This window comes from Suncus etruscus, chromosome 2 (genome assembly GCF_024139225.1).
Source record: "Suncus etruscus isolate mSunEtr1 chromosome 2, mSunEtr1.pri.cur, whole genome shotgun sequence".
NCBI classification, from domain to species: domain Eukaryota; kingdom Metazoa; phylum Chordata; class Mammalia; order Eulipotyphla; family Soricidae; genus Suncus; species Suncus etruscus.
Window position 1 is genome coordinate 33,473,526 of NC_064849.1, and position 71,046 is coordinate 33,544,571.

The window sequence follows — 71,046 nt, forward strand, 5'->3', positions numbered from 1 at the left end:
CTTATGTGAGAACAGAGGAACATCAATTGAGCTTATCTGCATGTGTATGGAGAAAATGGGAGTACGTGAGACAAATTAAGGGAGAAAGTCCTGAGGAGGCAGGGCAGTTGGTCCCCTTGCTGCCTCTCCATGAGATCCACATCCCAAAAAGCACAAATCTACACCCATTTTCCTTTTTCTATGCATGTTGAAGGTCTGTGTGTTTATCCTTGGGAATGCAGGCAGCAGAAGGACCTGCAAGGAGCCAGGCAGTCTGGGTTAGATGGAACTGGTAGCAGACAGGGACCTGAGTTGGAGGCACAAGGCTAGCCCCTTCAAATGGTGGGAGTTAGGTGGGGAAGAGCAGAAGATAAGACAGATGCTGATGAGACCAGCAAAGGGGTGCTCTGGGTGGTAGAAAAAACTATTAAGACTTTGGGCATTGGGAGACTTTGGAAACTCAGGACTGAGAAGTTAAATTCCTCTGGGGAAGAGGCTAAGAAAGCCCAAGGTCTAGTTTTCTTTGCTTTATTACCCATCCCTCAGAAATTCCTCAGCTTTGGACATTTATTTGATCTTTGTTAAGAAGTCATCTATATAAAACAGACTATCAGAAAAGAGAAAAATTGGGGGCCAGAGAGGTGGCGCTAGAGGTAAGGCATCTATCTGCCTTGCAAACGCTAGCCTAGGATGGACTGCAGTTGGATCCCCCAGCGTCCCATATGGTCCCCCCCCCCAAGCCAGGGGCAATTTCTAAGTGCATAGCCAGGCCTTGAGCGTCAAATGAGTGTGGTCCAATAAAAAGCCAGAAGAAAAAAAAAGAAAAGGGAAAAATTGGACATTTTAAAATTCAAGTCAAGTGGGCTACAAAGAGCAGCTTTAATTTTTTAGTGGTTTTCCCCTTTATCATGTTTTAACTTTCTTATCGTGTTTAACTTTAGTGAAGAGAAACAGACTGTGTGTGTGTGTGTGTGTGTGTGTGTGTGTGTGTGTGTGTGTGTGTGTGTGTTTTGGGTCACACCCAGCAGTGCTCAGGGGAAACTCCTGGCTCCATGCTCAGAAATTGCTCCTGGCAGGCATGGGGGACCCTATGGGAAGCCAGATTCGAACTGATGACCTTCTGCATGAAAGGCAAACGCCTTACCTCCATGCTCTCTCCGGCCCCCGAGAGAAACAAACTTTTTAACTTTAGTGGTTTTTATGTAGAAATAGGTGGAAAATTTTTATAAATTATTGTGATTGGCTTTTTTTTTTTTTTTTGTGATTGGCTTTTTTAGACTATGCTGTTAATTAGTCCGCCCAATCCATGGGAATGCATGATGTTGTTAAGGTAACTCAATTTCATGTCAATTTTGCCACCATGTATCAAACTTAAGATAGCTTTATGAAGTGTGAAAATATCAATGGATCATGATAATCTTAGTAAATGTTATCTAAATATAATGGTACTTGATTGTCAATATCCAAAAGATGGGAAATCTGTAGAACTGATTAAAATGTCTTTCATAAGTATCATAACAGACAAATTGTTCCTGTTAGGTATAAGTAAGCATGTTTAGCAATTTGTTTCCATATTGAAAAAGGGAAGTTTCAAGTTTCCTTCCCTGAGCTGCAGTGCTGGTTGAGGAGGAAAATACAGGAAAAGGCACAGAAAGAAAAAGCCAAAGCACAGAGCCAAGAATGACCTTGTCAGTGCTCCAAGCTGGTGCATGCAACTGGTTTGCATCCTCCATCAGTTGGAGGATGAAGAGAGAAGAGAAGGTGAGAGAAAGGAGCGTAGATGTGTGTTTTATGTAACAAAGATAATAGATGGAGTTATGAATGTTGAAAAAAGAAGGAATTCTGTGAAAGCATGACCAGTTGGTTGCAAGTTGAAATGAAGCAAAGTTATAGAATGCATGTAAAGGAATGTACAGGTTTGAGGATGTGTACTAAGAGAAAAAACTGTGGTAAGCTGGATTGTTATCAATTAGTATGTCTTCCAATTAGAAATGATCTAATGCTTTTGTATAGAAAATAATATGGAAGAAGAGCTTAGATGCTCTCCACTCATGTTACAGTTTTCTTAGAAAATTGGACCTTTAGAAATGACAGGTAATCAAGGTTTTCCAAATGGAATTTAAAATTTATATGCATAATAGTTGTTCTGTGTGCTTTGTAAATTTGAGAAACTTTTTTTCTCTTTTCTTGACTCCTTCAGTATGTTTTTATGCTTCATGGCACTATGTTGGTTTTCATAAACATAGAAAGTTTTCCTTTCTGTAGTGGGAATTACTCCTCATGCAGACCGGAAATCTTTAAAGTCAGTGAAGAAACCCCAGAGCCTTCTTCTAGGAAAACATAGTTGGAAGGAGTTGAGGTTAAATGACAGAAGCAGGTCCAGTATTGTTACAAGTACTCTGCTAATCTTAGGGAGACCATAGAGGCAGACTGACCTAGGTAATAAGATATTTCTAGGAATGTCTAGATCTGCATTGACTGGCCACAGCCTGACCCCTGCTCTCAGCAATGAGAATGGAGATCAGAATCTCTCCCAACCCAGGAGAGGGATGGGACAGAGGATGAGAGGCCCAAGGCCATCTCCAAGTTATCATGCTGACCTGACCTTCACATCTTTACATCGACCAAAATTGAGTAACCCTGAGGTGAATGGTAAAGTATTAATGCCTTTATTGATAAACCACCTTGATCAATACCTGAAAATTCTCTGTGAATAAAGGTGTGCCCCAAATGGAGATTTCTTCAGTCTTTCTGAAGAAACAGGCCAAGTTTATTTAGCTATCTGGCATGGTTCAAGGCAAAGGTGGAGAGAAAAACTATTTTATGTAACTGACTGAATTAAATGTAGTCTAGTGGGCTTACCTTAAAATCCCCTCCTTTTGGATAACACATATGTAAGTGTACTTATTGGTTGTAATAGATTGGTCATGAAGAAACTAAATAAAAACTGTACATGACTTTACAGCTTGTCTGACTAGGATAGTGGGAGCCAGAACTTTACCAAGGAGAACTTAAGCTGAACAGGACAGTAGGAGAAGTAACTAAGAACTGTGTTTTATATGCTGTTGCTGAACCTAGTGAGAGTCTTGGCCTCCTCTCCAGGTAACAGCAGAAAAACATAAGAGAGCTTATCCTGAGGAAGACTGGCAGAGTGACCTCACACAGATGCCTAAATGCTCAGGGAAACGTGGATAGCATTATAATGCTTTGGTTTCTGTTGCTTAACTTCTGTGTCACCATCCCAAAAGGGAGCATCTGTCCTCCCAAGGACAGAGTGAACCATTTTATGCCCAGGGCCTGATTCCTCTGTCTAATAGATCTGATCTTTTTCAGATGTTGATATTGGCAAACCTAAGCTAAGGTAGATGATTTTTTTTTACCCCTTCTTGTAGGTAGAGCCTACAGTTCTTTGCTAGCCTGAATAAGTTACAGAAGATGGACCTTTGCCCACACTCCCCTTAATGACATCTAAGGTGGTGAAATCTCTCAGGAAAATGTGAAATAGAAAGGTTAACAGAAAAGATGCCAGGATAATAAGGGCAAGAGGGGTCATGGAAACTCAACTACTATTGCCATTGACTTCAATTGAAAATTACATTGTACCTGTTTATCTCAAAAATTGGGGCAAGTGGAAAGAAGGAGCCAGACACTAACATTTAAAGAGGATGGGTGGTGTAAGGAAAGGAGCAAAGATTGTGGCTTTCTCTATTAAAGTTAAGGTTTATCAGATATGGGAGGCATTTATCTCTGACTCAGTGCAAGAAAGGCAATGACCCTTACAACCCCCCTCTCCAGACAACTGGTTTCTAGGACTCTATGCTGTTGTCTTCTCCACTCCAACAGCTGTTTAAGTTGCAGTATTGAAGAAGATACAGGAACTCTGTGGAAAGTCACCCACCCAGACAAGAAGCACCCCTCTGCAGATTCAGTTGACTCAGCTCCCAGAAGCAGGATGGAATACAGATTGTCTTGACGATCCTGCTGACAGCCGTGACCACAGGACACCTGGCTAGAAGGAAAACTCCCATTTGCTTATTGACTATTGTTGGACTCAGTCTAACTGTAAATGGAAAGTTTGTGGGTCAAACTGTCACCCTGGGGATCCCTCTCTTAAACTTTGACTTAGGCAATTTGTTGGTAGAAAGAATAAAGCTTTGCTTTATTTCAGTTGTGTGGTCTCATCCTTCAACTCTGAAACCTAACACCAGCACCACCATCACTCCTCCTACTGCTGTTTTCTTGTTTTGTTTTGTTTGTGGGCCACACCTACTCAGGGGTATGGTTCTGTCAGGGTCAATCCCAGACAACTGGCACTCACCCTCCCTTTTAACTGATGCCCTTTCCAGTCTTTCTTCACCTACCCATTTTCCATCAAGTGTACTTGAAGACTCTTCCTAGAGCATAAATTGATTATGCTGGTTCTCCTGCAACCCCTTGATGTTCCCACTGCTCGGAGTGTGTCATGCCCCTGTACCTAGACAAGGCCTGCGTGGAGTCTCAGGTTTTTCCAGTCTCACATCAGGCCATGCCCCCTTAACCTCTGAACTCCAGCTGTAGGGAACTGTTGCAGTTCCTCATAAGCTGCTCTATTCCCCCTCTGGGTTCCCACACATTTTTCTCTTCTTTTTTTTTTTTTTTTTTTTTATCATTTCTCTCTTATTTTTTTTTTTGTTTGTTTTTAGTTTTTGGATCACACCCAGCAGCGCTCATGGGTTACTCCTGGCTCTGTGCTCAGAAATCACTCCTGGCAGGCTCAGGGGACCATATGGGATGCCGGGATTTGAACCACTGACCTTCTGCATGAAAGGCAAATGCTTTACCTCCATGCTATCTCTCCGATCCCCATTTCTCTCTTCTTTAGCTCTTCTCCAACCTCTCATTTTCCAGGGCCCACCAAGGTCAGCTGCAATCCAGAGGTATCTGACTCTATCCTTGCTGCTCCCAGCCTTCTCCTGTTCTTGGCTTTCTTTCGAGAATCATGTTCATCTCTCTGGGAACTTCTGCCTCTTTGTGGTGAAGGGCTTGAACATTTCCTCCTGATTCCCACGTTAAACATCAGGTGCTTACTGTTTTTTCTGAGCTCTGAACAAATCAGCAATGTGGAGCAAATGAGAAATGGATGTACGTGGAACACCCAAACAACATCTAATATTTCTTTTCTTTCTTGTTTTATGATGATAGGAATTGAGCTCGGACTTCAAGACATGTTCTCTAATGATGAGTACCCAGCTCCAACATAGAATTTTATCTTATTTACACACTTTTTTCTCTCTTGGCCACACCAGATTGTGCTCAGGAGTAACTCCTGGCTTTTCACTCAGGAATACTCCTAGTGGTGCTCAGGGGACCCTATGGGAACCCAGGTCAGTTCTTTCTGTTATACTAAATGTTCTTTCTGTTTTACTATCACCCAATCCCACATGGAATTTATTTTTAATATTTAACTCTATTGAGCTTCTTCTTCTTCTTCTTCTTCTTCTTCTTCTTCTTCTTCTTCTTCTTCTTCTTCTTCTTTTTCTTCTTCTTCTTCTTCTTCTTTTTCTTCTTCTTCTTCTTCTTCTTCTTCTTCTTCTTCTTCTTCTTCTTCTTCTTCTTCTTCTTCCTTCTTCTTCTTCTTCTTCTTCTTCTTCTTCTTCTTCTTCTTCTTCTTCTTCTTCTTCTTCTTCTTCTTCTTCTTCACAGTTTTGCCCCCTATCCTCTTATGATTGGAAATCACATATCCATGGTTACAGTGTTTAAGGGTTCATTAAAAAGTCACACGCTTTTGGGGGGCTGGAGCGATAGCACAGAGGTTAGTGCATTTGCCTTGCATGTGGCTGACTGTAGTTCACTCTTTGATTTCCCAAACCTGCTATGTGTAATTTCTGAATGCAGAACCAGGAATAAATCCTGAGTAACCCTGGATATGGTCCATAAAAAGTTAAATAATTTTTAATGAGTGAATTTTGTTTTCCACTACTGGGAATGACCCCACTGTGCTACATCTAGTGTTAACTGGGGAGGCTGCTCTTGTTTTGTGCTCAGGGGTTGCTCTCTGGCAGTGCTCAAGGGACCATGTGGTACTAGGATTGAACCTGAATATCCAGCTTCAAAACCTGCTCTCAGCTCTGAGTCACCGGTGTTTTCAGATGTCCTGGGTGCAACATTTGCCAGAGGTTACACACTTTAGTCTTGGTGCTTGCTGAGTTTTGCTTGAACATACCAGATATTACACCCTCTTTATTGATTCTGGGATTTCACTCAGCAACATTGGTGAGCTAGTGGTGCTAGGATCAAACTCATGGCCTCACAACTGCCAGGCAGGTGCTCACTCTTGTGAGCCTTGCCCTTTACCTTCTACATCTGCCTGATGATAGCAGCTATCATCAGGCTACCCACATTTCTCAGGATAGCCAGTCTATGGCCACAAGTAATGTCCCACCACCAGCAAAAACCCAATGTGCATGGCCCCATATCCACCACTCAGGCCTACTTCACCCCATCTATAAGCCCACCAGGATTGGGGGAATCCAGGGTGGAACATTTCCATGTGCTTCTCTGATACTGGTATGTACCCTGGAGTCCCCAGGGAAGATAGGCACTCTCAGTGCCTATCTCAGGGGTGGTTGGGAAGCTCTCTATGGATTGATCTGCTGGTGGTTTCTCAAAGTAGAAAAGGTTCTTGTTTTATTTTGTGAAATTGAGTTACATCCAACAATGCTCAAGACTTACACTTGTCTACACTTGAGGATTAATGCTGGTGGTGCTCAGAAAATTATATGGGATGCTGGGGATTGAACCCAGGTTGGCTGAGTGCAAGGCAAGCACCATACCCAGTGTACTTTCTCTCCAGCCCTCTTCAGATATTATGGTGGAACTTTTATGCTATCCATTGACTTTAGACAACACTTCCTTTGGGGAAGGTGAGGGAGAATTGATCTAGACGCTAGTTCTTAGCATGGTTCTTTCATCCATACTGAATAAGGGGATAAGCCAAGTTACCTATTCCTGCCCCCCACTTCCACCTCCCGATCTCCTCTGTCAAGTTCTCATTCAGGAACATATGGTTCCTCTTTGCACAGAGGCTTTTTTGCTCAAACCCTACTTCCTTATCAATTCAGGTATCTGAGTTTCTTCCAAATGGGGCTGTTATCTGACCAGGTCATAGATTGTTTCCATGTTGATCCTCCATGAAGGTATTGCTTCTTTCAGAGAACTGGGGACACAAAGGGGTTCCCTTCCTTCAGCATTTCCCGTCTTCATCCCCCACCTAGTTGCTGCTTATGTTAAGGAGAAGTTCTCACCATTGTTAAGGCCGGAACTGCTGTTGCAAAACTCTTGCTTTATGCGATGTAATGGAATGCAACACGGGTTAGCCCTGACCCTGACACAGAGGGGCGGTCCATGGGCCTGCTGAGAGTCACAGGTTTGCTTAACTGCCTCAGAAACTCAGCAGAGGTATCTGAGAGATAGTTCAAATGGCTAGGGTGCTTGCCTTGTGTGCAGTTGACCTGGGTTTGATCCCCAGCATTCCATGTAGTCTCCTGAGCAATGTCAGAAGTGTGGCAAGAAGGGAGGCTTATTGCCTGTCTGCTCCCCACACTTCTGTTACTATGGGGTACCCTGAAATTGACTCACAATTTGTGTCATCCGGGGGTCTGAACAGGCTCCCATTCACTGTTGGTACATCTTTCAGAGTGAGCACTTTGAGGACTCACCAGGACTCAGCCCCTTTCTCTTTAGGGACCCATTAAGTCAGAAAAATATAGAGTGACCCATATCCCAAGTCTGTGCTTCCTTTCCCACCTGCTATACTACATTCACTGGGGGAGGAGCAAGTGGGACCTCCCTCCATACAGCTGATGGGACATTAAAATTTAAAACCTCTTTGGGTAAAAACTTATTTTGTTTTCCTTCCTTCCTTCCTTCCTTCCTTCCTTCCTTCCTTCCTTCCTTCCTTCCTTCCTTCCTTCCTTCCTTCATTTTTGGGACACACTTAGCTGCATTCAGGGGTTACTCCTGGTTCTTGGATCACTCTTGGCACGCTCGAGGGACCACATAGGATGCCAGGGATTTAACCCAGGTCAGCTGCATGCAAAGTAAATGCTTTACCCGATATGCTATCACTCTGGTCCCATCTGTGTGAGTTTCTAATAATCCTGGCTATTTTATGACTAGGAATTTACTGGAGTAATAAAAGTGTGTTCCCAGGAGGCAGAAGTGATAGTACATTGGATAGAGCACATGCCTTGCATGTGGTTGACCAATGCTCAATCCCTGGCACCTAAAATTGGGGTCTCTCTCCCAAGCACCACCAAGAGTGATCTCTGAGCACAGAGCCAGGAGTCAGCCCTGAGTACTACCAGCTGTGACCTCAAAACAATCATAACAAAAGGCATATTTCCCCCAAAGTTTAGTACTTGAATATTTAGAGGAAACTTACAGTAATAATGCCAAGTTGGAAACAACCTAAAGGTCTGCCACAGTTAAGCGGCTAACTCAGTGGAGTGGCCTCAGTAATTAAGAAGAACTGGAAAGGGGATGGAACAATAGTAGAGCAGTGAGGGCAATGGACCCAGGATCAATCTCCAACATCTCCTATAATTCCCTGAACCCACCAGCAGTGATTCCTGAGTACAGAGCTGGGAATAACTCCTGAGCACTACCAAGTGTAATTCAAAAACAAAAACAAAGAAAAAGGAATTTGTAATCCAGGATTGAGAAGGAAGAACCTCAGATAATCTGGGACAGTGAAAGAATGCAGCTGTGTGTGTGTTGATGGTGGTGGTGGCGGTCATTTCTCCAGCATTCTAGAAAGTTAGTCTAGGAAAGTGAAAGAATACAGCCTTAGGGTGTGAGTGTGTGTGTGTGTGTGTGTGTGTGTATGTGTGTGTGTGTGTGTGTGTGTGTGTGAGAGAGAGAGAGAGAGAGAGAGAGAGAGAGAGAGAGAGAGAGAGAGAGAGAGAGAGAGAGAGAGAGAGAGAGAGAGAGAGAGAGAGAGAGAGAGAAATCATTTCTCCAGCATTCTAGAAAGTTGACTCTGGTTCACAGTGAGAAGAGATGAGGTCCTGGAGAGGGAAAAAGAAATGGAGAGTGTAGGACAAAAGCAAACAGGACCTAATGATCTTATTTATTTTCTTGAACAGGCTGAAGGGTTGAATTTCCAGTTGTAAATTAAAGTCAAAAGTCACCAAACAGAGGCCAGAGAGATAATATAGGGGAGGGTATTTATTTGTCTTATGCAGTTTTACTGCATTGCACAGGGTTCTCCAAGCACTGCCAAGAGCGATCCCTGAGTGCAGAGCCAGGAGTAAGTTCTGAGCACTGCAGGGTGTGGTCCTAAAAACTATATATATATATATAAAAGGCACCAATGGTACAATTGATGAGAAGTAATTCTGTTGTTGGTGATGCACTAGACAACTTTACTTTAAAGTAGACACATACAGGGTCAGAGAGTAGGTTGTTTGCCTTGCACACAACCAACCTTGGTATCTCATATGGTCTCCCAAGCAGCGCCAGGAATGATTTCTTAGTACAGAGCCAGCCCTGAGCACTTCCAGGTGTGACCCCCAAACAAGACAAAAACAAAGTAGAAACATAGTTACATGAAATTATTATTATTATTTTTTTTTTTTGGTTTTTGGGTCTCACCCGGCAATGCTCAGGGGTTACTCCTGGCTCCATGCTCAGAAATTGCTCCTGGCAAGCACGGGGGACCATATGGGACGCTGGGATTCGAACTGATGACCTTTTGCATGAAAGGCAAATGCCTTACCTCCATGCTATCTCTCCGGCCCATGAAATTATTTTAAAATAATCATATTTTTTCTTCTTTTTTCAGGGGAGAGCGCGCATACAGTCCCCCACTACCATAAATTACACAGCCGAGTTTCCCACATTTGGGGAAATCACAGGGGTCAGCACAACCGGAGTGCAATGGGTGAGCTTCACCCTGGGGAATCCACCTTCATGATCATGGACTCGCCCCTGCCAGGTAAGTATAAATAATCATATTTTTAAGCCCAAAGGAAATAGCCTTTTGGTCCTGCATCTGTGAGAAGGACTTTAGGGGTTCAGGAGGAGCGTGGGAAGCCTGAAGCCTTCACTCAAGTCTGCTCACAGAACAGCTGCCCCAATAGTGCCTGGGACCTCATAAACTGGAGCACACCGTATCCAGAAAAAGCTGTCTGAGACAGAAGCCAGGGACCCAGAGATAGGCTGATTAGGTTGCTTGCCTAGCATGTACCCGCCCCGGCCTCTATGTCTGGTACCACATGGGCCCTGCCCGAACATTGTTAGCTACAGCTGTAGAGGCCTCCCTGAGTACCTGAGTCCAGGTATAACTCTGGAAGCTATCAGCATCGATCCTCTCACCTTGTGTATCCCCAGCACAGTAGGGGCCAAGTAGCATCCCACCCTTGAGTTCTTGCATTGAACCCATACATGACCAAGCTGGCTGAGAATTGTGAGGGAAGGATCTTTCTGAGCACCACAAGGAGGCTAGCGTAAGCCTAAAGTGCTTGCCTTGCACATAACCGACTGGGGTTTGATCCCTGGCACCCCATATGGTCTCCTGAGCACCACCAGGAGTGATTCTTGAGTGCAGTGCCAGGAATAAATCTTGAGCACTACTAGCTGGGGCCCCAAACAAACAAACAAAAGACCCCCAATTCACACAAATAAAAAAACAAACAAAGCAGAATATAATAAATAACACATTCCAAAAAATCCCTGAGTTTGATTTCTGCTGCTGGGTTCAGGCCAGCTGGCTAAGGAGCAGGTGTTGGGAGAACCTCAGGATGCCTGGTCTGACCCTGGAGTAGAATCATGAGCCGAAGGAGCATCAGAGAGGAAAGAGCAGGGCAGCTGGTGGTGTTGGCTATTGACTTGCCTGCTCCTCTTTCTCATTGTCCACTGTGGCTGTGTCAGCAGCCTGCAGGAGGCAAGACCTCTCTGCCAGAGTCTTGACAAGGCAGATGCATTATGATGGGTGTGCAGTCGAGGACAGGTGCCCATCAGTGGGCTTGGGTGTCCCCTTTCTGGATGCAGGGCGGGCAGCGGCAGGCTTGTTTCTTGTAATCCACAGAGCAGGCATGACACACTAGGCTTCCACACAGCCTGGGGTGGGGGGCACATGGGTGTGAGAGCCTGGGTACCCGGGAGGCTCACTGTCCCTCTTACCTCCTAGCATTACTGCCTTGATCTCTGTAGTTTCTTTATTCTCAATCCTTAATGCTATGTGTTTTGAACTATGTGTGATGCCAAGGCTCAAATCAGGGTCAACTACATGAAAAACAACTGTCCTAATGCCTGTGTTATGTCTCTGGCCATCTGGTTTGTTTCTAGAAGCTTCCATCAAAAGGCCTGCTTCTAATTCCTAGTGGTATGTTCTCCCTAGGGCTCTCTTTCCCTGTCCTGGAACCTTTTATGGCCCTGGTAAATTGAGGGAGCAGCTTCCTGCCTATCTGGGAGTCTCTCCCTTGCCTTTACCCATGGGCTTTAGACTGTTCTTGAAAGACCACTGAGCCCATCTTCCAGGGTCTTGTGCCTTCCCACTACTTCCCTTTTCTCCATGTAGTAAGCAAACATTTAAGACTCCACGTTGTTCCTCACACTTATCCTTCTCACAACCTCTCACACTCCCTGAGTCTTTGTCCTGCACACACCCCCTAAAATCTTCACCTTCTCTGAGGATTGGATATTGAACCAGGTTCAGTTAGGGATGGTTGATGTTGGGGAGAGGAAGCAAGATAATGTTTTGGGGCTCTTCATACCTGAGGCCTCCTCTTCTCTCACTGGGAGAAGGTCATGGGAATCTGACACTACTGTCCAAGGAGCCAATAACCAAGACTGAACTTCCTGCTTGACCTATGACCTTACACTTCTTTCTCTTTTTGGCGGGGGGGAGGGGGGATTTTACCTGGTGGTTCTTGGGGAAACCCTATGTGGTGCCAGGGATTGAACTGAAATCAACTTCATGCAAAGTCAGATCCTTACTCCTGTCATATCTTTCTGGCCTACAACCTTAAACCTCTTAACTTTCCCCTTAACTTTTCTCCCCTTAACTTTCCAGCTCTACTCAAACTCCTTATCTTAAAATCAGATAGCTGTGCTCTTTTGTTTGCTTTCCCTCCCTATACCTGGAGATGTAACCAGAGTAACCAGAGGTTACTCCTGGTTTTGAGCTCAGGAATTACTCCTGGTGGCCTCAGGCACATGAGATTCTGAGATTGAGCCCTGTTATACTAACATTCTAGCCCAGGTGTTTTTTTCTGGGAGTAGATGATGAAGATATGGGTCTGCCAACTTCTCAGTTTACTAGTCCCTAAGTCAATATTTTTGTCTTGAAGCAACTCTTGCCTCTTGAGTTACTGGCCTTTGTGGGACAAGCACCAGTACTTGGGTTCAGGATGTCTACTCAGCCCAAGGAAAGAACCAAAGGGTTTCCTAAAGGGTCTAAGGGATCTTTTAAAAGTCCCTGTGTTAATATCTCTTCTTTCTCAGGGGGTAGCCATGGAGGAACCAGAGCAGGGACCCCTGTTACCTGCAGGGATAGCGCCGGGACAGCCGGCCGAAGATCTTGCTGCAGCCGACACAGCATCCAGGGGCTGTGGAAGAAAGCTGCTGTGTCTTCTGCCACAGGGAGTCCTTCTCTCTGATGGGGACCAGACACATGTGGAGAAATCAGGAGAGGGGAAAAATGTGGGGGAGGACCCAGGGAGAGATAGGGTGATGCAATCAGGGACAGACCCACAATTAGAGAGGGCGGGACACAGAGGGAAAGAAACAGAAATAGAGACAGAAGGACAGAGAGAGGGACTGGGAGACAGTTGCCTTACACTTTGGAGGTGGTAAGACTTCTTTCTAGCTCCTCATTGTCCAACATAACTCAATTCCTTATTTACCAATCTATATGGAATGGGAGTTGAGACAGTGCTCAGAAGCATGCTCATCAAGTCCCTGACCAGGTTTTGATCCTTGTTACTACTTGGTCTCCTGAGCACTGCCAGGTGCTGCTCTGAAAGTCTCTGAGCACTGTTAGAGGATTTCAAGACTGGTATCTCCAGCACATCAGGGCCTGAACAATTTTGCTTCCTTTGTCCTTGGCATTGAACTACTGGTCCAAATGACTGAGAATAATTAGAATAATTAAAGGAACTCTGGTGGCCTCCTGAACTACTCAGAAGATACCTCCCCAAATCACACACAACCCCCAACGCTCCTATCTTGTCTCCTCTAAGAAGTTCCCCTGATTCTTGGAACCCCCAGAAGTTCCTTGCTTTAGACCTCCAAGACATGGACACTGTGTGTTCATCATTGAGTACAGATAACCTATAGTTACATCTGCTTATGCAAACCTACCATCTCTGCATGCTTATAATGCTTGTTTAGGAAGGGTAATGGCTTTTAAATTTTATTGAACAATTCCTACAGGTGGTTTAACAATCTATTGGTACTAAAGGGCTTATATAAGCAGGTTCTGTTTATTCTCAAGGCTAACCATGACTGAGATGTCTTCTTGGTTTGTTCATAGAGGACTTCTTTCAGATAGTTTCTTCCCATCCCACCAGCTCCACCCCTCCTTCCTCACTCTGGGGCTCTGGCCCTCTTTTTGGTTCCTCTATTGGCCTTTATTGTGACTGTACAGGAAGTGTGCTCACTTATTCTGTGCCTTTTCTGTTATTTACTGATGGTGTACTGATTACAGTCCTGTAAGCTCATTAGGCTAGCATCCCTTTTCCTCATATTTCCTCTTCAGACCACCTAATTTGTCTTCTATTTCTATCACAAGTAGTTGCTTTGTATTGAAATTTGACTTAACTAGAAAAACTTGCCTTCCCACGACACTAATCTCATCTCAAGGCTCAGTCATTACAGAGCAAATAGAGAACATTTCCATCTACATAGAGTGTTCTAGAGATTTTTTTTTTTTTTTTTGGCCTGGAAGGGAGAGAGGTCACACCAAGTTGTGTTCAGGATTTACTCCTGGGCACATCTCTGGCAGGGCTTTGGGGACTTTATGGGGAACTGGGGATTGAATCTGGGTCAGACGAGTACAAGGCCAATGTGTTACCTACTGTACTATCTCTCTGGCCCAAAGGGTTCTATTCTACAATTGAAACTACTTCTGTGCTTTACCTTCAGATTGCATTAGTATTAAAAAAATAATTAGTGAATAGTATTTTCCTGCTTAGACAATGTTACATATATCTCTGGGATATGCTGAGGGATATTTAGTACTTTGGCAGTGTGGGTAGTCTGGTGACATCTTTTGAAGAGGTATACGCTTATTTATCTCTAAGATCTGTACCAGTCAGTTTGTGATTCTGTGCTATCATAATAAAAAAAAACACAAGAAATGAATATTGGGGTAACTATCATAAAAACTGTTGAGTTAGAAAATTCAAAAAATTATTTTGTGTACCACACCCAGTGTACTCAGGACTTATTCCTGCCACCATGCTCAGAAATCACTCCTGGCAGAGTTCAGGAAACCATATGGAGTTCTGGACATTGAACTTAGGTTTGCTGCATGTAAGGCAAGCACTTGAGACCCTGTACTATGTCCCCAGATCCCCAAATTAAATTTGACATGAAAAACCCATAGATTTGAACAGAGCTAAACTATAGTCTCTGATTCTTCTCCTGGAAAATTATCTTCTGCCTAAATGTTCTCATTGCCTCTTTTTAAATTTTATTTTGGAGCCACAATAGGTAACTTCAACATAAAACAACTACGTGTGGTAGAAATAGACGACAAGTTAGGTGGTATGAAGAGGAAATATGAGGAAAGGGATGTTGGCCTAATGGGCTTACAGGACTGTTATCAGTATACCATCTGTAAATAAAAATAGAGCACAGAAAAAGTGAGTACACTTCCTATACAGTTACTTCTGTTTGGATAACTCTTTTTTTTTTTTTTTTTTGACTCTTCCAGTATTTATTAAAAAACAGCCAATAGAAGCCAGAGAGATAGTACAGTGGATAGGGTGCTTACCTTGCATGTGACAGATCTGGGTTTGATCCCTTGGTATCCCATATGGTTCCCTGAGCACTGCCAAGAGTGACCCCTGAGCACAGAGTGAGGAGTCTTGAGCACTGTTGGCCTGGCCCCAAAACAAAACCACAAGATAACCGCCCCCCATGCCATTCAATCAAAATTTCTAAAAATCAGGAATTCTTACAATCAGAAGAGATGACTCAGTGAGTAAATAGACAAAGGGTAAGTTATGAAAAAAGGAAAACAAGAGGCTGGAAGGAGCACAAAGAGTTGCCACACTTTGTCAGTCTTTAGGATGTGTACAGATCAATTGGAGGAGACTGCCAAGGTGGACAGTAGAGATGCCATCAGGCTTCCTCGCATCATCAGTTCCTCTGTTGTCTTAAATGCCTGTGTGCTGACCATCCATGTGCTGACTGTGAACTGACCACCTAATTGCTGATTGCTCTATTTTAATTTTTGTGCCCAGTGATGTGACTCCAACTTGCAGTTTCCTAATCCTGTCAGAGTTCCTTCTTCACTTACTCACACTGCTTTTCCATCCTCACCTAGAAAATGTCTGTCCATGTCTTTATTTTTTTTTTTTTTTTTTTTTTTTTTTTTTTTTTTTTTTTTGTGGTTTTTGGGTCACACCCGGCAGTGCTCAGGGGTTACTCCTGGCTCCATGCTCAGAAATTGCTCCTGGCAGGCACAGGGGACCATATGGGACGCTGGGATTCGAACCGATGACCTCTTGCATGAAAGGCAAACGCTTTACCTCCATGCTATCTCTCCAGCCCCTCATGTCTTTATTTTTTATCCAACTTTTAATTGGATTGTCTGTCCATTTACTAAAAGTTTTTAAGCATTTTGTGTACTTTATTTGGAAAAAATCACACAATTTTTTAAGCAATGAGTTTATGGGGTAATTTCTATTTATTCATGGGAACAAGCACATTTTAATGGCAGATTTTAATTTTTTTTTTTTTTTTTTTTTGGTTTTTGGGTCACACCCGGCGGTGCTCAGGGGTTACTCCTGGCTGTCTGCTCAGAAATAGCTCCTGGCAGGCACGGGGGACCATATGGGACACCGGGATTTGAACCAACCACCTTTGGTCCTGGATCGGCTGCTTGCAAGGCAAACGCCGCTATGCTATCTCTCCGGGCCCGACATTTTTTTTTTTCTTTTTTAAATTTATTTATTTATTTATTTTTTAATGCATAATTTTTTTTTTATTTAAACACCTTGATTACATACATGATTGTGTTTGGGTTTCAGTCATAAAAGGAACACCACCCATCACCAGTGCAACATTCCCATCACCCAAGTCAGAGAGAGAGAGAAAAACGCAGAATGGTCTCACTCATCTATGGGTTTTAAGAAAAATGAAAGACACCCTTGTAATAATAATTTTCAGACACAAAAGAGAAAAGAGCTGGAAGTTCCAGCTCACCTCAGGAAGCTCACCACAAAGAGTGATGAGTTTAGTTAGAGAAATAACTACATTTTGAACTGTCCTAATATTGAGAATGTATGAGGGAAATGTAGAGCCTGTTTAGGGTACAGGCGGGGGTTGGGTGGGGAGGAGGGAGATTTGTTTGGATAACTCTTATCTGAACCTACGTCTTCTTTCTTGGCTTACTTCTTTGTTTTATGGAACGCATCCTTCACCAGCTTCTTAGAAAGACCACATGGAAGGAAAGGGCCTCATCACACATGACTTGTCAGACTGAAATCTGAGCATCAGGCAGCTTTTCTCAGAACCTGAACAAATTACACCACTGATTTGTTTTTGTTTTCGGGCCGCTCATTGCAGAGCTCAGAGGCTAGTTCTGCTCAGGAGTGACCCCTGGTGGTACTCCAGGGATGATAAGCAGAGCCAGAGATTTCAACTGGGGTAGCAAATTCTTAAAATGACCTGCCTTCTTCTTTTATAAGGGACCTATACTTATGGAAATTCTGTTCTTTTGCTTTGTTTTGTGTTTTGGCCATACTCTGCAGCTCTCAGGGGTTACTCTTGGTTCTACACTCAGAAATAGTTCCTGGCAGGCTTGGGGGACCATATGGGATGCCGGATCCATCCCAGGGCCGGCTACATGCAAGGCAAATATATGCCCTACCTCTGTGCTATCCTCCTGGCCCATTTGTTCATATTTTTAATTTTAGGTTTGGAGACCACATCCAGCATTGCTTGAGGGCTTCTCCTAGCTCTATGCTTTGAGGTCTCTCCCAGCAATGCTGGGGTGAATCATATGTCGAGGGGACTGTCATGAACCCCAGCTTTCCAAAATGAAGGCCATGGTTATCTACTTATTTTTGTTTTAGCAAAATAGTGCAGTGAAGCACTTAGATTTCCTTTGTTGGGATGATTCTTTATAAAAGTCTTGCTCTGAAGGTCTATTTTCCCAGAGTTAGGAAAGTCATATTTTGATTTGATAATTTTCATCTTATTCTCTCCTTAATTTTTTTAAAAATAATTTTGTAAATCATAATTCTTTAATTAAATAAAAATTTATTTTAAGGGGCCGGAGAAATAGTACAGTGGTAGGGTGTTTGCCTTGCACACGGCAGACCCAGGATGGACCCGAATTTGATTCCAGGCATCCCCATATGGTTCCCTGCATCTGTCAGGAGTGATTTCTGTGCACAGAGCCAGGAGTAATGCTTGAATGCCGCTGGATGTGACCCAAAAACAACAAAAAAATGTTATTTAAAAAATTTGGAACCTCAAGTAACGGTAGAATAACAGCTTCTGTTCGACTTTTTTTTTGGGGGGGGGAGGATTAGAGGCTGGTTTCTGATCTATACTCAGAGCATCTGGAGTACCACAACTGGGCCAGACAGTTCAAAGCTCAGGCCCAGCAATGTGATACTAGACCCAGTTTTGCAGGGGCTACTGGGACACATCCTGTGTGCTTTGTGACCATAGGGGCCAGAGACTGAATTTAGGGCCTCCTACCCCGATTGACATTTTTGTGTGTTTCTGAGGATCAAACCCAGGGTCTAAGCAAGCATTAGACTCCTGAGCTAGATTCCCAGCCCCTGGATTGATTTTTTGGGGGGATTTTAGGGGATCACACCTAATGGTGCTCAGGGTTTACTCCTGGTTCTGTACTTAGGGATCACTCCTACAATGCATGGGGATGTGGTGCCAGTGATTGAACCCAGGTCAGCCACATGCAAAGCAAGCATATTACCCACTGCTATCTCACTGGCTTCTGGTTGATTTTCTCTGTCTCTACATTCTCTCACACCTTCATCTCTTTATATTTTTTATTCTAGTTTCTGAGAGACTTTCTCATCTTCCTCTTCTAATTCCAGTGAATTAAAATCTTACCTCCTAAAATTCCATTTTTACCAGTATTTTACATTAATTTTTTTATTGAGCTGCTAGGGAGGGAACCCAAGACTCCCTCCCACTCCACGAGTGAGGAAAGTGTATTTTTGCTGAACTGAGCCACACCCCAAGCTAAAAATCCTATTCATTTCTAGAAATGTATCTCTTCTTTGGAAGTTATCTTTTCTTAGAACTGTGTTTTATGGGAAACAGATTTCTCAGTGGCGAGTGGTTATTTATCTTTGTGTGTCTTCCTTTATGCTACAAATTTCTTTCAGGCATATAAGAAGGACCCTTAGTTCTTTTTCTATTTTTATAAGGGACTAGAGTGATAGGACAGAAGGTAGGGCATCTGTCTTGCATTCAGCAGACCTAGGTTCAATTCCTCAGCATCCCATACTGTCCCCTGAGCACCACCAGGATTTATTTCTGAATATAGAGCTAAGAGGAAGACTTGAGCATTGCAGAGTATGGCCCCAAAACAACAACAACAACAACAACAACAACAAAAGAGGCTAGTAAAGCCACTAGAACACACATGCTTTGCATTAATGAGAACTTACTTCCCCCTCCTTGAAACCACACACACACACACACCTGTGTGTGTGTGTGTGTGTGTGTGTGTGCTGCTGAAGCTCTAAGCACTGGGCAGGATGGCAGATTCCTGGCTTCCCTTTAGAAGTCATTGGGCATGCACTCCCTGCCACCCCAGAACATACTGTTTGTTTTGGGTGTCTGAAAATTTTTTCCAGAACCTTTGGATGATTCTGCCTGGGAGGCAAAGACCTCATGACAGCAAATTATACATTTGGGAAGGCAAAAAGCAGGGCTATACTCTGCTTGACGGTTTCTGTAGCTAATTTTCTGATGTCTGCTTCTCTTCTCACTTCTTTTTCTTAAATTTTTTGGTTTTGGTTTTAGGCTACCCCTGAAGGTACTTCTATCCCAAGCCTGGTACTTGAGGGATCATATGTGGTGCTGCGGCTAGAATTCAGACTTTCTGCCTGCAGCACCATCTCCCTTCTGTCCTCTGTGTCCTATGGTATGTCTGGATTCTGGCATCTCTGGAGTTCTAAGATAGTCTAAACCAGGGGTCTCAAACTCGAGGCCCGAGAGCCGTTTGCAGCCCTCCGTACAACATTTTGTGGCCCTGCCCTAGAGAAATCTTTTTTTGTTTTGTTTTGTTTTAGTTGTTTGGGTCACACACCCCAATGTTCAAGGCTTACTACTGACTTTGCCTCTTGCAGCCCCCAGGTAAATTGAGTTTGAGACCCCTGAGTTTGAGTTTTAGACTCTAAACCCAATAACCACCTCTACACTCAGATCCTGGCTCCTAGGAATGAGCTAAGAACTCTCCTCTGGAGTATATTCCTCCACTTTTCTCTCCCTGGTAAGTTTTATTCTTTGAATTATTTTAGTGGGATCTCTCAGAGTGAGGACATGTTCTGTGCCTGTCACCTTGATCCAGAAATCATCCTTTATGGTGTCTGTCTCCTTCCTCCCCCTCTCTCCAAATAGGGTCAATTCTGGTTGATGCCTCCACAAAGGATGATGTCATTTGAATACTTGTACTAAATTTCTTTTGCACTAGGGGAAACATTTTTCTCTCTTGATAAATCAGTATATTTCCTCTGAACAGATGGTCACATTTAAGGCAACTTTCCTTATTTATTTTAGTGTTTATTTCTTATTTCTTTATTTTTTATTTTTGGCTTTCTTTGTTTTTGTTTTGGGGCCACACTTGACAATGCTCGAGGCTCACTATGTGCTTAGGGACTAATCTTGGTGGTGGTTGGTGTGCCAAGGTTTGAACCCAGATTGGCTGTATGCTTGGCAAACGCCCTACCAGCTGTGCTATGTCTTTAGGTCTGTATTTCCTTTTATGGTTCTGCTGTCAAGATGCTCAGAATTGGGCTGGAGAGAGAGCTTAAGGGGCTAATGAACATGCTTTACATGCACAAGACCTGGATTTGATCTTTGGTGCCCTATAGTTCCTCTAATATCTGCTGGAAGCAATGAATATGCGGGAATAATCCCTGAGCACTGCCCTCTAGTGGTAAAAAAAAACCAATGCTCAACACTAAGTTTAAGCCTACTTTTAATGTTCAGGAATAAATCTTTTCCTTTCTTTTTTCTTTTCTTTTCTTTTCTTTTCTTTTCTTTTCTTTTTTTTCTTTTCTTTTCTTTTCTTTTCTTTTCTTCTTTCTTTTTCTGTTCTTTTCTCTTTTTCTTTTTTGGTTTTGGGCAACACCTGGCAGTGCTCAGGTGTTACTCCTGGCTCTGCACTCAAAACTCTCTCTGGCTCCTTGGGGAGCCAGAGAGATAGCACAGCAATAAGGCATTTTTTGCGGCTCACCCAGGACAGACCCAGTTCGATATCTGGCATTCCATATGGTCCGCTGAGCTTGCCAGGAGCAATTTCTGAACACAGTCAGGAGTAACCTCTGTGCATCGCTGGGTGTGGCCCAAAAGCCAATCAATTAATAAATAAACAAAATGCTTTTTTAAAAAAATAAATAGCTCCTGGCAGGTACGGGGAACCATACGGGATGCCTGGGAGTGAACCCGGGTTCATCCAGGTTGGCTGCATACAAGGCAAATGTCCTACCGCTCGCTGTGCTATCACTCTGGCCTCAATAAATGTTTTTTTGTTTTGTTTTGTTTTGTTTTTTTGGGCTACACCCATTGACGCTCAGGGGGTTACTCCTGGCTATGTGCTCAGGAATCACTCCTGGGTTGGGGGACTATATGGGACGCTGGGGGTTCGAAACGCGGTCCGTCCTAGGCTAGCACTTGCAAGGCAAATGCTTTACCTCTAGTGCCACCTCTATGGCCCCAATAAATGTTTTTTTTTTAACTTAATCTTACATTTTTCTGTAAAAGTCATATACATATGATCTTTTCTATTTTTTTTTTGTTTTACTTTTTGAGCCACACCCAGTGACACTCAAGGGTTACTCCTGACTATGCACTCAGAAATCGCTCCTGGCTTGGGAGTCATATAGGATCCCGAAGGATTGAACCGCAGTCCGTCCTAGGTCAGCCTCGTGCAAGGCAAATGCCCTGCCGCTGCGCAACTGCTCCAGCCCCTGACCTTTTCTATTTTATAACTACCTGAATATATAGAATAAATGTCTTTATTGTTATTTAAACACACATATGACATGTATATAGTATATATTCTTTTTTACTAGCTATCCTAAATATCCTCTGTGAGATTAATAGTTTATTTTTGGTGTTTCCCATTCACTAAGTTGGCAGCTTCTTAGAAAAAAATATTCCTTAAATTCTTTATTTTGTCCAAGTTGATTTCTCCTTTTTCTCCATATATATATTTTTTATTTTTAGGCCCTCCTGTCCCCCTTTTTATCCATTTTTAATATCATGTGTTTTTGTAGTAGAAGATTAATCCTAAGAGACTACTAGAAATCTTTAATTTTTTCTTTCTTCCTCCTCCTCCACCCCACCCCACAAACCCTGACAGTGCTCAGGGCTTCCTTTTGCCTGGAATCACTCCTGTTGGTGCTCAGGGGACCATAGATGGCACCAGGCCTGAACTGGATTCTGCCATACACAAGGAGGCAAGTGTTTTAACCTATTTTTGCTCCTTTCTTTTTTCCTAAACTCAGTCAGAGGATACTACACAATTTAGATGCTGAGTGTCCTTGTTGCTCAGTCAGCTCCTCTGGTTAAGTTTCTTTATGTGTGAAATGGGGTAACAAGGGAGACTAAGTTTTGTGACATTTATAAGAGCAAGCAGTGCTGGGAGTAATTAGTGTTGTAGTGTGCTCATTCCCAGTCTCTATATTTATCCCCCACTGTGGCCTGTCCACTGTCCCATTGTCCTTACTGAATCAGCTCCAAGACCCGCCTCTTCATGGTGCGCACCAGGTCCTGCTGCCGTCCCAGCTCCTCCTCAAATACAGCATCTCTCCTCTCGGCCTCCTGGTGTTCTCGCTGCAGCTGGGCCTGTAGCTGGGCCTTCTCTTCCTGACACCTGGGCACAAAAAGCCATGAGGGGGAAAATCAGAGTTTGTGATGGAGCTCTGGAAGAGGCTATTGCTGTGTCTCATAGCTGAAGGACACACACCACACTCCAAGCATTCTACGGATCTACACACACCTACACCTCACGCTCACAATACAAACCACCTTCACACCTAAACCCGCACACCCCACTTCCACAGATTCCACACTCACAAGATGTAATCAAAACACACCTCACCTAGCACCTAAGCACCATGTATAGCCTTGATTCTACACCTTGATTCTTCATGAGTTCAGACCAATGAAAATAGGTCCTTGCCTCTGCTTCCTTTAGAGGGGACAATGGTCCATTTCCATCACTTAGAATATTTTTTCTGAATGTCATTTTGTTTATTTTCCCATTACAGGACTGGACTGGGGGTGGAGATGGGCACCTGAGAACCAGGTTGGAGGGTAGTGCCAGATGAATGCTATGAAAGCTTAGTAAACAATGAAGACCTGGGGTGATTTGGGGAAGGCTTTACAATATTATACTTATACTGCATTATTCTTATTATTTATTTTGTTTTTTTGGGGGGCGGTTACACCCCACCTGGTAGCACTCAGGGGTTACTCGTGGCTCTGCATTCAGAAATAGCTCCTGGTAGGCTCAGAGGACCATAGAGATGGTGAGGATTGATCCCCAGTCTGTCTCAGGTTGTCTGCATGCAAGGCAAATGCCTTATAGCTGTGCTATCGCTCCAGCCCCTGCATTATTTATTTTAGTGAGAAGAATATTAAATACATAAATGTTTTAAATGCCTGTTTTGAGGCCTGGAATCTGCTCGGCTCACTTCTTGCCTTTTCTCTGGGGGCTTGGGTGGATTTCTAGAAGGTTCCAAGAAATGAATAAAGAGGTCCCAGCTGGAGGCCTGGCCCATCTCCCCACCATTGTGTGGATGGCGCCTGGCCCTAGTACGTGTCCCCAAACTTTGGAGTGTGACTCCGCACTTGAGCAATTTTGAGGGAAAGAGACTGAACAAAAGGATTAAGATTTTAAAACCGCCACAGGGAAAAGAGCTGTGTGGGCCATGAAATCAAAGTGACAACAGAGAGCCACTGGAATCCCAGAGTGGCCTGCCCCAGTGGCCTTCAGACAGAGAGTCCTTATGCTGAGCCTGTAGAGCAAAGCGAGAGCCAACTGGGACATCCAACAACATCCGGGTTTTCAGCTTCCTCCTTGCTTAGACACTGAGTCCTGTTTTCCTGCACCAGCTTTCTTGCTCAGTTCGTGACTGCAGTCTCTCCACGGGCCCCTGCTACTTAGTGTGTGTCTATCTTTGTAGTGAGAAGGAATGTTTAGGAAGCACCCATCGTGTCAGCATTCTGGCTGTTTCAGGTAGAAGAAATAGCTATGGTTCCAGGAGGTGCTTATGAGGTTTATAGAGCAATGGTCTGAACCAGGGCTGGACAGGTAAGATAATGAAACTCAGTGCTAGATAGGGCCACAGGCACTGAGACTAAAGAGAGTGAAAAGCGGTTCAGATAAAGGGACATTTAAGTAGAGCGAAGACAAGTCAGTGCTTGGTCAGGAGCCCCATCCCTGCCAAAAGCTGCAGGTTGGAGAGAGAAGTTTGCTGGAGGAAGACTGTGATAAAACTGGAACACCATGAAGGAGGGGAGTTGTGGAGGCAGGTGGAAAAGTAGAAGCTCAGCTGTTGCAGGAGAAGTCAGTTTGCACCTCTGTGTAATGCCAGTGGAGTCCTATTTGTGGGAAATCTCTCACCTAGTACTTAGATATTCTGGTCCTCTACCAGCGATCATCCACCAAATGGGTCTTGGGTTCAGTGTCAGGACTGGAGGATGTGAAGCTGTTTGGCCCTGCCAATGCCCTGGATACTCAGATCACTGTGGTGGTGTGGGAGGACTCCCCAGTGGTGCTCGAAGCACCCCATGATGCTGGGAAGTGAATGTGCTAGGCATATGCCTTTAATGCTGTACTATCTTTTGACCCTGTTTAAGTATTTTAGTGGAGGTTCTGTTTTTGGTTCACAGCAGCAGTGTGCTCAAGACTTATATCTGGCTTTGCATTTGATCAGATATCAGTCCTGGCTGAAGACTGGAGACCATATGTGGTGCCATGATTGAACTTGGGTCAGCAGCATGCAAGGCCAGGGACCTACTCACTAGCAGAGGTGTTTTAAGCTGAAAGTTCTCATCTAAGAGGGCACACAGATGGACCAAGTCACTCAGCCCTGTGCCTCACTTAATGGTTGTCACAAGAAATTGAGCTTCAGGGAGGGGCAACAGTTTGGTCACGCAGCTGGGTCTGACACAGCAGAAATTTGCTCTTAGCTGATCCCTGGCTCGAGGTGATGTAGACACAGGTGCTAGGAAGGCAGTGGGTGGTAGTAGACGGGACACCTCAGCATGAGCCCCTGCCACTCTCTGGCCAGGTTGAGATGGAAGGTTTACCTGGTTCCTGAGTAGGATAGGGGAGGTAGAATTCTTCTACTCCTGCCTTGATCATTTATTTAAATTTTTTTGGACCACACCCAGCAGTGCTCAGGAGTTACTCTTGGCTCTACACCAAGGAATCACTCCTGATGGATTCAGGGAATCATGTGAAGGCAAATATCCAGTCTCTGACCTGATTGATCATTTAGCTCTTAGCTTCAATGAAGACACACTGAAGAGTTTTATCCTTGCAAAGAGTCTCACCAAGCTCATTGCCTGGCAAGAGAGAACTTTCTGGAGCCTGCTGACTCTTGTCAAGGAGGAAGCTGAGGTCTGAAGAGGAAAAGCAGGCCTGAGTCCGAGGATCCCACAGAAAGTCAGAGTGTGGGGACTGGATACCCACATGCTGGCTCCAAGACTGCTGCTGGGAATTATTATTATTTTGGGGTTTGGGGAGCCACACCCAGCTATGCTCAGGGCTTACCCCTGGCTCAAGACTCAGGAAACACTCCTAGTGATGCAGCATGAAACCTAGATCAACTGCATGAAGGGGTATGTACCTTCCCCACTGCATTATCTCACCAGTAGGCCCATGCATTTAAGCTACCCTGGCCTGGCTGGCTCCTGCCTTCCCCTTCTCTTCATGTCTCTTTTGCCATCTTGCTGCACTCTGACTCTCACTTTCTAGATCTTGGCCAGGCTGCAGCACTTATCTTTGCATGTACCAATTCTTATTTTCTGTTTGAGAGCCATACCCGGAAGTGCTCTAGGGTTACTCCAGGCAGTGCCTGGGAGACCATGTGGTCCTGGGTGTGGACCCTGGCCTCCTGCATGCAAAGCAGGAGCTCAAGCTCTGCCATCCTCCACAAGTTTTTAGTTTTGGGGATGTACTCAGGGATCACGCCTGGTGGAGTCCAGGTAACCATATGTTGCTCTGGGGATTGAACTGGTTCAGATATGTGCAAGGCAGCCATCTTACCTACTGTACTATCTCTCCTGCACTCACCCCTTTTTATGCTATTGGGGTCCTGACCAGATGTGTAAAGCATGTATATGTGTGCGTGGGGGTAGATCATGTGTATGTGGGAGTAGATCATCAGGGCCTGGGATTTCTGTTCAGCTCTTAGCTTAGTCAGAGGCTGGTTTTGACTCTGCATTTAAACAATTTTCACCTGACATCCTGTATATATTTGTGGTGCATGTGTGTGGATTCTGGAAAAGTAGATATAAGCTATTCTTGTGTTGGTCTCCCTCACCTTTATTGGCTATAGGCAGAGAGGCATCACCTGTTGATTGCCCAGCTGGAGGGATCATGAGTAGACAGGAAATGTATTCACCTCTTGCCTCAGTTTCTCAGTTACTCCCCTCTGGTAACTTCCCCCTACATCAGGGGTCTCAAACTCAATTTACTTGGGGGCTGCAGGAGGCAAAGTCAGGGTGATCCTTGAGTGCAAAGTCAGTAGTGAGCCTTGAACATTGGGGGTGTGACCCAAACAACTAAAACAAAACAAAACAAAAAAAGATTCCTCTAGGGCAGGGCCACAAAATGTTGTATGGAGGGCCGCAAACGGCTCGTGGGCCGCGAGTTTGAGACCCCTGTGACCTAGATTGTTTAGCCTTCTCTTCTCTCCCTAATTGCACCCTCTACTCCTGCCCAAGTGGCTCCCTGGTGTCCAGCAGAATCTGACCTGCGGATTGGGTTCAAAACATCACTCCTGAATGGCGGCCCTGTAGTGCCTCTGGCTACCACATAGAGAGTTCAGAATCCTTATTTTCCATTTGCTGTGGAAACCTCAACACCAATCCTTCAGGGATGACTCCCTCCCCACAGCTTAAGTAGGATGTAGCCACCTCTATGGTAACCTTGGACTTCTTTTCTTTCCTTATTTCCTCCCTGGCTCCTTCAGACCAGTAGGTATTTGAACCTTGGCCCACTCCATGGCTAAGACCACCAGGATAAAGATTGTTGTTTGCCTGCCCCTGTGAGACAGGTAGCGTAAAAAGCTGTGAATCGTTCCTGCGGCTGATAGTGGTTTGGGCGCCTGACATGGTGTCTATACAGACAATCAGAGTTGTTAAAAAGAAAAAAAAAAGGGGCTAGGACTCTTGCCTGATACATGACCTACCTGGGTTTGTTTGATTCCTGGAACCTATTATGGTTCCCTGGAAACCCACGAAGAGTGATCTTTGAACAAAGAGTCAGGAATACAGTCAGGGGTATCTTCACCCCCAAAGAAGCCAATACGCAGATTTTGGACATTGAAACCTTTGTGCCATGCTTCTTTAGAGTGCATTCTCAGTATGTCCAGTCTACTATAAGTGAAAGCTCCGGGCACTCTGGGTGACCTGTAAGAGTCTTTCTAAAACTGGCCTCAAGACCCACCTCACTTCTTCCTACTCTCTCTCCTTCCTTCACTCTGCTGGGTTATCATAGCCTCCCCATTGTGCTTAGGATGCACATGTCCACCAGTAAATCAGCACTTGCTGTTCCCTGTAGCCAGAACATTTTTTCATTGGATATTAAAATGCCACTCCTGCTGAGGACCACACTTAGCTCCGAGATTGGGCTGTCTCTCCCAGAGGTGCTCAGGAGACCATGAGTTGCCAGAGATGGACCTCAGATCTGTTGCATGAGCTCAGCTCCATAAGATCTCTCTCTGACCCTCTTCCTTCAGGTCTTGACTTAAATTCCACCTTTTCAGAGCCATTTACTGGCCAAACCCTGTCATATCACTTGGCACCTCCCTGTCCTGACTTCCTATCCGCTATCCTTTCCCGACCTTGCAGGTTTGGTGACTGCCTCCTCTACACAGTGAGCTCAAACAAGGCAGAAGTCTGGGCCATGGGTGGAAAAGTTCATCTGCAATAGTATCTGGGTGCCCTGAACAGGCCTGGTCCAGGGAGGTGGCTTACTTGTTTGTCAAGTGACTCAAGAATGGACCATAGGAGGCTATTGGGTTGGACTCTGGGGTTTCCCTGACAGAGAAGAGCCAGTGGCTAGATAGTATCTCTGGAACTTCCCAGTTACCTACTCTTCCCCACTGCCTCTGGCCAGTCTTATTTGTTTTTGTTTTTATGGGCCACACCTGGTGGTATATATGGCTTACTTCTGGCTCTCTGCTCAGAAATCACTCCTGCTGGGCTCAGGGAACCATAAAAGGTGCCAGGACTCAAACCCATGTTGGCTTCATGCAAGGCAAAGTGTACTCCCCACTTATTATGATTCTGGCCCTATAGCATCTCTTTTTGAATTAAGTTCTTTTGGAAGTTACACCTGTTGTGTGGGTTGATCCTAGCTCTAGGGGCAGAGAAATACTCTAGTGCTTAGGGGACCATGCAGAGTTGGGCATGTTGCCCAAGGCTTCTCATTCCAAACCTGCATTGAACCTATTGAACCAACCACCTTTCTGGCTGTAACTTATTTTATTGGAGCAAGCCCTGGGATGGGAAGTAGAGTCTTGCCTCTACTAGGCACGTGCTATACCCCTAAAGCCACTGTAGTGTCTTAGAGACTCAGTTTCCTCCTCTACAAAAAGAAGGCTTCTTATCCCAGCATTCCCTGGTATTCATACCACCAGAGAATGCATGAAACTAACCCTTAAAGTGCACCCCTGAACTTGAGAGCTTGTGCACAAGTTCCACCTCGACCCAATGCATGGGCATCACCTCTGCTGTGTGACCTCTAGTGTGACTCCAAAGTTGGGAGTTGTGTGTGACCCCACCCCACCATATCACAGCAATGATAGCAATGATGGGAGAGGGGGAATAAAAAGTCACTAAGACAAGGCTTCTTGGGGAATCTGTCTTGGAAGGCTATTTGAGGGAACCCCTAGGCTGTGGCAAATGTTTTGTGAATGGTTGTTCCCATCAAGTTGGTCAAAGATGGAGCTGGAGTGATAGTACACCCTATAGGGTGCTCGCACACCTTGCATATGGCTCAATAGGTTCCATCTTTAGCACCCCACAGAGTCTTCTGAGCCCTACCAAGAGTGATCTCCAAGAGATACCTATCAAGAGCATAGAGCCAAGAATAAGCCCTAAGCATCACCTTTGTGGCTCTCAAATAAAATAAAACAAGGGTCAAAGCTATAGCACAGCAAGTAGGTCATAGCATCCCATATGTCCCGTGAGCCTGCCAGGAATCATTTCTGAGCACAGAGCCAGGAGTAATCCCTAAGAGCTGCTAGGTATGGCCCTAAAACCTATGGAAATAGATGATAGACAGATATATAGATAAACAGACTAAAAAGTTAATCAAAAAGTCAAAACCCAGATGGATGGATTGATAGATTGATAGATGAATGAATGGGTAAATAGATAAAACAGGGCCGGGCGGTGGCGCTAAAGGTAAGGTGCCTGCCTTGCCTGCGCTAGCCTCGGACGGACCACGGTTCGATCCCCCGGTGTCCCATATGGTCCCCCAAGTCAGGAGCAACTTCTGAGCGCATAGCCAGGAGTAACCCCTGAGCGTTACTGGGTGTGGCCCAAAAACCAAAAAAAAAAAAAAAAAAAAGATAAAACAGACCCAAAATGTTGATCAAAAAGTCAAAGGAAAGATGGTGGCTCAGAGACAGAGAAACAAGAGAACAAGAGCCAGGAGAGGAAATGCTGGGGAGCAGAACAGGAACATAGTGAGGTGGTTGGTGAAAGAGAGGAGCACCCAGATGAGGCAGCAGAAAGAGGAAGGTGAGTAGTGAGGGGGAGGAGCATGATGTGTTGACCTCTCGTGGGAGCAATTAAGGAAGGTCAGTAAGGGAGGAAAAGGAAAGTCTGAGAACAGGATCAACAACCTGCTCAAGGGGTGCCCCTTGCAGGCTCTTGACACATAGGCCAGAAGGGGCTCAGGAATCTGCACTAGTGTAACTCCAACCAGTACCAGGCAGTGCCACCTGTCCTTCCTGCTCTCAGGCCCAGTACTGATGTGGCCAGTTTTACCTTTGGAGTTGCTCCTGAAGAACCTTCAGCTGCTCCTCCCGCTCCTCCAGCAGCTGCTCAAGGGGATGTATCTTATTTGGGGTCCTGAGGCCTGGGGGCTGGAAAGGATAAGAAAAGTTGAAGTAGTTGGGCAGAGACCTCAGCCCAGGGACTGACCTGGACAACACGTTCGTGAGATCCAGGTTATGCAAAACAGTCTTGGGGGTGAGTGTGGGTAAGATAGGAACTAGGATCTGCCATACCCAAGGTGAGCTGGGGGCCTTTGTCACTGAGTCCTGAGCTATTTGACTGAGAGTTCCAGGGCCTGTGGCTGGGGAGGAGGCAATACTGGCTTGGAAGCACACAGGCCCATCACCAGGAGAGGCACCTGCAACTGAGATTGTAAGCTTACTAGCTACATGTGGCTCAAGGCTCTCTGCTGTTGCTTGTTGGGCCACTTCTCCTACGTGCCAACTATAATAAAGAGTTTGGCTGTTGTACTAATGGATAAAGTGGTTCACTGACAAAGTACCTGACTTGCAAGTGTGGGGGCATGAGTTTGAGTTCCTTCCAGTGCCAGCCACATGACCATGTGCAACTCCAGCTCCGTCATCTGGGCCTCCAATGCTTAGACTGCAATGGCTGGGACATGCCTGGGCATATACTACCAGCACCACCAGTGAACATGTGTTCCAGGGGTATCACAGGCAAGGCTCAGAGTAACTGGAAGGGGTGGAGAGCATGCTTGAAGATACCGAGTTTGCTCCTTGTATGTCCCCAGTGATGTGATCCTGGGACCCTCCAGCACAGTGGATCCCAAGCATCACTTCTTTGCAGCCCTGAGCTGCAAAGTATTGAGTATTGAGCCATGAGTCCCACAAATCAGCTGAGTGTTGCTGGAGAGAGCTCCTGCCCCTGCCTTCCACACACAAAATAAGATATTTGAGCACTGTGGTCAGGAGTGTGACCCCCTACTGAACATGTACATAGGAGGGTGTGCGAGTTGCAACTACACGGCAATAAGCAGTAAGAACTGGGGAGTGGTGGGGAGTGGAGTTAGCAGCAGAAGGCCTAGCTTTCCAAAAGCTTTCTAGATAGCATAATCCTGGGTGTACAGTAGACATTGATCTGTGGACTAAATTGCCCTGGGCTCAGGGAGCTAGTCCTCCTGTGGTTAGGATTCAAGTTTCATTTTCTCACCTCTGCCTTAGCCTGTAAGGCCACTGCAGCTGGCTCTTCCTTCCTTGTCCCCTTGGCCACTCCTGCTGGCTCCTGTGACTTCTCTGTGATGAAATCTTTGCTTGTTTTCAGGCTCTGAAGGACTCGGGGTTCCCCTGAAATACTAGGCACCTCCCACTCTTGCCAGATTCCTCCCACTGTGTCTCCTATGGTCCCTCTGGGACTTGAAGCCAGCAGCCTCTCGATACCAGCCTTCTCTGCCTTTGTCCCACCCTCTGTGCCAGGCAGAACCCCTGTGCTCCCAACCTCTGCTACTGTGGTGCATGTCAGAGCCCCCAGGACCCCCATATCCTGTTTCTCATTGCTAGGCATTGAGTTTTCCAAGCAGATTCCCCTTTTGGGAGATCCCGAGTCTCGTTGAAGTCGTTCCCCATCTGCTTCCTTCAGGTGCGATGTTGGGGTGAAGCTCTTGGAATCTTTGCTCTTCTTTCCCGAAGAGGGGTCTTGAGACATGAGATGCTGGGAGCTGGAGAATGCAGCCAAGAGGTCTTCACTGGGGGTTTCCTGCAGATAGTCGGTCTGATTGGTCTGTGACTCTGCTGGCTGGATGCTTTCAGAACTCCCACATAAAACGGAAGGCTGTAGAGAAGCCCCAGAGTCATCAGCCCTCTGAGCACTGGCTGGTGTGGGCATGGGGAAAGGGACACAACATATTTGCTAATTGTGGGTGTTCTTAGATCTTCCCACCTACATTCATGTGACTCCAGATTTGAGTTTTGCTCTGGGGAGGAAGCATCAGGCTTCTCTGGATCTTTCCTATCCCTCAACCCTCTCTTTTTTGCTCTTGAGTCCATACATTTCTCCCATATTCTCCCTACCTCTCTCTTCTCATCCTGGGCCTTGAACTTGACTCCTTCATGGTTGGGTTTTCTCATCTGCAAAAAGGGGTGATAATACTTGTCTTGTAGGATCATGGTGGAAGGGGACATAGAACAACAGGTAGTGATAGTGTGAAGGCCTCCACTCTCTCATTTAGTGGCCTTCTCTGGACCTGTGCCCATCCCTCTGCATGTCTGTGTCACTACATTTAAGAGAGGGTGTGGGTGTGGTGATGTCTTCCATCATGGGCTCTTTCTAGTCCTGGAGCTGCTCAAGGACCAAGTCATCACACTCTGTTTCTGGAGTCTGGAAACTAGTGCCAGCTAAGTTGACAATGAACTTCAGCTTGCTGAGCAGACTCCTACAAGCCTGGCTCTGAGCTGGCCATGGTCTGTCTCGTTGTACAATGCACCCTCGTGATCCCTCTACAAGGCAGGACAAGCCTCTCAGACCAGGACCATGGTGACAGTGGGAGGAACTTTTCACCATGATCCATGGATACAGTGGGGATTGGACAATATGTGACTCTCTCCTGAAATGTGCCTGAGATGTCTTCATACTGTTGGAAGCTGTGGTCTGACAGGCTTCTGCACCTGTTCAGCCACCTTCTCAGTCCCTCTCCCTCCCTGGTTCCCAATAGCTTTTCCAGAGAGCATTAGTGGTGTCTGCTTTCTTCCCCATGACCTTAATCTCTATAGCTGTTATCTGTTGGATTACTACTATTGAGTTACTACTCAATTTGGGAATTTCAACAGGGCTAGAAAACAGGCAACTCAGAGTAAATCTGGGCAGAAGCACCTCCTTTGGAGACTCTTTGGTCCTTCTGGGTCTTCTTCCTGGGTTGTGACTTGAGTAGTAAGACCTGAAATTGAAGGGGTATCTGGGACTCTCTCCAGAGTGTTCTGAGTCCTCAGATATAAGCCATCTCATCATTCATCATCTCATCATTCACCCAGTTACTCTTTCCCATCTTAATCCAAGCATCCCTTTATAGAGTAATCCATTCATCCAATTCATCCATCCATCCATCCATTCATGCATATATCTATCATTCATCCAATTATCCATGCATTCACCCATCCATTCATCTATCCATAAATGTATCCACCCAACCATCTATCCCTCCAACACCACATATCCATTCCTTTTTCTAACCATTCAATTGTTCAGAGAAAATGGGCACACTTATTCAGTATTATGGGACATCTTGAAATTAATGTTGGGAAGACAAAAGGTGGGGAATGACCACCACCCTTGGTGATGGTGGGGGAGAGGGAGGGGCAAAATTGATGAGCCTGAGAGCCTGAGCTGCTAGGTGTGTGTGGTAGGGATGGCAGCATAATTTGGGGAATGTGGTTCCAATGGAACCAATGGAATAGCTCCAACACCTCACCCCAACATATCTACATCACTGTATCCCAACACCTAACCATCTCTAACACTATCTCTAAATATCCAATACCTCACCCCAACAAAGTACACATACAACACAGCACCTCAATATTGCATGCACTCCAACACTCTACACACACTATACCCCAATGCATTATCTACAACATTGTCTCTAAACCACTGCATCCAACACCTCACCCCAACACTGTAAATAAAATACTGAGTTTATAACAGTCACCCCAACAATGTACACACAACACTGCATCAATAACACTCACCTCAATGTTATACACATAACACTGCACCCCAGCACTATCCACCCAACACTGTATATGCATCACTACATACACCCCAACACTACAGTTACAACACTGTACTCACGCACTCTGAGAACATGGGCCAAGCCTCATCCAGGTCTGCCCGCTGCAGGTCCAAGTTGAAAGTCACCGCATTGAGAGCATAGAGCGAATCCAGGAGGTCTTCTTGGAGTTTGGGACACAGCAAAGGGCTCCGGGGGCCATACCATTCTCTGCATCAACAGTGACTCTTGGTTCCCAGGCAGGCCTCCGAGCTCCAATCTTTCCTCTGCCTTTTCTGCCTGGCCCTTTCCTTCCTGGCTCTTGGATCTTGAGTGCCCCACCCCCTAGGGGGAGGAGATAGTAGCATGGGATCCTGCATCTGCTTTACCTGGTGAACTTGGAGTCCAGGAGACAGAGCTGCAGAGACTCTGCCAGCTGTCCATGGACCAGGCAGAAGCGGATGAAGGCACGGCCCTTCCCTAGTGGGGTCTGCAGCTGCAGAGGAAAAGGGAGTGGGAAAGGGGCGGAGAGACCTAAGAGAGTCAGAACTCTGCCAACACAAGGGAGATGACAGACACAGGACTATCCTGCAGAGACTGTTCTTAGCTAGTGCACTGGATACCTTGTTCTGGGAGTGGACGAAGCAGACGGATTCTGTGTCTCCCCGCTGCTGACTCAGCGCCATGCAGAAGAAATCCCAGTACCCTCTCGGAGCTCTCAGGATGCGTTTCTGCTCTTTCTGCTCAAACTGGGAGCAAGAGGGAAGGGCAGCTCTCCCTAGGGTCCACCTGGCCTTCCAGCAGGCCAGGTGAACAAAGATTTGTACATGCACACTTGGCCTCATTCCTGGCTCTGCCCTTCCTGGCATGTGACCAGAATGTGCTGATGAAGCTCTGAATTACCAATGCCTCCTTCATTTCTTCTGGAAACCCTTATCCTATGTGCTGGACCCCCTAAACCCTTAGGATACAGCAATGACCACACTAAACTCAGGGGATCTTGCTCGAGGGGAGACACGGGGAACAGTCAAGTAAAGTGCTAGATGGTTGCGTTGTGCAGAATGCTCAGGAGAAGAAATGAGGGGAAAAGAGGGGCAAGAAAGTGTGAGTGAGAGTGTGTGTGTGTGTGTGTGTGTGTGTGTGTGTGTGTGTGTGTGTGTGTGTGTGCTGGGTCATCTCTGTTAAAAATTGAGATTTCGGGGCCAGAGAGATGATTTGATGGGCTGGAGCACATTTGTTGCATGCAGGAGGTCCAAGTTTGATACCTGGAGCTGCATTATCTCCTGGGGATGATCAAGAGTGTCTGCTGAACACTGAACACTGAACTGAGAGTAGTCCCTGAGGAGATGTGACAAAAAAAAATTGAGATTTGGGATGCCAGAGAAATACCAAAGAGGGATGATGTCAGTCCAAGGCTGGAGGAAAGGAGAAAGGAGTCATCTAATTGTCTGGAGCCTGAAAGGCAGACACTGTCTTGGGTGTTGGTTTGAATTCAGAAAGTTGGCAGGAAAGGGGCTAATGAGGTGGAGCAAGCAAGATGGCTGGGGACTCTCTTCCTCCCTCCCTCCCTCCCTCCCTCCCTCCCTCCCTCCCTCCCTCCCTCCCTCCTTCCCTCTCTCTCTCTCTCTTTCTCTCACACACACACACACACACACACATGCACACACAACTTCATCCATGAGCACCCTCTTGCCACATACACATAACTGAGAAGTGATAAGGAAATGTGGATATGAAGGGCAGGCAGCTCACTCAGCTTTTGGGGGGCATGTGAAGGATTAGCAGAACAGTGGGTGGTGCCATCATCCCAGCCAGCAGCAAAAGACAGCTGGGACCGGAATGATAGCACAGCAGTAGGGCATTTGCCTTGCACACAGCTGACCCAGGACGGACCCGTTTCATATGGTCCCCCAGGCCAAGAGTGATTCTGAGCACATAGCCAGGAGTAACCTCTGAGCATCACTGGATGTGGCCCAAAAACCACAGTCACCCCCACCTTCGTGGCCTTGCTCTGCCCTCTTCTCTGAGCTCTTTGCTCCATGGGCCCACCTGCAGCAGCTGCTCCAGACAGCCACAAAGTCTGTGCAGTTCTGCGCTGGTGTCTGTCACAGGCTGCTGCCCACACCTGTAGCCCTGGACAATGGCTGAGACCACATCTGGAGGAGAGGGGAGGACTGGATGTCAACTTGGGAGGGACCCCTAGACCCCATGTTCTTCCCCCCAAGTCCATCCCCTGAAAATATCTCAAGACATACTGACCTTTCAGGTCCCTGGTCAGCTGGACAGGGGTGTCTATCTTTGCCATGAGGATGAAGATGACTGGGAGGTCAGCCCAGGCAAGAGCCCCTGGACACAGAGATTCAGTTGTCTCCTTGAAGCGGCCGCTGTCAGAGTGCAGAAAGGGCCTGCAATATGCCCAGACTCTCTCAGCAAGCTCACAAGGGAATAAAAGCTCCAGCTCTTCAAGGGGAAGGGCAGGGCAGAAGATTCCACCCAGGGATGTGAGTAGTCAGTATTCCTACAATGTAATTTCCTGGCTAGGTGATCAGCACCCACTTCCCCAAGGGGAGCTCTCCTAGGCCAGTCATAAGCCCAGATATGCATGTACCTTCCTCCTTTCCCAGGCTGGTGGAAGACATGTGTCAACGGGAGATGGGAGGGGCAAGACTCATGGCACCCACCCATCCCTGCGGCATTGGACTGGCAGTGCTGGACATGTGTGGTGTGTGGTGTGTGGAGCCTGGTTTCCTTTCTGCATCCCTCTCCCAGGAAACCCACAGTCTCCTATATCCCACAAAGAGTGGGTTGGGGTGTGGCTCAAATAGCCCTGAGGGCCATTGAGTGACTTCTTTGATGATTATTTTTAAAGTAAGTTTTAATTAAAGCACCATGATTTTAAAAATTCTTGCTAGTTTAGTTTTAGGCATATATTTTTCTTTTCTTTTTCTTGGGGGGGGGGTCATACCTAGCAGTGCTCAGGAATTACTTCTGATCTGCACTCAGGAATTACTCCTGGCAATACTCAGGGGACCATATGAGATGCTGTCGATCAAACATAGGTTGGCTGGGTGCAAGGCAAGGGCCCTATCCTTGCAATACTCAGGGGACCATATGGGATGCTGTCGATCAAACATAGGTTGGCTGGGTGCAAGGCAAGGGTACTATCCTTCTGACCACAAAGCATATATTATTTCAACACTAATTCCACCATCAGTGTGTGTTTCCTACACTATTATTCCCATTCCCATCTCCATCCAGTCCCCCACATTCCCCTACAGCCCCCTGTCTCCCACCTTGGCAGGCACGTTGCCAAGTTCATTGATTGTTACTTAAACCTCACGTTTTCAGTGTTACTGAGTCTCTACTTTGAATGTAGAGCTGTACCACTCGCCCCAAGCCCTGTTCCCCCACTACTTCCCTTTCTTTTCTTCTTTTTTTGCCTTAATTTCTTTCCTTCTCTGTCCTTCTCCCTAAAACTATTAAACTACTTCTGAGACACAGGAAACAGGATAGGATTCTACTCCTCAGGGTTGACGGCTGGAATCTGGGAGTGGGTGGGTGCCAGTGGAAATGTTGGGGATACTATACAGTAAGGGAGTAGGAAACGAAGGCCAAAGGGTGTGGGGGGCTCGGAAATATCCTTTGGGGAGCTCCAAGTTAGAAGTTAGGTATCTGGGCCTTTACCCCTATAACCAACCAACCCCTTAAGAACTTGGTCCCTTGTTTACCTTCTAGGTCCTCTGTTCTGTTGCCCTCCCTCTGTATAAACTCACGGCTTGGGTGGAGGATCTTTGCAGCCTCTGAGCTTAGCCTATGAAGTCCATAGCCACCAGATATACTTCCTTCTCTTCCTCCGGATCACTCCTTTCTCCATTCACCCCCAGATCCAGGCTGCCCCAGTTACTCACCCAGACAGACGGGCCTGCTTGAGACTTGGGGAGTGGGTGGACTTTGCAGCCTGAGCCGTTAGCTTGTGACAGTCACCCAGTGCAGACCTTTGTGGGTTTGCAGCTAGAGGAGTGACTAGCTTTAGCCTGGCTGGAAGGGGAAATCCAGCTCTAAGGGGGAGGAGCAGGAGACCAGCTAAGGGTGTGGTAAAGGCCTGACCAAGTGCACCGGGCTCTATGACTCCTTGAGCTGCCCATCAGCCCCAGGTTGTCTGTCACCACCTACCCACCCAAGGCAATGCAACCCCAAAGAATCTAGGAATGCCAGATGTGGGGTGTTCTAATAGAGGCAGAGTTTCCCCAACCCCAGAAAAGTGGCATCTCTCCCCTGACCATCACACAGGGCGGTTCTACCCCTCTGGGGTAGATTCGGAACTTGGTAGCTGCAAGATTGATGATTGCTTGGTTTCCCGCTCGCTTTCCCCGCCATCCAGCAGTCTTGCCTTTTATCCTATGGCCAGTAGGTGGCAGAGGAGGCCATGAAGGTTGCTCCAAACACTCAGGTCAGGATTATGAGGATGGAGGGAGTGGAGCAGGGGTGCAGGGAGAGAGATGGTCTCTCCACCTGTCTCCCGTCTCTGCACCTTCCAGCGGGTCTCCTACAGGTCTCCATGTGCTAAGAATCCAGGGTAAGGGGCTGGAGCGATTGTACAGGGGTAGGCGCTTGCCTTGCACGTTGCTAAACCGAGTTGGATTCCCAACATCCCATATGGTCCCCCCAAGGCCAGAGCCGGGCCAGGAGTGGTCCATGAGAGTAGATCCAGATAGATATAAACTCTGAGAACCACCCTGTGTCATGGTCAAGGGAGAGATGCCACTTTTCTGGGGTTGGGGAAACTCTGCCTCTATTGGCACACCCCACATCTGGCATTCCTAGATTCTTCGGGGTGGCATTGCCTTGGGTGGGTAGGTGGGTGACAGACAACAGGGGGCTGTCTGGCAGCTGATGGGGACTCAAGGAGTCATAGAGCCATAAGGGACGCAAGCCTGGATGCTCTGTTTGGGGGTCCCAGTCTCTTCCGCGCAGCGGGGACGCCCCAAATCCCATCCGTGCCGCCTGAACCCCTATTATCTCCCCTAATCTGCTTCCACTATCTATCGGGGACCTTCTCATTCCGCAGACAGACCCGGCCAGGCTGCCGCCCCTCCCCTCGCCCAGCGCCCCTGTCCCCGTCCTTTCGCCACTGGCTGCCCGCGGCCCTAGTCGCCGCCCCTCGCCCCGCACCGGGGGCCGCCGAGCAAGCTCCAGGCGGGCGGGTGGGGACAGCTCGGGACCTTGGAGGGTTCGGGCAGGGGGCGGGCGGGCTCTCGGGCGCCCTGTCCCCGCCCCCGCCCCCCGATGGGCTGCACGGTGAGCCTAGTGTGCTGCGAGGCGCTGGAGACCCCCGAGAGCCCCCCGGCCCGCGCGCCGGTGCCGGAGGAGGACAGGGAGTTCTGGGGTCCGGTCCGTGTCCAGAACCTGCGGCTCTTGCTCCAGGTAGGGTGGCTGGGGTAAGGTGAGGGGGGGGGGGGAAGAGGACTGTGGGGACACCCCAAAGAGGCTGCGGGCCCAGGCTCAGAGGTCAGGAGAAAAGGGGCTGACCAGAGTACGGTGGAGTTAAGGGACCCTCATCCCTGCATCCCAGGTCATGTGGGAAATGTTGGAAGGGATGCAGAGATGGTGCATAGGTGTGTGTGTGTGTGTGTGTGTGTGAGTGATTTGAGTGAAGGGTGTGTAGTATATGATGTGGGGTGTATTGTGTTTGGTTGTGTTATATGTGAGGTGTATATATGTGTGGGGTTATAATGTGTGGTGTGTAGCATGTAGAGTGTGTGGTGTGTAGAATTGTGGGAAATGCATGGGGGTATAGAGTTTGTGGGATAGGTGACTGTGTATGGTGCACCTTGAGGTGTGTACGGGTGGAGAATGGGGGTGTACATGGGGTGTGAGGTGCGGATAGAATGTGGGATATATGTATGGTGTCTAGTGTAAGTTGTATACATAGTGTATGATGTGTGGTGTATATAGTCATGGGGTGTATTGTGGCTTGTATTGTGTAGGGTGTTTGTGAAGTGGGGGGGCGTATACATGGTGTGTATGTGAGATGTTGCTTGTGGTGTGTAATAGTGTGTTGGGTATATGAGGAGTGTGTGGAGTGTCTGTATGGTGTGTTATGTGTATACTTTTGGCATATGTGGGGTACGTATAGTTTGTGGGGTGTATGTGGGGTCTGTATGTATGTATAGAGTGTGAGGTATATAGTGTGTGTGAAGGTATGTGTGACACAGACACTGTGTAGCATATGCATAGTGTCACATATAGAGTGTGTATAAGGTATATATATAGGATGTTGTATGTGCTATGTTTAGTGAGGGTTTATGTGGTGTGTGTACAACATGGAGCACTAGAGTGTATGATGCGTATATGTGGCATGTGGCATATATATGTTGTGCATAGTATGTGGGTGTGTGGTGTGTAGAGTATGTTGTGAATCGTATGTGCATGGCATGTTGTGTGTTGTATGAATACTGTGTGGTGTATATGTGGGGTGTATGGCATTGTTGATGTGTATAGTGTGTGAACTGTCTGTTGTATGTATGGTGCATTGTCTGTTGTGTGGATGGTGTCTGTTGTGTGTAGCATGTTATATATTGTATGTATGTTTGTTACATGTATAGTGTGTTGTGTGTTGCATGCATACTGTGTTGTATGTATAATGCATTGTGTTGTTGTATGTATACATACCTGTGTAGGTACTTACACATACTCACATGCCCTAGTCATGTGGGTATGCAACCTGGGCCCAGTGGGGTGTGCCTATACTGGCCCCTCAGTGTGCTAAAATAGCAGAAGTCCAAGTGAGTCACCTTTTGGGGGCCAGACTATGGTGTCCCCTCCCTCCCCATGTGATATTAGGGCCTGCACCTGGGTTAAGAGTCATGAGGAGCATGGGGAGACTTGGGGGTTAGCTTCTCCTGGTCTGGAGCAGGGGCTGCAGAGGAAGCCTGGTGGCTCTCCCACAGCTCCCCAGGGCTCCCCTCTTCCTCTCAGATCCACGATTGATCCCCATGAGCCCCTCTGTGGCCAGTGTCTCAGCTGCTCTGCACTTTACCCTTTGCTCCTTCCCCTGCCCAACTCCCTGGAAACCTGGATAGTGCTTGGGGCCAGGCGGCCACTCTGAGGATGTCTAGGGCCAGGCACGGGGCTGAGAGGAGGTAGGACTGGGACTCTGGAGTCAGGGAGAGTGTGACAGCCCCAGGGACTGGCAAGGGGCACTCGTGTGTCTGCATTCCGATGAGCTGTTTTCTGAGCTGCCTAGCTTGCAGCCAGCGGTGGGGGTGGGCATGGGAGGAGATGGGGGCTGCCTTTATTTGCAGGCTGATTTTGTCTCCCCAGAGGGGAGGAATTGGGGGTGCATCACCAGTAGCTCTCTTCCCTTGCCAGCCCCGCCCTTGTCATGTGGCCATTCTGTGGGGACCCTGTGGACCTGGGAAGGTGCAGCCAGGCAGCTTGTGGGCCTGTAGCTCGTGGGAGTTTCTAATGTTCTTGCAGAAATAAACAGCTCCAAGCTCCAAGCTCCAGCTTGAATGAGGGCTTAGCAGCTACTTAGGCATCTCGGCTCCCGGCCAGGCTCTTACATTGCCTGTCTTGCTGCAGACCTGCTACCCTTTCTGCCACACACGGTGCCACCCTGTTCCTCAAGCCAAGCTTCTTTCCACCAGCCAAAGCTGCTCCACCTGACCCCCATTCTCACTTCTTGCCCTCTAGGGCACCCCCAGGGCCAAATTGCCCTCTTTCTCTCCCCCCCACAGTCCTAAACAGGCAATCCTTTGCTCAAACCACACTGTTCTCTACAGGTGGCTGTTTTTTATTTTGTTACTTGTTTATTATTGTTGCTGTTGCTGTTGTTTGGGTTTTGGGGCCGCACCCAGCGATGTTCAGGAGTTAATTCCTGGTTCTGCATTTAGGACTTAATCCTGATGGTGCTTAGGGGCAATATGACATGCTGGGAATTAAATTCAGGTCACCTGAGTGCAAGGCAAGTGCCTTACTCTCTGTGCTATCTATCTAGTCCCCAGGTTTGTCTTCCCCCAAAAAACCCTGGCCCCACTGTCTATCCACCCCACTCTTTCCTGAAATTGAGATCAGCTCCTTGTCTCTGCTGCCTCTGACCTCAGACACCCCAGCCTCATAGTCTCAGTTCTGGATTTGCAGAATCTGCCAGGGGGGCGGGCTGGCTCTCCACCTCCCATGGCACCTCCTTGAGATCTCAGACAGCTCTAGTGGCTGAGCCAGTGTGCCAACCTCTAGAACAGGGAGGTGGGGCTTGGCACCACTCTCCAAACCTTTCTTGACCTAGGTGCCAAGGGGCCTGGCAGGCATCTCCAGGTGCCAAGCTTACCTCCTCACACTGCTGAGCTGCTGTTTCCCAAGGCAAGTGGGTGCTTGTCAGCGGTGGCAGGAATGGAGTGGAGGAAGCTTGAGGCCATAGTTGCCTCTTCTCCCTGAAAGTTGGCTCCTGGGGTTACTTTATTGGGCTCTGTGTAGTGTCCTGGTGAGTTTAGGAGTTCTGAGGGGCTGAATGCTACAGCCTTCATTGAGTCCCCAATCATTACATGCTGCACCTCCTGGAAGTTTTTTCCCCTACCCCTTCTGCAGCCTCTGTGTTACTTCATTTCATAATCCCAGGGCTAAAATGGAGGGTGGTCAGTGGCCCTGTGTCTTTGGAAACCTTTAAGAGACCAATGAAACCTATGCAAATTTACCCGAGTGTGTGCATCCACACAGACACCCCAACAGTGTGCAAACACTTAATGTCACTGGCCCTTTCAAGCCCTTGCATCATCCAGACTCCTCTCAGCCAGGCATCTTAACAATGAGTACCCATATGTGACCAACCTAGAAGTGGGAACGATTCCTTCAAGTGAGGGGCAAAGCTATGACCCCAATCTGTAGTGTTGTGACCCCAGATGAGGGAGAGTTTTTTTGTTGTTGTTGTTGTTGTTGTTGTTATGTATGCTCCTATCATTCATGTTCCTGTAGGAATGCTTGGAATGCATTTTTGTGCCTGACTTTTATTAATGAGTTAATTAATTTACCTGTAGGTTTTTGTTTGTTTGTTTGTTTTTTGCCACACCTGGCTTTACTCCTGGCTATGCGCCCAGGGATCTCTCCTGACAGTTTGGGGAACCCTCTGGAATGCTGAGAATTGAAACCAAGTCTGCTACATGCAAGACAAGTGAGTGTTCTACCTGCTTATACTATTGCTTTAGTCCCTTTACATTTTTTTATTTAGTCATTGAGAATCGCAAACTTATTCATGATTGTAGTTTTTAGGCATACAATATTCCAACACCAATCCCTTCAACAGTGTTCCCTTCACCAATGCCCATAGTTTTACCCTCCAAACTACCAGTCTGCCTCTAAAAGGCAAAAAACTTTTTTGGGGGCCAGAGAGATAGCATGGAGGTAAGGCATTTGCCTTGCATGCAGAAGGACGGTGGTTCAAATCCTAGCATCTCATATGGTCCCCCGAGCCTGCCAGGAGTGATTTCTGAGCGTAGAGCCAGGAGTAACTCCTGAGTGCTGCCGAGTGTGACCCAAAATCCAACCAACCAACCAACCAACCAAACAAACAAACAAACAAAACTTCTTTGGGGTTAGAGGGTGAGTCACTTGCCTTGCATGTGGCCCATCCAGCTTCAATCTCCAGCACCATATATGGTCCTTAGAGTCTATCAGGTGTGATTTCTGAGCACAGAGCCAGGAGTAAACCCTGAGTACCACCAGAAGTGGCCCCCAAACAAAAAATATTGTGGTTTATAGTACTGTAACTGATAGGGTTTCATGTATAACACTTTACCACTTTCTAGCCCTCTTCTTCCTCCAGAGTGGTACCTCCCTCTACCATTGATGTAGTGTTCCCCTCCTTTGTCCTATTCCCCAATATTACCCTGTAGCAAATTTCCTACTGAAGATCAGTTCTCACGTTCTCTGTTTCTGTTGCCTTTGGATATTTGTTCCCTCACTGTGTTTCTTTATCTCCTGCACATAAGGAAGATCTTGAGTTGGTCTGGTTCCCTCAGACTAACTTCACTTAGCAGCATACTCTTCGGAACCATCCACATAGTGACAAAATTGCAGGTTCATGACTTTTCTTATGTATTCTTGTGCCCTATTTCTGTTGTTCATTGTCAGGGCTATGAATGTCACCTCCATTTCGTTTGAGGCTAAAGATCCATCTCATTTGCTGCCAGGGATTATTTCCCATGGGTTCTTGCCTATATCGAGTTGGGAGTTATTCTGACCCAGGGTGCCTCTGCTGATGATGCCTGCTCATATCTGCCAGGCAGAATATTACCTGAATTTTGACAGCTGCCTTGGGAAACCCAAATATCAGAGGCTTGGTTGTATAAAAGGGAGCACTTCCAGCATCCTGACAAAGAGGCGGAGAGAACTTTTGGGGAAAGGAAAGAGATTCTCAGACACCCTAAACACATTCCTTTAGGCTAAAGCAATACTAGAGGAGGTAGGGCGCTTGTCTTGCAAAGTTTACAATTTGGTTTCACTCAAAACAGAGCTTTTCCTACTTAATATCTTGTTTTACTTGTCTTAAGCATAGCTGGGCAGCACTGGCTCAGGATAGGCCTCTTTTCCTTACTCCCCTGAGTCTCTCTACTCAATAAAAACTGCAGTTCTGGCAGGCAGCTCTCTCTCTCTCTCTCTCTCTCTCTCTCTCTCTCTCTCTCTCTCTCTCTCTCTCTCTCTCTCTCACTCTCTCACTCCCTCTTCCCCCTTCCCCCTTCAGGTAGAAAGCTATCTAACCATGTGTGGTTTACCCTCAGCCTGATTTGGATTATTTTCTGCAGCAACCCCTGCTCCAGACCTTTTTTTCTTGGAGTGGGATATGGCGTGCAGAGCCATTACACTTCCCTTTGCAGAAACTTCTCTTTATGACTTCTCTTATACCCAAATGTAGGCTCGGGTAAGGGCCAGAAGAAGGAAGATCTTCATGAGAGTGTGTTTGTGTAGGAGTGATGGGAGCAGCTGGTCTCCCCCTTCAGTCTTACCTTGAATTGAGCCACAAGAGCCTCAATTCAATGAACCAAAGTGATAGTATAGCAGATAGGCACTTGCCTTACATGTAACTGACGTGAGCTAGATATCTTCCTCCCATATAGTCCCTTGAGTCCTACTATTTAGTCCCTCGAGTAACCCCTGAGCATCTTTGGGTGTATTCCATCAATCGAAATAAAAGAGTATCAATTGTATGTGTTGCTGTTCACCTCTCAGCCCACTTGCCTCTCCACCCTTCAGCCCCTCTGCCTGCTCACCACCTGCTATCTTTCTTCACCCTGCTTTTAGCTCCATCATATCTCTTCTCTGCTGCCTGCCCTTTCCCAGGTCCCAGGAGTTCCCATCCTCTGTGGGGATGTTTGAACAGACAAAGCATTCTGCATCAGTGCATTGAAGGCTGCAAGCAATGGAAGACAAACCGCTGCCTGGTTTTAGAATAGAAAGTGGCTAATTTTGTTAGAAGCAAGCTGGAAGTTCCTCCAGGAGAGGTGACGTTGTTTTCGTTGGTTTATTTTGGGGGCCACATCTGGTGGTGTTCAGGGTTTACTCCTGGCTCTGCACTCAGGAATCACTCTTGGCAGTGCTCAAGGGACCATACGGGATGCTGGGGATCGAACCCAGTGCGGCCATATGCAAAACCAACACTTTACCCACTGTGCTATTGCTCCAGCCCCTAAGAGGTGACATTTGGAACTGGGTTTCGCAAGGTGAAGTCACTTGCACAGAGGGGAAGCCAGTCGTGTTAGTCTGGTTCATGGGTTGTGTGAAAGAGGTAGTGGGGTGTGTGAGAGGAATGAGGCTGGACCCAAAGCTGAAAAAAGAAGCAGGTCTGCCTGGAAAGAGCTGAGGATGTCAGGCTGAATGGTTTGAACTTCCACTTAGTCATGTGGCCCATACAGGTTCTGGAAGGTTCTACAGGGAAGGGAGTGTGCCATTCAAAGTGTCTGGAGCTAGTAATGGGTCTTTCTCATAAGACTCACCCAAATGAAGTATATGCACAGGAGTCAGCACAGGGTCTGCTACAAAGTTCCCTAGTCTTTCCCTTGTCTTGACCTTACTCTGTTACTCCTCAACCTTCACTCTTCTCTCTGCTCTCCAGAAGGGAGCTCTGGTCTGGCAGGCCAGGAGTTAAGTGGGGCTCTTACCTGGAGGAGGTGTGGCTGGCAAGCTGCCAAGTCCTGTTGATTCCTACTGGCTCCACCTGCTGACCAGTCCAATCATGTCCTTTCACAGAGGTTGGGCAGAGGACAGGCCTGGCTTTGTTGGGACCCTGAGATCCAGGCCAGGTCTGTGGGCCCCACCCGCAGAGGGTCGAAGAATGAGGAATGGAGGGGGTGGTGGGGCGGGCCATAGATTCCTGGGACCCAGAGGTGCCAGGAGCCTGGCTGCCACCTCAGGCACACCCTAGTCACATGCACTGGGGAAGCTGGCTGGGCTGGAGCAGTGGGCGGAGCTGAAAACTGCTCTGGGCCACACTTTCCTTCCTTATATATGTGTATAAGTATGTATGTATGTATGCATGCAATCTGTATTGCATAATACATGTATGTATGATACATGTATGTGTGCACAGTATAATATGTACACACATACACAACTGATTGGACACAGTGCACTGGGATTCTTGCTTGGAGAGTCAAGAATCTTGCAGAAGCTGGCATGCAGGGGGATGGCAGAGTCAACTCTGCTCCTGGTTTCACTTCTGTCTTCTTTTTTTTCCTAAATACCTCTCCTGTCCTACCTTTGAGGATCTCTTTGCCCATCTCAATCCCCATACCACAGATACCCTGATTCAACCCTCTTTGTTCCCCAAGGCAGCAGGCAGGGATGTTAGGTGGGCACACTCCCATAAGGCTGTAGAGTAAAACCATACAGCTGTCATGAGAGTCAGGCTAAATAAGTTTAGGGCCAGGAATGTAGCTCAGGGATGGGGACCTGTCCACTACATACACGTGAGAGACCCTGATCTGACCCCCAGAACTCAACAAATAGGCATAAGTATTATAGCAGGCACAGGCCCTCAGGTTCCTGTCTTCAAGCAGTCAAGAAAAAAAAAAAAAAAGCAAGAGACCTGGAGACCAAATGTCCAAATTCAAAAATTATTTTTATTTAAAGGAAATAAAAGTTTACAAAAATTTATAAAATTTATAAAAATTATATGAAAGGGGGCTAGGAGAGATAGCATGGAGGTAAGGCGTTTGCCTTTCATGCAGAAAGTTGGTGGTTTGAATCCCAGGATCCCATATGGTCGCCCGAGCCTGCCAGGGGCGATTTCTGAGCATAGAGCCAGGAGTAACCCCTGAGCGCTTCCGTGTGTGATCCAAAAACCAAAAAAAAAAAAAAAAAAAAAAAAGAAAATGAAGAGAAAAAAAAGTGGAGCAGCTTCTTGATGGGTATCCTGAAGAAGGTTCCTGAGAAAAAGCAGAACCTTTCTCTTTTATACTTTTATTATTATTATTATTATTATTATTATTATTATTATTATTATTATTGTGTTTTGGGGCCACACACCCAGTGATGCTTAGGGGTTACTTATGGCTCTGTGCTCAGAAATCACTCCTGATGGTATTTGGAGGTCTATATGGGATGCCAGGGATCAAACCTGTGTTGATGCATGCAAGGCAAATACTCTCCCCGCTGAGCTATGCCTTTTAAAAAGGGTGGTGGCAGTAAGCATTTCTCTATTATGTTCCAAAGAATGTTGGCCATTAAAATGGGAAAGATGCTAAGATGATACTCTTCTGATGTCTGGTCCTCTAGGCAGGACCTAATTCTTTCAGGTTATCAGGTACCACCTAGACTATACTTAGGACCTTCCATTCCAGGCTCCCCGCCCCCTCCCTTTTCTTATAGCCATCTTCCTAATCTCCCCTGCCTGTTCCCTTTTGTCCTTATCATAAGCAGTTCACTGGGTGCTTGGTGAGTTCAGGGCTCACTGGCTGACCTGGGTCTCCTCCTCACCATTGGAAGCAATAAAGGCAGATCCCCTTGCTTGCGATTGCAGTGGTTATTAATTGTGTTAATCCTTTGAGGAATATAATGTGTCTAGGTTTTATGAGGGGCAGCCCTGGAGGATGGAGGGCAGAGCAAAGAGGGAGAGGACTTCTGTGATCCTAAGAGATGGGAAGAGCTGAAGGAACTCACCTTATCTAGTAGTGGGGACAGAGATGCGCCCCCAGCAGGGATGTCCGCAGTCACCTTTGTTGTGTATATAAATATTTTGGGGATTATTATTTTACTGACCCTACCCTGATCCGGTGATTGTGCCCTACCCCAGGGTGTGACCTGGCATTCTGTCCCCACCCTATGGTGGTACCTGATTCTGCTTCCACCATTGGGTGGTATCTGATCCCACCATTGGGTGGTACCTGATTCTGGGGGATAAAAACAAGGGTCTGTGGAAGGTGAGGGGAGGTTGGCTGGAACTGAGGCTGAGACCTTGGACTTCAGTCTTGTCCACCGAATAAAGCTAATATTTCCACAAGCCTGACTGTCTGCAAGCTGTTTACCCGCCTTTTCACCTCAGAACCCTCGGCTGGACGGGGTGGCAGACACATGCTCCAAGCTGGAGGGGAAAGACCTCATCCTCCATCCCTCCATCAGTCAACCTCTTCAGGGGCTGACTTGCAACAACCATGAGGCTGGTGTGATGGAGGGGAGAGTCTGGGGCCTTGGACATGTAGGTACATTGAATAGAGTGGTGGGTGCTCAGGGTTCTGAACCCCAGCTCTCTGGACTTCTCTTCCAGGGGCTTGCTGCAGGCTCTGTCCCGTTGCTCTAATAAGCTCCTATGCCCCAGTAGGTTAAACCTGGGCTGCTGCCTGGGGGATAGAACTGACTTTATTTTTTAGTTAAAACGGTTTTTGGGGCCGGCGAGGTGGCGCTGGTGGTAAGGAGTCTGCCTTGCAAGCACTAGCCAAGGAGGACCAGAGGTTCGATCCCCTGGCGTCCCATATGGTCCCCCCAAGCCAGGGGCAATTTCTGAGCGCTTAGCCAGGAGTAACCCCTGTGTGTGGCCAAAAAACCAAAAAAAAAAAAAAAAAAAAAAAAAAAAAACCCAAAAAAACAAAAACTTTTTATTATTGTATCACCTAGCGACATATAGTTGCAAAGTCGTTCATGATTGAGTTTCAATCATACAATGTTCTAACACCCTCACCATGGGTCCACTTCCCTCCACCATTGTCCCCAGTTTCCCTCCTACCCCCTCAGTACTGTTACTGAAGGCATACCTCCTTTCAGCATCAGATCTGACTCTTTCCTACGTGTCTGTTCTCAGGGGGAAACTGAGGCAGGATTGCACCAGGCTAGGGAGGGTCCTGAGTGGGGCATTCTGGAATTCACATTCAATGGTCTCTTCCTCCTTCCAGCATCCATCTCCAACCCCCGGGAGGTGTCCACCTCAAAATGCATCTTTGGGAAGGGCAAGCAACCTCGTGCCACCCCTGGCGCTGCCCTTGCTCTCTGTCCTCAGGCTGAAATGCAGGCAGGGGTGTGGGGAGCAAGGCCAAACTGCAGTGCCATTAAGGGAATGAAGTTGGATCAGGAGCAAGCATTTCTGGGCATGAAGCTGAGGGCATCTGGGAGTGCTGAGAGCAGACCCAGGCCAGTCAGACTGTAACCCTCAGCTCCTCATCACTGCAGTGCTCCCCCCACCCCCAGCAGGCTGCATTAGGATAATAAGTTGTCTCTTGAACTTGGCCACTCAATATGCTAATGTAGTTCACAGATTGCTTCTTGGAATTGCTGTAAAACTGGTGCGGAGTTGGGGCACAGGAGCCATTTCCTGTGACTTTTCCTTCTTTGCGACAAGACCCCCATCCTGTCCTCCCCTTCCCCACTATCCTAACCTCCCTTCCTTCCCATGTGAGATGCTCAATCCCTTCCAGGGGGTTTCAGCCCAGAAGGGACTTAGGGACAGAGAGCTGGAGGAGTCCTGGCTGACTGCTTCCTAGCTAGGTGTCTGAGCAGACCTCTAGTTTCTTTGATATTAAGTGTCTGCCTCTGAGAAATGGGAGGACAGAGCCCCTTTCTAAACTGCCTGGATGTGCCCCACTAGGGACATGGTACAGACAGTTCCTCTGCTCTTTGTTACCCTGGGGCATCACTGACTGCCATCTGGAGTCTGCAGAGCTGAGGTCCCTGGTTGTGAGAGTGCACAGGAGGCTTGGTACTAGATTGTAGGGGTGAGGAATAGGAGGATTGGGAGAGATGTTCTGCAGGCAGCACCTTGGCAACAGATTGGGAGGGTGGGTGGGTATTAGGTGGTGGTGCGAAAGCATAAACCCAAGAGTTAGTTTTATCCAGCTCCAAAACGGGGCTCTGTCCCTTACTGATTTGGTGAGCTTCAGTTGCCTTATCTGGAAAATGGAAGTAATGACACCTATCACATGGGAACAGGAAGGGGATGAGGTTGGCAATGAATGGAATATCTCAGTACCTCAGCTCCCAGTTCATAGTGGTGTCCTTGTTCCTCTTAGAGTCTCTCTGGATACCCCTCTCACCTGCAGAGTCAACCAGGAGCTTGGAGCCCCACTTAGAAGGTTGGGGGGGGGGGGGCGGACTATGAATGGGGATCTTTTGGGGTCGGAAGACTCAGACTTCCCAGGCAAGTCAGTGGTCGGTCATACAGTAATAACAATAATCGAGGCCATTAAACAGACCCTCACATGAGAGTGACAGTAACCCTGAAAAGTGATGAAAGGTGGTTTTGCTCCCTATTTCCTGGGTGGGGAGGAGACTGAAGCCAGTGGTCACGTGGTCTCAGACACATAACTGTTGTTGGCACAGGGCAGGGGAAGCAATGGCCCTTGGGGTTCCTGGTGAGCTACATAGGAACTCACCCCTGAGTCTCACGTTCTTCCCTATTTTTTGGGGGGCGAACACATCCAGCAGTACTCAGGGGTCACTTCTGGTTCTGCATTCAGGAATCACTTCTGGTATGCTCAGGGAACCACCTGGAATGTTAGAGATCCAATCCAATGGCAGCATGCAGGAAAAGCACCTCTACTTTGTACTTCTACCTTCTCCCCGTTATTGAATGGTGCACCCCTACCTCCCGCCACCTGCCCTCCAGCCTGGAACTTCTTTTTGAGGAGACGTGGTTTTGGGGGTCACACTTGGCAGCGCTCAGAGGTTACTTTTGGCTCTGTTTCTCCAGAAATCGCTCCTGGCAGGCTCTGGGGACTTTATGGGATGCCAGGGATCGAACTGGGGACCGTCTGGGGTTGGCCAGTTGGTGAGGCAAACACCTTAGCACTAGAGCATCTCTCCAGTCCATAGCCTGAAACTTCTGGGGGGGGTTATGCTATGTGATACCTGGAAGAGATACCAAGGAAGGAGCTCCTTGGTCCTCGGTGGTTCCCTGGAACATGAATTGTTGATTTGATGCTGGTCTTTGGCCATGCAGATCCCCCCCACCCACTTTTTTACTCTAGTTGGGCCTCTAACATGTAGGTGCCCTTGATACTTCTTCCAGGAAGCCACTCCAGCCCAGCACTGTACTCTGCCCCTTTCTTGTGCACCCCACTCCAAGCTTGCTCTCCTCCCTACTGAGCTCAACTGTGCCTTTCCACGCCCTCCCCAACTGTGAGAACAGCCCCAGCCAGCTTCCCCAGAATCTCTGGACACTTCCAGCTCTGGGGTCTCCCCCCTCTCCCCCTCCTCCCCCATTTATCTCCTGCTTCTGCAGCCAGAGGCCCTTTGTGAATGTGCTTTGTTTGAATCTGAGCTCCCAAGACTGGGCTGGGCACAAATGGACACCCCTCTTCTCTCTCCTTTGTCCTGGCTCTTCCCAGGAGGCTGAATTGTGTGTGTGTGTGTGTGGTGTGTGTGTGTGTGTGTTGTGTGTGTTCCAGAGTGAGAGAAAATGAATGATAGCATCTGACTGTGTGTTGAAAGAGAGTAAGTAGGTCTGTGTGGTTGAGAGAGCATGTGTGTTTGTGTCTTATTTCTGGACCTTTCATCTATTGCTTGGGCAGGGATTGAGGGCAGAAAAGGAACCCTGAAAAAAATGCAGGTAATGATGAAGAGGTTCAATGAAAAAACAGAAATGGGGTTCCTTAGAGTAAGAGCCTAGACCTTGATCAGGGCAGGGTCAAGCCATTTCCTCTGTGATCTGTAGAGTGGCACACCATCCACTCTGCCATGTCATCTATGTGCACCTTTGGTCTCCTCTTCTCTCTGTCCCTTCACTGTCCCCTTGTCCTGGCCCTTTCTTCCTACCTGGTACCCAAGTTGGACCCATGCTTAAACCTTCTCCGGACCTTTGCCCCCTGCTCAGCTCTGACCCCCGGCCTGCTCTCCCTGTCTCCCATTTTATGAGTGGATGGTCTCCTTCAAAAAGTCTGTATTTCCACAAAACTGCCAAAGTTCCCCTTTGCCCTGATGCTCTCAGAGTGTGTAGTAACTTTGGGCGTTACTTGCTGGGTGTCCCTATAGTCTCCCCACCCCAGTTCCCCAGGGCTCCTTGAGAGATGTATTTTTCAGGGTCCTTGGGTCTCCCCATCAGTGCTTCAGCCAGAGGCCTAGTGGGGGTCCTGATAGGATCCCTGGGCATGGAGAGATAAGCAGAATGCCAGGAGGCCCCTACCTTGCCTGTGAGCCCCATCTCAGCAGGAGGGCCGGACGGTGAGAGTCTAAGGCACCGGGGAATCACCCACACCTTGTATGTGTGAGTGTTGGATCCAATCCCCAGTCAGCACTACCCCCCCAGGAATTCTTTTTCTTTTTTTTCCCCCTAAATTATTCAATTGAATCACTGTGAGATACAGTTACAACGTTGTTCATGGGGAGAAAGGGACTCTCATTCACTGATGCTGGGAATGTTGACTGGTCCAGCCTTTTGTGGAAAACAATATGGATATTCCTAAAAAAAAAAAACCCTAGAAATTGAGCTCCCATATGACCAACAATACCTCTCTTGGGAATATACCCTAGGGGCCCAAAATCACAGTGCAGAAAAGGCATGTTCATTGTAGCACTATTCACAATAGTCCTAGACACAATCCAAGTACCCCCAGAAATTCTGTACTCAGCACTACTCAGCTTCTCTGGCTCCTGTCTCCAACCTGGGGCATCAGTTCTCCTGGTGAGGGTCTTTCTCTTCTGGGATTACTGCTGGTCTATGTTTGCTGGACCGGGCACCCTCCACAAAACCACCCTCTTCACCTTGAGTCCCAACCCTGTTTTCTCGAATCCTTCTCATGCCTGGGTCTTAGTCTCCTCTCTGGTCTTGGTAGGGTCTGCATCAAGGACTTGGAAAAGTGGGGTGATAAGATCTGCAGAATGCCAGAGTTGGGGATTGTGCCCTTGTGTCTGGCATACAGAGTTGTCCAGGGTAGGGCCTAATCCCTAGTGTGGGCTCAGTCTGCCTCTATCCAGGGCTTCAGGTTTGTATTATGTCCAAGAACTTCCTCTGAGAGTCTCATTGTATCATCTTGTTTCCTGGGTGTCTGAGCTGCTCTGGTCTCTCAGATCAGTCTCTCTTGTTGTTGGGGGAGGGCCTCAAGCTGGCAAGATTGGCAGCTGGCATGGCAGTGCCCTGCCCCATGACTGGTGACTCACTGATGTTCCCTTCCCCAACTCCCTTCCTCTTTCCTTCCACCAAAAGCTTCTCTCCCCAGGAGGCTGGGTTCCCTCCAATTGCTGATGATAATAGAGGAAGGAATTTATAAATGGATGGTCTGGGGCCTGGTGTGATAGCACAGAAGTATGATGTTTACCTTGCACCCAGGACTGACCTGGTTCCATTCCCAGCATTCCATATGATCCCCTGAGACTGCCAGGAGAGATTTCTGAGTGCAGAGCCAGGAATAATCCCTGAGTTCTGCTGGGTGAAGCCTCAAAAGAAAAAAATGGAGGTTCAAGATGTGAGGGGGGAGGGCCCGGAGAGATAGCACAGTGGTGTTTGCCTTGCAAGCAGCTGATCCAGGACCAAAGGTGGTTGGTTCGAATCCCGGTGTCCTATATGGTCCCTGGTGCCTGCCAGGAGCTATTTCTGAGAAGACAGCCAGAGTAACCTCTGAGCAACACCGGGTGTGGCCCAAAACCCCCCCAAAAAAAAGATGTGAGGGGGGATCCAGAAAGAAATGGGAGATCCAGAAAGAAGTTCTGCCATACCCCCTCTTCTGCAGCTCAATGTTAGAGAAGAGACTTCCTCTATGCAGATGACCATATGGGATGACTCCATCTCTAGCGCAATCCCCATACTGACATGAATTCACAGCCCTGGAGTTCATTTGCATGCCCCACCCACAACACAATCTTATTTGCATAGCATTGCTTTTCTTTGGGGTCCTGAATAGGCTCTAGCTTTTTTTTTTTTTTTCTGGAGGAACTCAGCACTACTTCCCCACATTCTTCCTTGGTGCACCAAGGTGTCTGTATAGGCTCCTATCTTGGAACCAAAACCCTCACTTGCCTCCAGGGGCCTTGTGCTTTTTTTAGTATGTCTGTGTCTGTTAGTCCCAATTCTGACTTCCTTCGATTCTTTCTGCAGAAAGTGGACCCTTTTGAATCAAATTCCAGCACATTTTTTTTTTTTGTCAATTTGAAGGAACAATAATGGAGGTTCCTTTAAACCTCTTTCCCTGTTCCACTCCCCATTCTTCCAGCCTAGAAGAGGGGGTGATCTGGAATGAGAAAGGACCAGATTTTGGGAATCTGACTAAGCAGGGATCTTTCCCAGGATTGCTCCTGAGCCTAGAATTAAGGATGTGATTTAAGGTTTTGCTTCTTTGTTGTTGTTATTGTTGTTGTTGTTATTGGGCCACACTCGATGATGCTCAGGGATTACCTCCCTGGCTCTGCTCTCAGAAATAGCTCCTGGCAGGCTCGGGGGGAACCATATGGATGCTGGGGAATTGAACTCGTGTCCATCCTGGTTGGCTTGCATGCAAGGTAGTCATAGCTACCACTGTGCTATCTCTCCGGCCTCTCTTTCGTAATAGAAATTTTAAAATGATTTCTTCACATTGCAGTTTAGGTGACATAAGTAACAATAGCGTTAGTGTTTGTGATTTTTGTTGTACATAGGTATTGCATTTTACCCTACACCAAAGTGCCCAAGACCTCCCTCCATGTTCTTATGTTCCTTTTGTTTGTTTGTTGTGTTTTTGTTTTTGTTTTTGGGCCACACCTGTGATGTTCAGGGGTTATTCCTGGCTATGCCGCTCAGAAATTGCTCCCTGGCTTGAGAAGACCATATGGGATGCCGGGGGATTGAATCTCGGTCTGTTCTAGGCTAGCACTTGCAAGGCAGAGGCCTTACCTCTAGTGCCACTGCTCCGGCCCCCTTAGTTCACTTTTTATTTTGGGTCATACTGGAGATGCCTAGGACTTATTCATGATGCTGAGCTCAAAAATCACTCCAGGCAGGCTCGGGGGACCATGTGGGAAATTGAACCCCAGTTGGCCGGGTGCAAGGCAAATGACCTACCTGCTATGCTATCTCTCAGAACCCTTTGTGTCACTCCTTTTTTTTTTTTTTTTTGGATTTGTTTCTGTTTTTGGGCTACACCTGGTGATGCTCAGGGTTTACTCCTGGCTCTGTGCTCAGAAATTGCTCCTGGCTTGGGGGGAACATATGGGATGCTGGGGAATTGAACTGCAGTCCATCCTAAGTCAGCCATGTGCAAGGCAAATGCCCTACCAATGTGGCACTGCTCTGACCCCATCCTTTGTGTCACTTCTAATCACCCTCTTCACTTTCCCTCACCTGTTCCACACTGTTTGGTGATCTCATTTTTATCATCCAAGGCTGAGGGCTTGTTGTCATTCCATACTGTCTGTTTCCTTGTTGCATTTCTCTATCACAAACAGGTGAGATCACCTATTTGCCCTTCTCCCTCTGACGTAGCAAATCTAACATGGCTGCCTCCAGTTTTATCCAAGTTGCAGTGAAGTTTCCTTATAGTTGTGTAATATTCCATTGTGTATCTATACCAAAACTTCTCTTTCCAGAATGGTTTTTATTTCTGTAAGATCATCCACACAAGGGGTTGAAGAGATAGCACAGTGATAGAGCATTTGCCTTGCATGCAGCCAACCTGGGACAGACTCGGTTTGATTCTGGCATCCCATACGGTCTCCCACGTCTGCCAGGAGTGATTTCTGAGCACAGAACTAGGAGTAACCCTTGAGCGCTGCCAGGTGTGGCCAAAAATAAAAAAATAAAAACAAAAACTAAAATGATTATCCACGTAGAGATTCTGGACTAAGTGAAGCTGGAGATTCAGGGTGATGGGGAAATGGGGCCAAAGTGAACAAAGCTCTCTAAACTGCAAGGAAAGTGGGAAGTTTGAATGAAGACTCTCTGACTTTGCTTGTGTGTGTATGTGTGTGTGTCTGTGTTTAGGGTCTCTCAGGAAGTTCTGCTAGAGGTCTAAATCGGGTATTTCCAGCTTTCAGGATGTTTTCAGCATGAATTAGAACCTCTCCTCTCTGCTCTCTCTTTTGTTGTCTCTGTTTTAGGACCATTCCTCAGTCTTCTCCTTAAGTTCCAAACTCCTTAGGACTGCTGGGCTCCAGGTCCCCCTCTCCTCTGGTTTGCTCATTCTCAACATCTCCTCTCTGCACTGTTTTGGCTTCATCCTGAAGAGCTGGCACTCCTGGCTCTTCTTCCCTTGTGTCCAGGCCCATATGGTGCTGTGGACTGTGTGTTCCGGACAGGGTGCTCAAGCCCAGGGTTCTGGCAGGGACATCTGTCTGGTGTGGGTGGGGTGGGCAGCATGCCACCTGAAGATAGAGATGGGCTGGTAGGGGGAAACTTTGCATGGCAGGTGAGCTTGCTTTTGCAACCATCCTGGGGTACCACTCTTTTATTTATTTTAATTTGTTTTATTTTATTTGGGGGGGTTTGGTGGTGCTCAGACATTAGTCCTGCTTTGCACTTAGAAATTACACCGGACAGGCTCTGGGGACCATATGGAATGCCAGGGATTGAACCTGGGTTGGCCGTGTTCAAGGCAAATAGCTGCCCCTTTGTGTTAAAGCTCCAGCCCCTTTTTATTGATCTTTTAAACATTTTTTTAAATTGAATCACCATAATATACACAGTTATGAAGTTCTTCATGACTGAGTTTCAGTCATACAATGTTCCAACACCCTTTTCCTAACAAGTGTCACCACCAATGTCCTACCACCAGTGTCCTCAGTTTCCCTCCTACCACCCCCCTAGTCTGCATTTATGTCAAACATATTTCTTCTCTTTCTGTCTTCCATTTTTTTTTTTTTTGGTTTTTGGGTCACACCCAGCGGTGCTCAGGGGCTACTCCTGGCTGTCTGCTCAGAAATAGCTCCTGGCAGGCACAGGGGACCATATGGGACACCGAGATTCGAACCAACCACCTTTGGTCCTGGATCGGCTGCTTGCAAGGCAAACGCCGCTGTGCTATCTCTCCAGGCCCCCATTTTTCCTTTTAAGCACTGTGACTCTCAATACATTATGAAGGGTTATCATATGCATAGCTTCACCTTCTTTCACCAGGGTGCCACTCTTTGCTCCAGCAGTTTTGGATAGGCTCTTTGATGAGTCAGTGCCTGGCATCACTGCATTCAATTTTATCCTTGGAATTTCCCCAAGACATTGGGACCCAGAGTCCCCTGTGCAGAAAACAGACTCAGAAAGGGAGACTTCACTCCAAGGTCTTGCATGTGGTCAGCTGGGAGCCAGATCCTGTCCCTGACCTTTGCTGGCTCTTTATCTAGTTCCTTTTCTCTGGAGGGACTGGAGATCAACAGTAGGGGATGGGGAGTGAATTCTACCTTGGTTTTCTCCAGGGTATATTAGCTCTTCCTCTCCTCTGGTCTGAGTCTGGAGTGCAGTTGTCTTAAGGAGCTCTGAGTTTTTTTCTGCTTCTGGGTCTTGGAGATGAAGCCATGTTGGTTTATGCCTCAGTTTCCCTAACTGGCAAGGGGTATCCTAATCTCTGCTCTCTTCTCCAGAGTTCACCTTCCTCCCAGTCTCCTGTCCCCTGCCCTGCCTCTGTCCTCTGCTCTGTATTCTCTCCCTCTCTGTGCAGGCCAGACCCTCCCTTCAATCTTTGTCAGCCTTAGCCATTGCATGATGATGTCCATTTTTATTTCTCTTCTGGAGGCTCATTTCCTCCTTGCTGTCATCTTCCTGGTCAGTATGTGTGCATGCATGTGCATATATGCCTGCATGTCTATGCATATGTATGTATGTGTGTCTATGCATATGTGTCTGCAGACATGTGCTATCACTTTCCTTCCTCTTGTTGCTGAACAGAGATTATTCACTCTGCTATGGTGCTGCAGGTACCAAACCACGGCACTCAGAGATGGGACAGTGCAGGAATCATGCTTTAGGGTTCCCTCCTGCTGGCAATCACTCTCCCCACCCCACCCACATACCTCACCTCATCCTGGTTGTACTCAGTGACTTGCCTTTCCCCAGCCTCCTTCAGTTCTCAGTTTCCTAACTAGCTGAGGGAGGAATCCCAGACTCCAGGGGGTCATCTCCTCTGAAGAAGGGTCTGCCCCAGGAGATGAGCCCAGTGAAGTTTTTGAGAGGTACCTAGAGTGGTCTGGGTCAGAGGCAACAATTGGGAAACTGATTCTCTGAGTACCCATCTCTGTCTCCAGCTGTCTGCCTGTCGCAGTCACTATCTCTTCCTTTTGATGTCATCAAGCTTCCTGGGACTCTGGGCTTTAACCCAACTTTGATAGTGTACCTTTCTTCTCCCCTCACCTCTTCTCTAGTACCAGCTGCCCAGGAAGGGGAGGGGACTGCTATGGAAGTGGAGTGGGGCTTGGTGCTTTGTTAGCTAGTCCAGATGCACTTGGGGTTCTCTCATGGGTCCTCTCTGCCGTGCCTCTTCTCTATCCCCTTTACTCAGCTCCTTCTCTCTCAGTTCACCTCCCCCAGTTCCATCAGAATCAATTAACCAGTCCTCTCAGTGGAAGAGACCCAGCGCAGACCCAGATCTCTGATCTGCTTTTTCCAGGGTAGGGGTGACCATCTGGGACCCTGCTCTTACTTCTTCACCCCAGATGTGATGCTCTGGTCTGTCTTGGGGGCTGGTGGCACAGTCTCCCCCATGGATCAATACACCCCTGCTTCCCACCAGCCTGTCACTGCCCCTCCCCCAGCCCTGTTCATCATGTCAGCTGCACTCCTGGTGGTGATGGAGCCCCTTGGAAAGAAGCCCAGAGGACCGGCCTGTAGAATAGTCTGTGGGGGTGGGGGCTTGAATAATGAGCCAGCAGCGTCTGAAGGCATTTATTGTGCAGAAGAGACTGACCAAGCTCTCCTTCCTTTCACAAGCCACCGGAAGTGGTCTGGTTATAGGGCGAAAAGGGGGATGCAGATTAGGTGCTGGCAGCCAATATGGAGACTTGGCCTAGGGATGGCCAAGGCCAGGCATAGTTGTAGAGCTGGTAAAGAAGCCGGCTCTCTCTCAGCCCTCCTTTCCTCCTCTCTTCCAAGTCAGCTATGAGAAAGCATGGGATAGGGGTGGAATCCCCCCATTTATGGGGTGGGTGCTTCCTAGCATCTTTTTGTGTAGAGCCCGTTGTGTTGGAGATCAGGTGCTTTTGAGTTGAACAGTCCTAAACATTGGGAGCTGTTACAGAATAGGAAGTCTGGGGTATATGGAGTGTAGATGCACACAGACCTCAATGTCCTGGCTGTTGAAGTAGTAAGACTCTTGACAGTGGCCTAGAGGAGGGCCCAATGGAGTGGAAGCAAGAATCACCACACCCTCATTCTCTACCCTTTTTCCCTATCTCCTTCTCTTTTCCATTTTTTCTCCTTCCTTCCTCCCTCCCTTTCTCTTTTCTTCCTTTTCATTTATCCTGCCTCCCCTTCTTCCTTTCCTTCCTTCCTTCCCTCCTTCCTTCCTTCCTCCCTCCCTCCCTCTCTACTTTCTCCCTCCCTCCCTCCTTCCCTCCCTCCCTTCCTTCCTTCCTTCCTTCCTTCCTTCCTTCCTTCCTTCCTTCCTTCCTTCCTTCCTTCCTTCCTTCCTGTTTCCTCATTAATATAGGGACCATGTTCCAAGATCACCAGGAAACTTGAAGCAGAAGATGGTGTCAAAGGAATATATATATATATACACATATATATATATATACATATATATATATATATATTTGTGCCTGAAAACCTACAATAAAGCTGAATTTATAAATTAGGCTCAGTGAGAGAGCCACAAAGTTATGTGTCTTCCCTGTCAAAATAACTTATGGAGCATCCAGTTTTCAGATCATCTTTGAGGGCAGTGTCGGAAGCCTTTGATAAGGGGTAACTATTACACTAAGTAACTCTGTTATAGACCACATACCAGGTGCTGTGCTGTGTTTTGGGGTGTAGCAGTGCACAATAGCCACCAGCCTCTGGGAGCTGGCTTTCTGGTGGAAGTCAGGGCAAGGCTGTGAAAATGTGAGAAAACAGATTTTTTTTTTTTTTTGGTGCCAGGAATTGTAAGCACATTTACAGGCGAGTGTGCTGTCGCCGGGTCATTTCCCATCCCTCTAGATGTGAGCAGTTATATCAACAAGATATTGCTGAGTGTCTAAAGAAATGAGCACACTGGCACCATACGGAGAAGGGAATGGAAGGACTTCGATAGGGTGGTTAGAGGATGTAATATTGGAGTTCCTAAGAGATGGAACCCCAGCTCTGCAGGGACCCCCATCCTAGTACATGCAGAAAGAACTTGGGGTGAGGATGGAAGGGCTGAGAGCAGGAACTCTATGTGGTATATAGTTGGTCAGTTGAAATCTAAGTACACCTACTATAATTCAGGGCTGATAGGAATCTGAGACCAAGAGGAACATGACCTGGGAGGTAAGAGTCAAGTGGGCGCCCCCTAGAGGCTTATTGAAGAACCACAGTGGCTGGGAGTACAGTGAAACTGGCTGTGAGAAAAATGGAGCTTCCAGGATGCAGAGAAAAGCCTGAAGGTCTCTGGGGAGTGCCCTCAGGGCCTCCTTCTCTGGGTGTGAAAACGATAATTCCAGCCTCTGATCAGATGCCCAAGGGAGTCTCCCCTAACAGGGTTGCTTTTGTCCCCCTACAGACAAAACCAGCAGCCTGGAGCCCTGTGGTTGGGGCCCTAGATAGAGAAGACTGTGTTTGGTGGAACCCCAGAGCTGGGGTGGGGATGGTTACCATTTGCTCAGGGGCTTGGGAGGCTAGTGGTCTGGGACCTGCTCACCTATGCCCCTGCCAACACTTTTGTGCCGTTTTCCATTCTGTCCTGCTCCTTCTGGGAAAAAGAGGACCCACCAGAAGCTGAAGAGACAGTATAGAAGGGAAGGCACTTGCCTTTGCACATGGCTGACCTGGATTCAATCTCCAGCATCCCTCTGATTCCCTGAACCCTGCCAGGAGTGAATTCTGAGCAAAGCTGGAGTAAGCCCTGTGCATTGCTGAGTGTGCCCCCCCCCCCAAAAGAAAAGGATATTCTTGGTTCTGACCCAGGGCCCAGGGCACATGGAGGGAGAAAGACAAAACAAACAAACAAAACACCACAAAAAAAAAAAAAAAAAAAAAAAAAACCCAAACCCACACACACACACAACACACACACAACACACACACACACACACACACACAACACACACACAAAAAACCACCTTTCAGGCTCTCCATTCTGGAATCATAAAATCAGAATCTCGCCTTTGCCCACCAGTCTGATCTCCAACTAAGGAAATGGGGTGGTGGTCGTGGAGGAAGAGGAGTATTTCCTAAAGGAGGAACATAGGACTGAGAGATAGATCTCTGCCTTCAGGCCTTGAGAATGTTTTGAATGAGCCACTTCAGATGGTCCAGGGTGAGGAGTCCCCAGAAGGTCAGGTACCCCACTGTGAATGAGGGACAGCTTTTTGGGAATTCCAGATGGGGGTGGGGGTGAGGCTGTAGTCCACATCTACTTGGGGGAACAGTAGAAAGGTTGGGATTTGATGGCAACCCTTTCTATTGGGTCAGGCACCTCTTCACCCTCCAGGGGTCCAGGCTCATCCCAAGTCCCCCCTTTCCTCCGTGTTTTGGTTTTCTGAGTCTGAACTTTGTCTCTGCTCATGCCTTGTGGTTCAGAACCTCCATCCACATTGCTGCTTCTCCAGATGCTGCAGGAGGCCCCACTGGAGAGATTCTCAGCTCCTTCTCTCCAGGGCCCAGCTCTTCTCTGGCTTCATCTGAGAGCCCATGAACCCAAACTCACCCCACCATGAGACAAGACAGTGGGATGAACAAGGGGGTACTAGGGAGAGATTGACAAGAGCACAGTGAAGAAGGAAAAGTGTTACCTGAGTGTGACAAGAGAAAATGACCCTCAGCCCATCAACTCCTGACTGCCCCACTCTAGCAAAAAAGAGCAGCTCCTAAAAGTTATGCATAAACTCTGAAGGACTGGTGCTAAGATGCAGAAAGGAGGTTTCCTGCGCTTGGGGAGGGGACTGGAATTAGCAAGGAGGCTTCTGAGATGGGACCCTTTCCTACTGTGCCCCCAAATGCAGGAGTTTGGTGAGAGAAGCAACAAAGGAGTCTTTGCTCAAGCCTTCAGCGGGGGTCCCCAGGAACCTGTGACTGTCCTCCCCCCCAGGAGAGAAGAACTGAATTGAAGACACCCCATGGGTATGAGAAGCTGGATCCAGCTTCTCTTCCTTCCACCCCTCTTCCTTCCTTCTAGATTCCAGTCCTGCTTTCTTGCCCCAAAAATTCTTGAGACTCTGATTCCATAGGAAAATGTTATCTTCTCCTTTCCGAGTCTCCCTTGCACCTATTTCTAAATTCAACCAGTGATTCCTAGTGGCTGGATAGTACAATGAGTAGGCACTTGTTCTGCATGCAGCTGGTTTGATCCTTAGTATCCCAGAGAGCCTCCTGAGCAGCTTAAGAGTGATCTTTGAGTGTAGAGCCATAAGTAAGCCCTGAAGGTAGCCAGTTGTGGTCTCCCCCTCCTCCCCAAAATCTCCCCAGTGATTCCCTTAGGTTAAATGTTGGCCTGTTTGCTATGGGTTAAACCCATTTTCTCAGGTCCTGGGTCTGTTTCCTCTAGATCAGGAAGAGAGGCAGGTCTGCCCCCAAAGGAGGGAGATTTTCTCTGCTTAGTAGGACCTGGCAACCTTTAGGGCTACTGGGCTTGAACAAGGCAGGGCTTGCTAAGCTTGATGGCTCCTGCGAGCCACTGCATTCTCTAGCTTTCTCCATGCACCTCCTCTGGAGTTTAAGCAAAGCTTTCTGGGCTGTTGCTTCTTGCTTGTGGGTAGTGATGAGTGGAAAGGCTGAGAGTCTTTCTCCTTCTCTCTGGCCATGCTCTAGCACATTCTTCCTTCTCCCTCACCCTATTCCTACCAATCCCCCGAACCCAGTGTGTACCACACTGTCTTGTCTCACAGTGGGGCATTGAAGTGGAGGATGGAGGGTGTGGGCTCATGAGACTGAGCTGGACCCTGGAAAGAGCAGAGCTGAGAAACTCAAGTGGGGCCTCCTGCTGCACCTGGGAAAGAGCTCGGGGTGGGATGAGGGTGCTGCCCCATTCACCCATGTCCCCAATCTCCCCCTCATTGCCCTGTGCAGACCCGTAGGGATCCTAGTGAAGCGGCAGGGGCTGGCTCTCTCTCAGCCTGTCTGGTGGAAGAGGCCCTGGCAGGGTCCTGCAGAAGGAGAGCCCCACCCCCTTTCTCTCTGGGCTCTGCTGGCAGCCTCCCAGTTCCTCTGCAGCAACTGAACCAGGGGCAAAGCTCCTAGCAGTCTGGTTCTGCTCTCTGCAGGGCTCTCTTGGCCTCTCTCTCTCCCTCCCTCCCTCCCTCCCTCCCTCCCTCCCTCCCTCCCTCCCTCCCTCCCTCCCTCTCTCTCTCTCTCTCTCTCTCTCTCTCTCTCTCTCACCTTCCAGCACCTTCTGCTCTCCATTCTTCTCTTCTCTCCCAAGAAGTGTCCCCTTTTCCCCTTTTCTAAAGCCACTGCACAGTGATCCCCTCAAAATAAAAAGAAAAGAAAAGAAAAGAAAAGAAAAGAAAAGAAAAGAAAAGAAAAGAAAAGAAAAACAAACTATTCCAGAGCCCTCAGCAACACCAGAGCAGGGTGGAGGCAAGGAAGGAAGGTTTCCCCACCACCACCCCACCTCTAGCAGGGGTGTCCTTGGACACAGGAAGGAAAGAAAGGAAAAATGAGCAGAGAACCCCCCTGAAAGCCTCGGGTCCCTAACAACATGTAGGGACGCATGCTGCTCCGCTCTGTGCTTGCTCCCTTTCCATTACCCTGCGCATCGCATCGAACAAGCGAGCTGGGACCAAAGAGCCACAAGTGCTCCGGGTCCACTGTAGGGGTTGGGGGTGGATGTGGGGGTGCTGCTCCGCCCCCCGGATGTTTCCATTTCAGCCCCGGGGAAGCCGGTGGTGGTGTTCTGGGAGGATGTTAATCACATTATGCTCCTCCCGGGAGCACTCTGGGAATGGCAGCGGGGTCTGGAGGGAGGGAGTCCACTGGCATACACGGACACACACACACACACCAGCACAATGCTGCAACCGCCGCCGCCCTGGCTCCATGGCTTGCAGGTGGACCGGCGCCGGCACCGCCTCCAAGCGGGGCACCCCCAGCCGCCTTGGGGCCCCGGGATCCGCCCCCCGGTGCACCCGGCCAGCCCAGCAGGCAGGCGGAGACCGGCACTGAGCGAGCGAGGGGAGGAGAGAGGGAGCCGGGCGGGAGGAAGTCCCCGAGGGTGCCAGCGCCTCGCAGCCGCCCGCACCCCGACTTCTGGGGAGATGCAGCCACGTCGGGGCCGCGCGGTAGGACCCCCGCGGTCCTCGCCCCCCTAGACAGAGGCAGGACACTCGGGCTCGCTCCTGCAGGGCTGCAGGTGATCTCCACCCTTGCTGCAAGGCTCCGGCCTGGTCCATAGCCCCCCTGTCCCCGGGGTCTCAACTTGGGGTCACCATGACTAGGCTCAGCTGGTGCTTTTCCTGCCTGATCCGATGGGGCAAGTATCTCTTCTCGTGCCTCCTGCCCCTGCGCTTCTGCCTCCGCAAACAGGTAAGTCCCTGCACCCACCTGGCATGGCACCTGACGTCCCACAATGCCTCCCGCAGTATCGAAGTATGTGGGTGTTCTCTGGACCACCAGGCTTAAACACACACACACACACACACACACACACACACACACACACACACACACACACACACACACACACGAGGCAGGTACCTGCTGGCCACCCCTCATGGAAGTGTGGAGTTCTTGGGAAGACAGGTTCTTGGGGTACTGAGAGAAGAATGTTTCTGGGGTGTTGGGAAAGGAATGTGAGTTCTGAGAAGTGTCTCCCCCAGCTCACAGCCCTCCTCCTCAATGTGTAATGGTTTGCTAGAGCCTGTAGTGGGTAGGAATCCTGGTGGATAGAGGTTGGAAGGGACAGATTGGACAGGGAGGCAGGATGTCACAAGGCGGTGGGGTAGCCTGGTTAGTTGGGGACCGGTGGTCTCGCAGGGGTCTTCAAACTTTTTAAACAGGGGGCCAGTTCACTGTCCTTCAGACTGTTGGAGGGCCAGATTATAGTAAAAACAAAAATTATGAACAAATTTCTATGCACACTGCATATATCTTATTTAGAAGTGAAGAAACAAAATGGGAATAAATACAATATGTGGCCCGTGGGCTGTAGTTTGAAGACCTCTGGTAGGGGGACCTGCAGTGCTGAGCGGGGCACGACTTGAAACTTCATCCTCCAAGGATCTTCCCAGAGGCAAGCATGGCAGAGCCAGTATGTGTGTGAGTGTGTGAGAGGAATGAGGGATAAGGGATCTTGTTTGGGGAGGTCCTCTGTGCTCTATGTGGGTGTATGTGAGAGTATGGGAGTGTAGGGAAAGGGCAGTGATCCTAAGAATGTATATAGGGGAAGGGGAACTGTGGGTTGAGGGCTTCCCTGTGGTCATGTGGTATCCACCAGAGCTGCATGTGACTTGAAATTCTCCCGGGAGGCACAGAGCTCCTCCTCCCTCATGCACTTCCACCCCCCCCCCATTACAGCAAGCTGCCAATAGCCTTCCAGAGGGTTGAGGTTTAGAAGCTACAAATTCTGGGTGTCCTGCGACAGATCCTTTCCTTTGGGGGGCCCTGGAACAAGAAGTGGATCTCAGGATAACACTCTGGATGAAAGCCAGCCTTAGGGCCAGACTGCTCCATCCTGGAGTCTGGCTCTCCCATTATAGGTCTTGGGCACGAACACCTGTGTGTGCCTTAGTCTTCCCTCCTGTGAGGTGGGAAGAATCAAATGTTGACATCATTGCATTGGGGTGAGCATTAAGTGAGGTCCTATGTTTCAGGAGCTTGTCTAAGTGTCTGCTCTATAGAAGCTACTCATGAAAAGTGAGGACTTCGTTGCTTTGTTTAGATTTGGTTTTGGATTTTGGTCCATACCTGATGATGTTCAGGGCTTACTCCTGCCTCTGCATTCAGGAATTACTGCTGGTGGCACTCAGGGAACCATATAGGATGCTTGGGATCATATGTAAGAGAAGTGCCTTATCTCCTGTATTATCTCTCTGTCCCCTGGGAGTTTTTGTTTTTGTTTTTGAGTCCCACGCAGCCGTGGCTCTAAACTCAGAAATCACTCCTGGCAGGCTCGGGACCATATGGGATGCCAAGTTTCAAACCACCGTCCTTCTGCAAGCAAGGCAAACGCCTTCCCTCCATGCTATCTCTCCAGCCCATTCCCTGGGATTTTTGTCTTCATTATGCTGGGATTCAATACAGGGTCTCACATAATCAAGGCAGATACTCTTCTGCCAAGCTACATCCTCAGCCCCCACGTGAGGGATTTTTATCTTCATCATTATTTTTGCTGCTATTATTGTTTTCTTTTTTCTTTTTTGGTTTTTGGGCCACACCCAGTAACACTCAGGTAATACTCCTGGCTATGCACTCAGAAGTCGCTCCTGGCTTAGGGGACCATATGGGATGCCAGGGGATCGAACCGCAGTCCATCCTAGGCTAGCGCTGGCAAGGCAGACACCTTACCTCTAGTGCCACCACGCCGGCCCCTCTATTATTGTTTTCTGAGGGACCATACTTGGCAGTATTCAGAGCTTACTCCTGACTACACTCAATAATCATTCCTTTTTTAATTTATTTTTTGCTTGTTCATTTGTTTTGGGATCACACCCAGTGGTGCTCAAGGGTTACTCCTGGTTCTGCGCTCAGAAATTGCTCCTGGCAGACTCGGGGGACCATATAGGATGCTGAGATTCGAACCACCTTCTGTTCTGGGTCGGCTGCATGCAGGGCAAATGCCCTATTGCTGTGCTATCTCTCTGGCCTCAGGAATCATTTTTGACTGGACTTGTGGGGACCATGTCAGTATGCTGGGGATTGAACCAGGTCAGACACATGTTATCTCTCCAGCCCTATTATTACTATTACTATTATTGCTATTATTTTAAGCCATTTTCACAGTGCTCTGGGGTGACTCCCAGCTTGGGGCTTAAGGGTGGTAGATTCTGGTGGTGCCAGGTGACCACACAATGCCATGGACTGAACCTGGCCTCCAGCATACAGAGATTCAATCTTAGTTATTATCAAGTCTTTCCACAAGGGGACCCTCCAAGTGTCCTGAGCTGGGGGAATGGAGCTGTTGGGGTTCTCCTATTTAGCCTTGTTCTCTGGGACTGGACAGACTTTTTCAGTTCATAAGGAGCTTGAACACTTAGCTGTTCCTCCTAGTCGCTTCCTCTGGCCTCAGTTTTCCTCTACTACTGGTCTGCAGTGAGGAAAGGTGCCAGTAGACTTCCGCCCAGATATCCAAAGTATGCTTGGAAAGAAATCCATGAATTCTCGGTCCCACAATTGGCTGGGAGAGGGCACTGCGGCTGTGCAGCTTGTTGGGCTGTGACTTCGGCCACATCCTAAGCGGTTCTGAGTTCAGATGCTGCCAGCTTCTCAACCTGGAAAAAGTCAGCTGCGGAAGGGAATGTCCAGTCCAGAACCAGGTCAGTGGGTCCCCACCCTCTAGCAGTGCCTCTTAGTCTTTTTTTTTCTTTTTTTTTTTTTTTGATTTTTGGGGTCACACCCGGCAGCGCTCAAGGGTTACGCCTGGCTCTATGCTCAGAAATCGCCCCTTGCAAGTGCACGGGGGACCATATGGGATGCCAGGATTCGAACCACCATCCTTCTGCATGGAAGGCAAATGCCTTACCTCCATGCTATCTCGCGCGGGCCCCTGTGCCTCTTATTTCTTTAAAGAGGAATGAATTGGGGTTGGGATGAGGGACTGGATGAACAGATGCAGAAGTTGTCTACCCGCCCCCTCCCCTTCACCCGGGCCTCAGACAGGAAATTAGATGGAAGAGATCAAAATCACTGTTGAGGCGCTGGGAGGATTTTATAAAAAATTGTTGGGCTAGGGCCCAGGACTCTGTGCCCTCTCCACTCAGGTGCTGATGGGAGGGGAGGCAGGGATAGGGAAGGTGATGGTGTGGGGAAGTGCAGGCTCAGTCAGGTGTGGCTGGATCTTCAGGTCCTTGCTCCAGAGCACCTGCTCCTCTGCAGGGAGGAGGTCATGGTATTAGGACAGTGTTTCCCTGAGCTATTAGGGTGATTTTGGTGGGCTATTGGACAGGACGGGGCCCTATGTTCCAGGCTTAGACCATGAAGCAGGGACAGAATTTCTGCTCTCCCCATCCCCACCCTCTGCTGTATCTCTGACTGGCACATCCTGCTTGGTCCATAGGGAAGCATTTGTGCTGTGCTCTGATCATGAGAGAGATAGAGAGAGAGATAGAGAGAGAGAAAGAGAGAGAGAATAGAGAGTAGTAGGGAGAGAGAGAGAGAATAGAGAGTAGTAGGGAGCAAGGTGAGATGCTTGAATCTCGGATCCAGGCTTCACTAAGGTTGTGGGTTTTCTCTTCCTTTGGCTCTTATAGAGCCTCAAAGGAGCCTGTTTTCTTCCAACTCAAGTGGGCATCCTGGTCTCAGCTTCCCTCTCTGTGGCTCTACCTGCACTCCCAGTTTCTGGTTTCAGAAGCCTTCCTGTGACCCCATCAGCATTCCCAGTCCCTGGTCCCTGCTCAGCTAACTTCCTGGAACTATAGTGCTAGCCCTAAGTATGGCACAGGGTGGTCTCTAACTTCTTGATCTGGGCCTTGAATCCCCCCTCTTCCCGTGTGAACTGTGGGTCCTAGGAGCAACAGGAAGCTCTCCCTTCCCCGAGGGCTGTGGAGTCAGGTGCCCTGGACTCGCATTTCACATGCACCAATCTTAAATGCAATGCATGGTGGGACAAAAGGATCTGTTGACTCTCTTGCCCAATGACTTGGAGTTAGATGTCTGTGTCACCTGCTTTGTGATTTAGATGAATATGGAGGGGAGGTTCAGGCCAGCACTAGCACACCCTTTCTGTGTTCCTTCCCTCCCGCACACTGTTGGGGAGGTCCCTAGGGTTTGGCTGGGGTGGGGGGAAAGAAACCTGAGTAAGTGGCCCCTGAATGAAAAGGGGTGAGCTGCAGATTAGGGAGCAGGATGCTGAATTGAGGAGGAGGGACTCTATCCTTACACTGACTCAGAGCTGTCCCCTCCTCCTTCTCTGCAGTGTCACTGCACTGAGTCCAAAAGACTGCCAGTTTCCCCATGTGACATTTGGCCCGTGAAATGGCCAATGCTGCTTTCAAAATCCTTGCAATTTCAAAACACTGGCTTCCCTTGCCCCCTAGTCTGGTCAAGCAAGATTTTGCATAATATTCTTGATTTATGGCTCAAAGATAGTAGCAGGGGGTGAAGGTATTTGCCTTGCATGGCAGCTCTTCCTGTGCTACATAGGTCTTCTGATACAGACCCAGGAGTCAGCCCTGACCCTAGTCCTTGCCCACCCTAAACCTAGATTTGGAGCTTCTCTTAACAGACCAGAGGATATGGAAGTCTGGGCTTTTTCAAGGTACAGGGCTGGAGTGGAAGAGTGTGGCATTCTGTCATTCTGTTTGGTCTTCGTGGACCTCTGTCACCCCGTCCCTTGGGCCCTAATTGGCTCTGGATGACCACCGACTCAGCAGCTTAGAGATCTCCGCCACTCCCATTCTCCATAGACAGGCTCAGTGCCATAGGGGAGGGCGGAACCCAGTACTCGAGGCCAGGCTTTTGGGTGGGGTGTGCGGAAGGGAGCGAGCATGGGCAGGAAGGCTGTGGGTTTTCTCTTTTTTTGGCTCAAAGGAGGTTGTTTCCTCCCAACCCACAGCAACCGTCCCTGCAGACTGGGCCCTGGCCTTAGGTGCTGGGGATCGTCCATGGAGTGGGTGCAGGAAGGGACATTATTATCACCAACTTCGAGCAACACTGAGGGCATGAGGCAACAGGTCAGCGCAGGCTTACCAGACCCCCCCCCCCCCTTTTCTCCCATAACCATTCACCTTCTCGCTGTCTGGTGTCTGTCCTTCGCCCCATGCCAGGAACGTCCCAGCCACACAAGCCCCACGTGTTTCTCTTCAGCTGCTCTATTGTATGTACGTGTATGTGTTAGTGAGAATTGTGTTGAGATGGGGCAGCAGGAAGGCCTGTGTACGGAGGAGCTACTGGGGGAGTGAGGGTGTGTCTGTGGTCTGTGTGTGTGCGCATGTGGAGTGAGTGTAAGTGTGGATGTGTGTGTGATAAATGTAATGCATGGGGAGTCGTCTGTGTGTGCATGTATGTATGTCAGTTGTATGTGAAGTGTGTGTGAGGTATGGCTTGCTGGTTATGTGTGAATGAGAGTGTTCATGTGTATATCTGTGAGTATGCAGATGAGGTAAAAGCCTGGGAGTGCATGCGTGTGACACTGTGAGAGCCTGGGTTAGAGAGTGTATTAGTTTGTGTATCACATGTAAAGAGTACATGTAAGTATGTGTGAATGTGTAAGGTGTGTGCGTGACAGTGTGAGAGGATGTGTGTGCATATTTGGTGTAATTTGTGTGTGTGTCATGAGAGTATATACGGTGTGTTGTGTATGTTAGAACTGGATATTGGATGCAGGCACAGGTGTCTGGTGTTCTTAGGCATTATGTCAGTGCTTCTGCGATTATTTTTCTGTCATGCCCCCCTAGGAGGAAGAAAAAACATTTTTCGCAAGGCCCCCCCCCCCGTGTGACTGTATATAGTAATCTTTTTTTTTTTAAATTTTGAGTTACACCCAGTTGTGCTCTACGCTACAGAAATTGCTCCTGGCAGGCTCAGGGGAGCCATATGGGATCCGGGATTCGAACCACTGTCCTTCTACTTGGAAAGGCAAACACTTCTACCTCATGCTATTTCTCCGCTCCTAAATAAGCATCTCATTAAAAACAAAAACTTTAACCTGCAAAACAAAAATATATAAAATAATTTGAGAGCTGATTTTTTGTGTGTGTGTGGGTTTTTGTTGGGTCACACCCTGCAGTGCTCAGGGTTATTCCTGGCTCCAGGCTCAGAAATTCCTCCTGGCAGCACCGGGAGGACTATAGTGGATGCCAGGATTCGAACCGATGACCTCCTGCATGAAAGGCAAACGCCTTACCTCCATGCTATCATCTCCGCCCTCCCAAGCTGAGTTTTTTAATCAGAAGGTGATGTCTGGATTAATGGCTACAATGAGCACGTTTTGCAATGCATAGCTTTTCGAAGCGGGGTTTTGAAGCAGAACACAGCAACTCTCAGCTCCAAGACAGACAGAGACATAAAGCACTGGGACTTAGCTTGTTAGTGACAGTGTTTGCCTAGG

General features: G+C 47.9%; 1 protein-coding gene and 1 non-coding gene across 2 annotated transcripts; both read right to left on the reverse strand.

The window, feature by feature from the left end:
• Positions 1-9,799: 9,799 nt before the first annotated feature.
• LOC126002702 (U1 spliceosomal RNA) lies at positions 9,800-9,963 on the reverse strand. Its single transcript, XR_007493373.1, has one exon. It is a non-coding gene; the product is annotated as a U1 spliceosomal RNA (small nuclear RNA).
• Positions 9,964-10,976: 1,013 nt separating this feature from the next.
• On the reverse strand, positions 10,977-35,669 carry RUFY4 (RUN and FYVE domain containing 4). The gene is made up of 11 exons (XM_049768938.1): positions 35,624-35,669; positions 35,414-35,520; positions 33,988-34,113; positions 33,754-33,860; positions 33,452-33,595; positions 32,473-32,536; positions 30,817-31,434; positions 29,638-29,735; positions 22,130-22,276; positions 12,506-12,616; positions 10,977-11,079 (listed from the first exon to the last, which is right to left on the reverse strand). The coding sequence occupies exons 1-11, from the start codon at positions 35,667-35,669 to the stop codon at positions 10,977-10,979; spliced, it is 1,671 nt and encodes a 556-aa protein (XP_049624895.1).
• Between the last annotated feature and the right edge of the window lie 35,377 nt (positions 35,670-71,046).

Excerpts from the sequence above, each read along its gene's own strand:
- RUFY4 (XM_049768938.1), bottom strand. The coding sequence starts at position 35,669 with ATGGCAAAGATAGACACCCCTGTCCAGCTGACCAGGGACCTGAAAG. Across the intron at positions 22,277-29,637 it reads CTTCAGGAGCAACTCCAAAG|GTGTCAGGAAGAGAAGGCCC; the intron begins GTAAAACTGGCC and ends TTTTGTGCCCAG. Across the intron at positions 11,080-12,505 it reads TCCCGGCGCTATCCCTGCAG|GCTGTGTGGAAGCCTAGTGT; the intron begins GTAACAGGGGTC and ends CCCCCACCCCAG.